Raw genomic sequence first — 61,204 nt, forward strand, 5'->3', positions numbered from 1 at the left:
CTTCATACTCTTCATAATCCCAAATTTCTTTGGGTGAATTCATGATCCTGGTGAAGATCAAATAAGAAATATCAGCAAATAGGCATGCCTTTGCCTTCGCCTTCTTGATTTTTTTCTCCTTGTGATGCTTTATTTGGACCATGGTGGGATTTTCAGGCGACGAAGACACTTCATAATCCTCTTCCACAACATCTCAAAAATAAAAAGACTATATTTTCACCTTCCAAAGGTCATAACTCTCCCCATCAAAGAGATGAGCAATTTGTGAGAAGCTAGATTCAACATCCATTTCCCACGTCCCTCAAGAAGAGAGCTCTAAATATCATTTGTTGATTTTAACTTGAGAAAAAACATAGGAGAGAAGAAAAAAATAACAGAAAAAGAACGTGAGTTTTATTTAGACCAGTTGACATACTTTTTTCATTTAATAAATCTCATATTTAAATATATTTGAATAACTGAATAATAGATCATGCTCTATTAACTAAATGATTAACAATTAATTAGGAGAAAACACATGTGCTTGTGGAAGGTTGGAAGATTATTAGTGGGGTAATGCTGTATCCAACGGCTAACATCTAACAAAGCACGATAAGTATGGAATAGACTGTCGATTTGAATGTGACTTTTGTTATCTATGGCTTTTGGTCAAAATGAAAATATCAAGTGACAGGGACAAGAGAGCACAAAAAAAAGGTGGCATTTTGTGCTTATTTTAGCATAATATCGTCTCATCTATGCAAAGTAATGCCTTCCTATCTCTGTAAAGAAAAAGAGTGAAGGCAACAACTAATTGCTCGGCTAGCAATGTAAAACATACGTGATGCCAAGGAATGTTCTAGAAAGAAATTACAGCACAAGAATTACATGACATTTATGAAGGGTACAGGAATCAACCTCAAACAATTGCTGCTTGAAGAAATATATGGTGTATTTCAGAAAATGTCCAACATTTCTGGATTAGAATTTATTTCATATCCCATTAGTCCACGAATGTTAATTTATCCTTTTTTATTCTTTTATGTATCACTGTATCAATAGTCTTGCCATAATCTAACAATACAAAAAAAGTATTTTTATTCTAAATTTCTAATTCGCTTTCAATAACATTTATTCCTTCTAACCAACAAACAAGTGTGGTGAAAATGAGTTTGCAGGAAAACAAAAAAAAAAGGGTACTATGGCGAATACAAAACTGAATTAAAATGCCTTCAAACAAATTTAGCATATAAAATTTTCTGGATTTTTCCTGTATATATATATTTTGTTTGTGCTGCACTTTCTGCTTATAGTTATACTATACCATTCATTCTTATTTTGTAGAACTTTACTACCATTGTGAAAATCAAGGTTACAATTGTTAACCACCTCCACAACAAGTCATGACATGAGCCTCAGCCTATTACAACCTAAGAGGCAAATGAAAGCCATGCAAATCCATAACTTGGGAGACACGACACTAAACTATCTGCCACCATCCGCAACTGAAACTGCGAAGGATCGAAGGTTGGTTCCAATAGAAACACTACGAAACACAGCGTACAGAAGGGCTAGGAGCAGAGTGTTCAACCTCAACAACTCCCCCATAATCATCAGCTAGAGCACCCACACGATGAAGCACTCTTTCAGAGGAAAAACAAAGACCACACCCGTCAGAGACCCAACTTTTTCTATCCTTCCACAGCAACCAAACTGTAGCAGCGAACAAAACACAATCTTCATCATTCGAGTTAACAATGGACCAAGGCTTCTGAAGATAAGTCACCATCCAATTCCATAGAGAGTAAGAGAAGAAGGCACGTTGGTGTTGTGGAGCAACAAGAGGAAGCCACACGCTTGCGGCTCGAGGGCAATCACGCAACACATGAAGGAGAGTCTCGTGTCCGCGGCAAAAGGGACAAGGTGAGAATGCAAAATCTGCAATGCGAGGAACTTCTGTGGGGAGTTTATCATACAAGACCAGCCATAGAAAGATCTTGCACCTTTGTGGGAGGTGCAAGCGCCAAAGCCATCTCCATTGCATGCTATTAGCCGCGGATTTCTTTTTTTCTTTTCCGTGGCAGTGAAGGAAACTGATAAATGTATATGTTCGTGGACGCAAACAAGAAGTCAAAGCTTGAAACTACTAACTTCCTCCATAAACGCATTATCAATTCAGGGCAAGTAAGTAACCATGTCATTTTATTGTTTGTTTGTTATTATTCCCGCATTTGTTTTCTAAGACACTCATGTCATGTCCAGCATACATGCTACATGCACTTCCACTAGTCCACTTTCACTCCACAATCCATCCATTTTACCAAAAAAGTTAGTTACGTTTTTCTTCTCCACAAGAGTTTTGTCCTTAATAAAGAGTGTCTCCATATAAATTAAGAGACAAATATTTATAAATAATTCTTGACTTTGACTCTTAAGTGATATGGAATTTTGTGTATCAGGACACAAGTCTTTCAAGAGAGTATTTCAACTTATTATATTTGATAATTTGTTATTAGATAACACTATAATAAATTCTTTTAAATTGTTTATGCATAAACTATTTACCCAAAACTTATGAAATAACGGGGAAAATTTGAATTTATCCATATAAACATTTTACTCATACTAAATTTTCTCTGGAAGCACAACCCTGCTTAGAAGGTCAGCCCAGCTTCATTTAACAAAATTAAAGGATTCGATTCTTTTTTAAGCATAACGTATCCTGAAAGCTAATTTAAATTAATAATTCTGATTGATAACATAAATAGTCCCTTTCTTTTCTCTTTCTTTTAATACTCAAAGGGGTAAGATGCGTCTAACAGAAACTAGCCAGGAAATGAAGTACATTCATTTGACAGACCCTCACGAGAAAGGCAGAACCAGATACTGTCACTTTATCGCAAACAGTTGGAAACTCAGTCTCTGACATTGAATGCATTTTTTGAGCATATCCAATTTAAAATACTCGATTTTTATTACGCAAGTAAATAAACGACGAATCTCAACGCAATTACTTGCAGCACTTGAATCTTATCCTAAAAGAGACATAGGGCCCAACAAAGAACAGACGCGTTACGAAAGCCTGGCTACCGTGAAACTAAATTTCAAAGTATCAATTGCAGTATGCTAGCATGATCGTGAATTGCAGCAACCCAAATAAAACAACCAATTGCTTGTCAATTACAGCAAGTCGCCAACAGAAAATAGTATTGACCCCGAAAGAAAACAACCAAGAATATTTAAAAACAAGCAAAAATATTTATTCTATTAAGGGAATTAAATGCACAATGCCAACTCAAATATTAAATGCATGTTAGGATTGTAGCTTTCACACCGCCCAAACTTTTAACGTGGAAAATGTAAACGGAATTTTATCCTAAAATATCTTGATTGAAAAATCTTAGTTGAGTTGCGTTCACGCATATAACTTTGGGTTCCTAATAAATGCTCTAAAAATAATTAATTTACTATTGTGTCAAACCATGATTTTACAAAGTACAAACGAAACACACTAGCAAAGGGAAAACACAATGGCTAAAGACAGCAGAAAGTTCTCTCAAGATATTAGTTGGATGTCCATAATAATCTTCAATTTAAAAACCTATTTTTTACCACAAGCATACGTTATAAAAACCGCAGCAAACCATATACAAGTTCATCAGATCTTATCCACCTTCCAATTCTTACCACAACTAATACCAATAACAATAAAAGGACATATGTTATTAATGGTTTCTTGGTGTGTACAACATGCACATTTTAGGAAATAAAGGTCTCGTGTAATTTCCTTACACATCAACAAGTTTAAGAATACAAAACAACCAGGCAACCAGAAAAGTTAGAAAGGGGTACTTCCCATATCTAATATACTCCCATGGTCAGCATGTTCAATTACATTTCTAAGAGCTAATTTCTTGTACAGTTTTCCACTCCCAATAGCCCAAAGATCTTCTGTTTGCAAAGCGACTTTCCAGCAACTGCTGTTACTTTATCACACTAATTCATCAGCAACATTCCAACTAAATTATCTTAGTTTCCAAGGGATTCCCACTCTTTAGCTTTTATCGAAACATCATCAAACAAAAAAAGGTAGACCTACCACTGGCAGAGTAACCTTATTAAGGTATGGTATGTATTCGTATGCCTCACCCCAGTCCTATATCACAAATACTTGAACAATAGTGTCTCATTTGTTTGGCATCAAATTTGTCGATAATGATAATTATTTATCTTTTCTTAGAGGATGAGAGTAAAAGGTTTATATTTCTCATAAGACCAAATCATCTTCAAATTAGCATTAACATAACACCAGTGCATATTGTATAACCCAAACCTAACAAGGCAACGACCAAAGACAAATACTCCCAAATACTCTCTCTGTCCCCAATTATAAGATTCTTTCAACTAATTCATGTCCCTTAAAAAAAGTAATTAAATTAGTTAATTACATTAATTATGTCAATTAATTGTACTATCATTCCAAAGTTATCCTTTTTTTATCTCTTTATCCACTTAATTACTTCTCATTAATTTTTGGACAGAGAATAATAAAGTAAGGATATGTAGGAAAAAGAATTATTAATGCATCTAGAAATTAGAAAAGAATCTTATAAAAAGGAACAAACAAATTTTCAAAAAGGGTATTATAATTAGGGATGGAGGGAGGGAGTAATAAATAATTTTATCTTTTCATAGGGGATGAGAGAAAAAGTATTATACTTCTCATCAGACCAAATCATCTTCAAATGAGCATTAACACAATGCAAGTACAGATTGTATTACCCAAAACTAACAAGGCAACGCCAAATGATCATTAGTACCTTTCATGTGATCAGTTCCATTGTCTACACTACAACAAACCCCAAAACAGTAACTGCAGGAGAGACACAAAAAAAGGTTGAGAAGCATGCTACCAAGTATGGAAAATGACCACAGATAAGAATATGATAAACAATATGAGAGAAGCACAAAATATGCAACTGTCAACCAATTGAATCTTCAGACTTCTCATACTTTCATTATACCAAGCAAGTGAAAATGATTTTCATTCCAAAATTTCCACCTTCCCACACTCCATCTTCTCAATCAAGGATTCAAGCTGACCCTAGGACTAAAGTATAAAGATATTCATTGTCCCAATTGTCATTCATTTTCATAAAAGTAGCCTACTGTTCTATCAGAAATTGATTGTTTTAAGTAACTAACTTGCAATTTTCATATTGTAGACCCAAACTACTACTTCAAAAAGAATTTTCAAAGGAAGTCACTTCTATAAATATTTAGATAGTTATACAAATAATCCAAATTCCCTGTTTTATGTTGAGACTAGAATTGGGCTCACTTATTCTGAGGGTCTCTTAATCATGGATGGAAACAGAAAAAGGAGCAAAAAAATAAAAAGAATCATATCAATGTAGAATAAGCCAGCAGTTGTATAGATAATAAATTAATGTTTTGCCCAAGAACCATTACTCATTACTCATACAAACAAAATTTAAAAGTAGTACCAATTTGAAAGAATACAAGGAGTCAGGACAATGATCTGAGGTAGGTTGATTAAAAATCAAAGGTAACCAGTCAAGTGCCAATTATCAAAACACCAAGGAATAAGGAAGGTCAAATTATTCTTTGACTAAGACTGAACCAAACTCATAAGACTCACATACAACAATGACATAAAGATATTCCCATACCTTGAAATTGTCTTCATATTTACACTTAACACCAGTATATTGGTTCCTAAAAGAGAATCAATGGGAAAAAAAACAATGTTCAAATGTCATGAAAGAAGCTATATTTACAATGCTAACTCACATTAAAACAGATATCGCAGATCCCTTTCAAGTAAGGGGAGTATCGGTTATAGGGCAAAGAAGGACCAAGCTTTAACAATGGCATGTAACAGATTTGTGGTTTGTGCAAGATGGTCCAGCAACAAAAAGATGCTTCCATGTTAACAAATTCTAATTTTGCATTAATGAAATTTCAGCAAATGCAATGAAAAGACTAGAAGCAAACAAAACAAACTAACAGAGATTTTTTTAACCATCCTTGATGGACAGAAACAATCCACAGGCCAGTTGAATGATTTGCTTTTGAGAAAATTTTAGTTACCTGTCAGTGGAGACAATAAAACATTAATATTCTGTTTGGTTAGCAGAGGGAAAGGAAAATGAGAGGGGCAACATTGCTCTCCAACTCCCCTCCAAGGGTGGCTTTTATTTTCCCTCCCATCCCCCTCCTCCATTAAGCAAAAAACAATCCATAAATCAAAAAACCATTCACAGACGAAAAATAGACAGGAAAAACATATAGTTTATGACTTGACTAATGATCATTATTAGCAAATAGCTATAATTCCTTTTTTTTTTAATCAGCCCATATACCTTCAATTCATCAATATATAGCTACAAATATCTTAAATGGAGAGAGATGAGGAAACAGGATAGCTTCATAAGTAGCCCCAGAGTGCAACAAATACAACTGTAAGAGAGAGACAGAGTGTAAACATAGAAAATTGCAACACCACCAAAAATTGAATTTGCACAATCAGAAATATGAGCATGTTCAATTAAAAATGATATTCAATATAGAGGCATTAGAATTTGTCTAACCATTTTCAAATGTATTGAATTTCTATACCACCTTATGTATTCACATACCAACAAGAGTACTCTACATTACCACATGCACCATAAGATCAAACGAGATACAACTTGATTTCAAGGTGCCCAAAACCTCATAACACTAGGCCAACTAAACCTATGAAAATTAGATTTCCCTAAAATACAGACGATGATGCAACAGCGCAACAAAAAAAGGACAGACTGCGGGCGGGCTCAGGACCTCTCGATCATGCTGCAAGAACGTGCCAACCGAAGAGTGAGGCTGTCTCCAAGCACACTGGCCTCTGTCTCAACAGGCTCACACTCATAGGGCTTCCTACAACCGGGGCAGCGCCCATCCTCCTCGAGAATCCTCTTGTGGCAAAAGAGGCAAAGACGAAACCCACAGAGACAAGGCATGAAACTCGTGTCCGTCAAATCGAGATCCTCACAGCAAATTGGGCACGAGGATGGGGTGGGAGCGCGTCCCCAAGGCACCCCACGCCGATCAGGATTTGGCATACTGTGCTGCTTAGACAAATTGGGCAAACTCTGAGGGCGAAAGGCATCATCTGCCCTCCACGCTCTGCTATTACCAGAGCCCCAAGGAAACAATCTACCACTCTCGGGTTTCGAATTCGGAGACCCTAAATTGGATCCCTCTGAAGGCGAAACCACTGGGGGCGAATCTGGACAAGGGTTTTCGCGCTTGTCATCGGCTGCTAGAGCATCAGCCATAGCCTCCCAATCATCCAAACATCCATCATCATCATCGTCATCGTCATCACCTTCCTCTTCTTCCTCCACCTCGGTGACGTTCCCGGAACAGCACCCGCCGCTGCTGGAACTGCTGCTGCTGCTGCTACTGCTGCTACCGCCGCTACTGCTGCCGGTGAAATTCGTCCCCGAATCGGTGCCGCACAACACGCCCGCAGGGCAGTTGGTTGGAGACTCCGAATCGCTGTCGTGATGGATCAATCCATCGTCCTCTTCGCCTCTGCGCCTCGTGTTCAGAGGCTCCACCGAGTGTTTCACCTCCGCTGGAGACGGCGGCGCATGGCCGTCATCGTCCAAACCGTCCTTGTACCCCTTGCTCTTCACCGCACCTGAAACTCACCGACACGAATCAGAAAACGGAACGGAATCAGCGAATGAATGGATCAACGAAAACAATAGTGCGAACATCGCGTACCTTGAGATAACCATTGCTCGCGGCGCGCATCGATTTTGTACTGCTTCAATTTCGCGGACCTGTTGGTCTGTAACACGCACAAGATTACGATGAGACTAATAAGAACGGAGAACGGAATGCATGTAAAAGAAAGAAAAATTAAAATCGAAATCGAATTGAAAAAAATCGAACCCTCTTCTTCTTCCCCGGGTTCCTGGTGTTTGCGGCGGAGGGAATCGGCACGGCGGCGATTGAATCGGAAACCATGGCTGAAACGTTGGATTCGATTTCAGACAATAAAAGATTCGCAAAAACCCTAATTTGTGAGGGGGATGAACGGATAGAAAATTCTAGAGAGAGGAAATAAGAACTCTAGAGAGAGAGAGAACAACAATGGATCACGGTAACTCCTCTGATCCTCCTTGCCCCTTTTTGGAACAGAAAAGGTCCAAGTTTGAATTTTTATAACATGCTTAATTACTTTACTACCCCTTGTCTTTTATTAAATTCTAGCGATTCTGGGTGGCGATTTGGGGAGAGTTCAAGCCAAACAAGGTTATATTTGTAAAAAAGGAATACAATCAGTGCAACACGACGTCGTTGGAATTGATGGTATACGTAAGCATATTTATTTACCCGATATTTATTTATCATTAAACTAAACTGTCGCTTTAATTAATTACAACAATTTTTTTCTTACTTTTGGCTCCTAGAAAATTAAAAGAAATATATATAATTATTTTTTATATTAAATAAATATTAATTTTATAATTAAAAATGTATAATAGATGATTGCTTTGTTCGTATATATTTATTTATATTGTAATTAATTTTGATAACAAATATTTGTTTATTATATAAAATTAATCTATATTTACTGTAAATAATTTTGATTATAATAAATATTAAAACTTAATTTATAAATAAAGATTAAAAAAGATAGTTTGAGATAATTGATAAAAAGAAAAGTTTATTCTCTAGATACAAAAGAATGAACGTGTGAAGTGCACATCTAAATGAGATTTTTTTTTTTAATAAATTGTAATAGAGAAGGTGAAGAGAATGATGGATTCACATTTTAAATTTATATTCTAATTTGCAATATAAATGTACATTTACGTATGAAATGATTTTTATATATTAGTATTTTAGTTTGTGCATTGTACAGAAATAATTTATTTTATATAATTAGTATTTCAACCTTATTAAATATGAATGAATTACCAGAAATATCTTAAGTGTCTTTTCATGATAAGATACTAGGGAGTAGGCAATGTCCCCAACCATGAGAAATATCATTTGTTCATTCAAACGTTATCAAATATGAAATCAACAATAAACTTGTGTTGAAAGTCTTGTAGGATGAGAAATTTTCCAAATAACTATATTGCACATGGAAGGATACCCTAGTCGAGCTATTGCAAAATCAGTAGATTTTAACATTATGTGCAATATAGGTTCAAGAATTTATGAAATTTAACAAGAGGTTTTGAGATCATGGACATTGATAATGGTTTTTTTATGGTTAAATTCATCTTGGAAGAAGGCAAGGATAAGGTAGCATTAGGTGGACCTTGGATGAATTTTAACCATTACTTGTTTGTGTTGAACTAGAGTCTAGATTTTGAGTGGAAAGTGATCTCTCACAACTGATTGTAAGGAAGACTTGATTGAATGAAATCTATTATTATCTATTCTATTAAACATAAATGAAAGTTGTAGACATATGAAAAGTCCAAACTGGATATCTTATTTTCTTGACACTTGGTGCAAACAGGAGTAAAACGGAAAATTTGAAAAATAAATGTAAGTGGAAAGAGAAGATTGGGTTGAAGGTTGTTACTTAATACACTTCCACTGTTGCCTCAAATTATATTTTGGAATGAACTTTTCAAAAAAATGATGAGACGTGCATGAAGCAATAACGGGAATGCAAGAAGTTTCAGCTTGGGTTGGGCTGGTACAAGTATGCCCCTTCATAGGCCTGGATTGAATGGGTACGAGAAGGATGGCCCAATGGACTGAATTCGTAGGTCCTTTAGTTTGAGCCCTTTAGACCTAAAACTAAATGAATTTGGGCTGCACCTACAATGCTTATTCGTCTCTAGTTCAAGCTGGCCCGTTCACGACCCAAAAAACAAATAACAACCTCATACATTTAAGACGCGAAAAGAAAGACGTGCTTGATGAATCTTAGGTGAGTATTTGTAGACTTACTTTTGAATATTTTAATTCAATAAAAATAAATTTAGTTAAAGTTTAGTTAAATTGAAGCAATATATTTTAAAAAATTATTGCAAAAATGATTTCGTAGCAATTTTTATTTTAATATAAAAAATGTAATCTCATGTAAAACTTTTAGTTTTTAGTTTTAATCAATATAATCATCTTTCTATTGAATCAGGTTTGTGTGTGATTTACAAATGTGATGCTGGAGAGCATAAACATTATATAAATGTTAAAATTTGATCATCTTTCTATTGATCAGTATGTATTGCATTATTTTGGATAATTTTTTACTCATTTTGTTTAAATGTTAAAATTTATTTTTGAACTAAAGTTAAGAATAAGAATTTTAAAATTCAAATTCGGCAATTTTATAATTTTTTAGATTAAAACACACACACACACAAAGTAATTTAACAATTTAATATTAATGAAGGGGTAAATAAAAAAAATAAATATAAACTATAAACTCAAAATGCTACTGTAAGTGACATGCGAAAAAATGTTTGAAATTAATGAAATAAATTTTATTTACCAAATCATTTTTTTAATTAAACAACCTTATAAATCAGTCAGATAAATTATATAAACTAATTTATTTTCATTTTGTAGTTTGAGTTCTTTATAATCCATGAATGCAATATATGCGCTTCACATTCTTCTAGTTTAGAACATTTCTAGAGGATAATTATATGTGAGTGCCTGGGTCCCAAAGGAGATAAATCCATGATTGACATGAAGAATGTCTAACTCAATTAAAGGATATCTATGCAGATTTTGGCTCCCACTTCATGCTATATGTCCTCTTACTTCTTAGGAAATTGCACGTGGCATGATTGGAACAAGCATGACTTCAAAATATACACACACACATTTGAGCAAGGGGGATGAAAATAGACGGATAGGGGCTTTATCACTTTTTGTTTGTTTTTTAATTTTAAATTCACTCATTTATTTCATTCCCATGTGAGTGGGACAATATTGTTTTCGATCCTTTGGATCAATTATTTTCATCGGCGCTGCCTTTAGGGATCAACATACTCATTCTACAAGTGTAAGAAACGTGACTAATTATGGCCACCAATCAATTTTGTTATTGAAAATAGTGTAGACTAAAATAGTGAAAAACTACATATATATATATATATATATATATATATATATATATATATATATTTATTAGTATCATTTTATATTAAAATAAATATACGTGTGCCATCTATTTTTGTCTTCTTGCAATAGTTGAAAATTTGTCTTTTCTTCGATGAAGATGCAGCTTATTTAATTCCTTTGTTGTTGAAGCATAACGTGAAGGTTTTGGTGTATTTTTCTACATTTATTTAACCAGTATTAAATTCAACTTCTTAGCTGACCTGTAAGCTTTATTCCATATTCATTGCAACATAACCAACTAAATTTAATATAATTAGTAGATACTTAACATATTATTTAAGGTTTCATTTTTTTAATTACTTTTTGAAAAAATACATTATATATATATATATATATATATATATATATATATATACACACTTATTAATAGAAAAAAATAGTCATTAGAGTTGTCTAATTAACACGGTAATGTCTAACAAAAGTTATTCTGTTAATATAGAGACTGTAAGTTTATATTAATAGGATTATACACCTATGACATACATATGCAATTTATTATATGCCAATGAAATACACAATATCAATAAATCAATCTGCTTCCCAATTATCATATTAACACAGAAAAAGCCTAATGGTTAACTTTTTGTATTAGTATATGAAAATTTTATTATAATGAAATATATTTCAAATATTTTCAAGTATACATATAATTGTTGTTAAGAGTGTCCAATTTTAAATATAAGAAATAGTTAGCAAAACCCTCCTTTTCCCGGTGGGTAAGAAACAAAAAGGCTGTATATGCTTGGACGTGGTTTGTTATAATATAGATCAATTATAGGCATAATTATACACATATATAACAAAAAATTATAGGCGCAATTATAAAGACAAAAATCGAAAAAATCATTTTCTGGTGTTTTCTTATATGATGGGGATATAATATAGATGTATCTGTGCAGACAATAATGCAAACCATGACTTCTCACCAATTCAAGAGAGACTAGCTAGTCCTTTTCCTTCAATCTTGTATGCATGATTTTAAATAACACCGTCAAATATATCAGTTAGCCAAAGAATATTGCTCGTACCAAGATTTTTGCTGCGAATGGATCTTAATTCGTTCTTTTTTTTTTTTAAAGTTAGACGCGCGTATCCATCACACGGTAGAACATTGCTTTCAGGGAAGAAAACAAAATTATCAAATACTTTGAAAATCAGAAGGTTTGTTCTAATGATGATATGATTATCAAGTTAAGTTCTTACGCCACTAAATATATGACGAAGTATTCACATTACTGTTTCCTAGTTTATTTTTATAGATTCGTGTGACTGAACCGAATCAGTGTTAGACCTGTGATACTATTTTTGTTTGACCATCATATCATATCTAAACTAAAACTAGTAGACTAATTTTATATAATTCACCAACTTGATTCCGGTCATTGAATTTTCTTATCTAGTGATACAGGTGGGGGATTTGATGGTGCCATTAACTACTTGGTGAGAACTTGATGGTATTTCAAGTGGTTGAAAAAGGTGTTCATGCGAAAAAGCTTAAGTTAGTGAGTATTTTAGTAGAGTAATAATAAGGGAAATGTTTCATATGTGGAGGTAGGTCTAATACTTGCATGTCTAATATTTATAATCCTTTAGAAGAGGTTACGTAGGAATCTCATGGCAGTCTAGTTTGCTATAATATCATCATATTAACTTTCTCTTATATAATCATTTTAATTGCTATTCATGTAACTACGCATAACCACCCTTATAATGAAGGTCTGATAGATCTAGAGTTGGGGAATAGCTTCCAAAAATGATGGTGAGGAAATTGACCTAGCTAGATGGAATTAAAGATGCATGAGAGTTGTGAATTGTGATTATGGTTCGTGATGACTCCTAGATATTGTTCCATTGAGTGAAATAAAATGAAAAAAAAAATAAAATTAAAATAAACTGTAAAAATGTGAAACTCTTATAAATTTTAATATTTTTTACTTATTTTTTTCTACTTTCGAGAAGACCGAACATTACCTTAGCTCGGGCTAATGTATAGAGGGGTGGTGCACTCATTATTGGCTCTGGGACCTCGGGCTCATAATGCTAGTAATGTCCATCTAAGTCTAGATATTTGAAAAATATATCAATCTTAATTAGTTTGTGTTTGGTTTTAAGTTTTAACCCAATGCTACAAGTTATTGCTTCCATGTTCATTGTCAATATGCGGAAACAACAATGCACTTAGTCACCTGTCTCGAGTAGTCAGAGATTGGTCAAGATCATCTAACTACGCGATCATTTTAAGCTAGTACTATAGTAATATTCAAACCTTAGACTTGTCAGTTGTTGGTACGCCAAATTGAACTGCACGCATATATGTCACATAAATAAGATTAACCAACCAAGGTAAATTGAGACTCAATAAGAAATTTCAAAGTGGAATCCCTGTAGTGCAGGCCTATAATATCATTTTTACACTTTTCTTTCCCCTCTTAAGTAGAAGATGACGAATTGCATATGCATGCCACGCAGTTCAACATTTTGATCTGAATAATGAAATGATTAGTTCCAACTAACGCAAACTGGGATAATCTTGATGGGCCTGCTTTTTCTGTCAACGCTATTTACGACTCTTGTATGTTATATAGAAGAAAGGTAGGTGTGGAGGTTGAGACCCATGCTGTGAGTAGGTTCAACATTGAATCATCTTTGCCCCTTGATAACTATGTAATGCTTAATTAAGTACAAGATATAGCATAATATTTACATACGATTATTATGATTAGATATGGTTATTACGACCTACTTATGGCAATATTGTTATGCAAATAAAGGACATGGGTCCTACCCACTGCAACTTCTCATACACCTTGAACGACAATAACGTACCGAATGAGTAATGACCATGACCATTATAATTACATATTACTATATATATAAATTAGTTAAACAGGTACACACTCTTTTTGTTTTAGGTGTGATACAAATTCATAATATGTACGTACATATACCTTACAACTTCCATAGTTACATGCTTGATTAATGATATTGAAACTAGTTAAGATCGTTAACCCTATCTGATTTTTACTATGGAGCTATAACTCAATGTCATAAACAACCAAATGATATTCATATACCATCAAATTGTCATCTCGATCGAGACTATATAGCACATAAACAAAAAAAATAAAAACAAAACTCTAGCATTTTTAACTACTATACATGTTTGTGTATTATTCTCTGGCACGTAATGTTATGGCTCAAATATGTAGTATTATGATCAAGTACCATGCTAAAACCGTTGAATCAGTTGGATGAAAGTAATTCAATCTCCTAGTGGAAAAATTTATCATGCATAAAAAAAGCAACCATATGGAGTAAAAAATTTCAGCAACTAGATTGGGAAAATAGTAACTGTTGAATGATAATGGCCTGGCACCTTCATATGACAATCTGACACCTTAATAACAATGTTGGACCTGAACGTCAACAGTACTCATCACCCATGATTGATTATTCCCTGCAACACATAATTGGTCCTTCTCATAGAGCCAGACCCTCCTTCCTTGTGTCTCATTAATTTCCTCACAATGTGGCTTTTCTGCGGCAATACACAATCCTGATTACAACAGTCCCTTTACGCCATTGACGTTTTTAATTAGTGGCTCCATTTTATTGTGTATGGACTTTGGAGTGTGGTGTTAGGTCATTATAATCATTGTGTGAGCATTTAAGATCTATACGTGGACGCCTTTAGCAAGGGCTTTTTTGAATGGTTGAGTAAAATTCGGATGTCTTTAACACTACATTAGCTATGAAGCACATTTTAATTATGACAAGCGATTTTTTATTTTTTTTTATAAATTTTTCCCCCCTAAGACAAATGATATGTGAGAAACTGAAAATTACTTATTATAAGTGGAACCTTTATTCATTAAATGTGTCTAAGTACTCGTTGCATATTCACATACACATACACCACTAAAAGTTAAACACCTATATTGTTATCCTCAACAAAACTTTTTTAATATACAATTTTTTTTAAAAAAAAACTTATAAACATAGTTAAGAAATCTAACTATTTAATAATTATACTGAACTTATTATATAATTAAATATTTATATATGATATCTTAATTATAACTAAAATTGAAAAGGAATTTGAATTTTATTATAATTAAGCTAAAATGTAATATTTTAAATAATGTATTTTATTTTATTAACTTCTACAATTAATATTAATATACAATTTTTTATTAAAACAATTTATAAAAAATGGAAATAATTTATTTAATGAAAGTTCGATTAATATAATTAGATATAAATCTACAGATATTCATTGAATTGAATATGAAATCACAGGCAAGTTAACTCCACAGGCCAAATTTGATTAATTGTTAACATAGATTTTTATTATAAAATAAATATCATATTTATTACTATTATAAATAAAAATATCTCATAATAATTACAAACAATTTAAGATTCAACTGATAAGTAAGTTCAAATTAATTAAAGGAAGAACTTTTAATATCACGAGTTGAAGTTTGAAAAAAAGGCCCAATTAATTAAGAAGGTCGACATTATCAATATCATTAACCAAACTTGTATTTTAAAAAACAAAAATGTCAACTTAGAAAATCACATAATTTATTAACATGTCAAATGAAACAAGTAAGATTCAGCCTGATAAGTATGTTCAAATTCAAATTAATTAATAAAGGAAGGAAAAACTCTTAATATTACGAGTTAAAATTTGAAGAAAAAAAAAGACAATTAATTAAGAAGGTCGACATTTTCAATTTCATCAACCAAACTTGCACTTATAAAACTATGTCAACTTAAAATCTCACTTAATTTATTAACATGTTAGATGAAACAAAATTAGATTCATAAACTTTATGAAAAAAACATGAATGAATGGAAAAAAGATTTTACTAAAAATAACAATTAAGCTTCTTATCAGAACTAACTATTACTAAAATTAGTGAATATTCTGTAAAAAAAAATAGACTTTTTTTATCTTTATAAAAAGTAATGGAGTCCCATATGAAATATGACCAGGGATCTTATTATTAATTTTAATATCATCACTTAACCAACAAATTAGGAATTTCCAGTTACGTCGCATTCGTTATCTTATTTAGAAATCAGAAGTCAGCACCATGGAAACAAACAAACAAACCCGACCAGCTCTTGAGTAGAGTGAAAAAATGGAGAACTTAATAAAAGAAATTTTAAAAAAAAACCAAAAAAATTCTTCCCAAAACCAAACCCCGTTACGATTAACTAAACGACACCGTAGTTCAGCAGTTCTCGCTTAAATAACCAGAAAACGACACGCCGTTTCTGTCTTCACCTTCACTTTCACTCTCCGCAACTGAACATTGATAAAACCGTTTGTTCCTCCCATTCCCACTCCCAAGCCAAACGAACTAAAATCACCGGCGATGTTGCCGGGGATTCCACCGGCTCCACCACCGCAACAGTAACCGATCCTTCGCCGGAACCATCACATTAACCACAATGTCGTCGACACCGCAGAGCTTAAAGCAGAGAGTCTTCAGATGCCTAACCAAACTCTCCGACCGCGACACGCAGTCTCTCGCCGCTGCGGAGCTCGAGTCAATCGCTCGAAACCTCGACGGAGCCACCTTGCCGATGTTCCTCTCGTGCATGTACTCCACCGACGACTCCGACAAGCCACCGGTGCGCAAGCAATGCGTTCAGCTCCTAGGGTTCCTCGCGGAGACGCACGGCAACATGCTCGCGCCGTACCTGCCAAAGATCCTCGGCAGCGTCGTGCGAAGGCTCCGCGATGCGGACTCGTCGGTCCGATCGGCGTGCGTGAATTCCATTGCGGCATTGTCACGCCACGTCAGCAAGCCGCCGCTGAATGCGTTTCTGAAGCCGTTGGCGGAGGCGCTTTTCACAGAGCAGGACCAGAACGCGCAGGCCAGCGCGGCGATGTGCCTCGCCGCCGCGATCGACGGAGCTCCGGATCCGGACCCGGCTAGGCTGGCGAAGCTCCTGCCGAGGTTCGAGAAGCTTCTAAAGCGCGACGGTTTCAAGGCGAAGCCCGCGCTGTTGACGCTTGTCGGAAGCGTCGTCGCCGCCGGCGGCGCTTCCGGCCACGTGCCGCTGAATAGTTTGGTTCCGTGCTTGGTGGAAGCGTTGAGCAGCGATGACTGGGCGACGCGTAAGGCCGCGGCGGAGACGCTCGTGGTGGTTGCCGACGTGGAGAGGGATTTCTTATCGGAGTTCAAGGCTGAGTGTGTTAGAGTTTTCGAGAATCGACGGTTTGATAAGGTTTGTGTAAATTCTTAAGATATTTGTTTTTTTTAATTTTTTGCGGTGATGTTTATTTATGGTAATTCAAAAGTGAATTGAGAGTGCGTGATGTTTTGTTTAGGTGAAATTAGTTCGGGACGTTATGAATCAGATGTTGGAAGCGTGGAAGCAGATTCCTGATGTTTCGGATGAAGTTTCGCCACCTCCTAAATCGCAATCTTCTTCCAAAGGTATTTATTTGATTTTGCCAGTTTTTGTGGTTTAGTTTTTTATCAGAGAATGTGGGTAAGTGTCAGATTTCTTTACAGTAATGGAATACTGATCGTGTTATCTTCACTGTCGTGGCTTAAAATAGAAAGCATGATTAAGTAAAGCAAGGGTAAGGGAAAATAGGTGATGTTCAATCTGCTGTTGATCGAATATCGATTTTAGATGAATTCAGAATTTTTGTCAGCTATAATTTAGTGCGTATTTTACTAGTTGTTGATAAATAAGAAATCACATCTCAGATGTGAAAGCTGCTATGACTATTGGCTTCTCGACAGTGAAAAATCACATTTGGGATGTGGAACCAAACATGCAATTATTTGGGTAGTCATTTGGCAATTTGCCAATGTCACATTTGGGATGTGGAACCAAACATGATTAATTTGTTATGTTGAATTGTCTTTGATTGTTTTTCATAACTGTTTTCTTTCTGGATTTGTGTTTTTGGCTTCAGAGAATGCAAGTGATGGGCGCTATCCCCAAGTCTCTCACAATTCATGTAGTCCTCGTTCAATGATGGCCAATTTGCGGAGGAAATCTACTCCTTTCAGCAGATTCAGTCCAGCAGATAGTTCTTCTGCTAGCAATGCTAAGAATTCGAGTGCTTCAAGTAGTAACAAGAGAAGATTGTTTGTTTCACGGAAATTAAACCATATGAATTGGGATGCTCCAATTGCTATGGCTGATCAGGGAGATCTTCAGGAGAGGGATGGAATTGTTTTGGATAGGAGCAAAATGGATAAAAGCAGAGTTTCAAAGTCAGAAATGAAACGGGTACTGCTAACTAAAAGTTCTGAGGATAAAATGCAAAAGTATGGTGGGTCCAAAGCTGGATCTCGTGTGGTTCCATATCATGAAGATGAGAGTCAAGACTCAGTTCCTGTCAGTATTGTCTCTAAAGATCTCCAAAGGAATGACAAAGAGAGTGAAGATTTATCGCTGATCCGTGATCAGTTACATCAGATTGAGAAGCAGCAGTCAAGTCTACTCGATCTTCTACAGGTTTGTTCCTAATGCTTAACTTAACACTAAGTTCCCTCAATCGATTCTTTTATCTGTGCCGCTTAATTCTGCTAGTTGCTGGAAGGAAGGTTGGTTAATACTGTTAGTGTTCAAACTTAATCATTTTCCTCTCTTTTTATGTCAAAGTAGCATTTGTGCCAATTCTTTAATGACAAACATCTCCAACATGCTTCTCCATATTATGACAGAAATTCATGGGAAGCTCACAAAATGGAATGCGTTCTTTAGAGACTCGTGTGCATGGCCTTGAGTTGGCATTGGATGAGATCTCTTATGATTTGGCTATATCAAGTGGAAGGATGACTAAATCTGATGCTCAGGGTAACGCATGTTGCATGCTACCTGGAGCAGAATTTTTGAGCTCCAAATTCCGGAGGAAAACACATGGCCGGGATTCAATCGTGCGATTCTCTAGATCAGGTGGCACCCCATCACTTGCTGCCATGAACTACCCACCCAATAGGAATGCTGAAACTAAGTTGACAAACCACAGATTTAGGCCTGACGGAGGCTTCATCACTAATCCGCTTGCAGAGATTCATACGAATTCGAGGAATTTTGCGACATTGGAGATAGCTTAAATCTTAAAAGCAGGTTAACTTTCTAAATGCCTCTAGATAAGGCATGCAATTTTAGATTAATGATACCAATTGATGCCACTCTAACTTTCTAATTCCCGTATTTCTTAATTTTTAGCAGATGTGCTGCACAATCTAGAATGCAAATTTGATCTTTTGATTCTCAATCAGCTTTGGTGGAAGGACCCCCCTTGATGGGGATTACGATTCAATCAGAATATATAAATTTGTTGTGCCACTCGAAAACATTTCTATTTAGTCATGTTCCAAGTGAAAAAGGCATGAAGCGAGCTAGACCATACATTTCTACGTCGCAGTGCAGAACTTCATTGGAATATTCATTGATAAATCTTGGGCAAGAACAGCACATTGGAGTGAGTTCGCGACTAAATACCACACTATTTTAAAATAAGGGTGAATTTGTATATGAACAGTGGAGTGACAGGCTGCTTATTTTTTTATTTTATGATTAAGTATTGCGTTGTATAATGTATTCGAGTTATGGTTAAAGGTTCTACAGTGGCATGATGCACTATCGGCATTTCATCATTGGATAACAATGCTTTTGGTCTATTATTCTTCCCGTGCTCTCTGTTGTGCATTTTGTTTAGCTTCTTTTCCGCTAAGTCAAGATTAGGCCTCTAAAATATTTCGAAGGGAAAGGATCCAATAGCTTCTGGTCATGTGCGAACCCCCATACGGCGCTTTCTAGGTTGTCGCTTCCATTGTTGGACTACTACATTATTCTACTTATTTAAAGATTAAACTTTGGCAAAAAGAATACTTTCACTTTACTAATTAATAATTTGACACTTTTAAGTATTTTTAAAATATTACTATCTTTTAAAATAATAGAAATATTACTAATTGGCAAATATTTCTACATGTTATGCTAAAAATGCTGTAAAGGTGTATAGTCTCGTGAACTTTTTAAAACAAAATTAGCATGGATTTAAACTTTAAGTTGAATAAGACTTAACTTGAAAAGGTAATTTCATAAATGTATTTGCTATTTATCTCAAAAATATTTAAATAGAAAACACATATATTAACTTTTATAAATAGGAAAAGTAATTTTTCCCCCTTTTCATTCATGAGTCATGAAACAACCATACTAAGGGGCGTTGGGCTAGGAGATAACAACCAATCCATACCCTATCATGATTAAACAAACGTGCTTACAAATTTCAAGCTTCTGCGAGAAAAATAAAAAATAAAAAAGAAAGAGAAATCAATCTGAATCCAAACTCCAAGCAAATGTGCGTGTGTATCGTCTTATACAACGAGATGAACATCAACTCTTCTATTAGAAGATGATGAGGATGGTGCTTCCATGATGGATTCAATGGAATTGAATATCAAGGCAGGAACAAGTGATACGATGCAAATGTTGAAGGTTGTTTCTTCTACTCTACCTGATGAAGATGATCCTTGCTCCAGCGGCAGGAACAAGATAATATTTCTAACCATCCCGACGACATGACCCTTTCCACACTTCTTACATAGTTTTAGTTACTCCCTGGTTGCGCCTCTTAGCTTGAATATTTCCAATTGTTCTACAGCTAAAAAATATTTGGGCTAGAAAGAAACAACTACTTTTCAAAAGATGATGGGGTGATTATGCAGAAACTTAGTAAAGTCTCAATCTTGTAATCCCAGTCTTAACTGCTCTAATATTTTAGTAAACTGTTATAATTTCACACTTTATCCTATGATGTGCTCCCAGAAACATAATTGACTATATATTGCATTTTTTATGATTTTGACATTTAAATAGGTGACACATATTGCTTAAATTTTTAAACTTAAAAAGAAAAATAGAATAAATATGCTTAAATATCAAAATGAAAAGAAAAAAAGAAAAAAAAAATCGAGAGTTCACGCCATACAAATTTTGTTTAAGTAATTCTGGTATAAAATAATTTAATTATTATATTTTTGGAGATTTTAAAAAAGCCAAAAGTTATGTTGTTTACAATAAGAAATAATCATTTTATTTTAAAGTAATTAAATTTATGAGAAGCTATAACAAGCACATAAAAAATGATTATTTTTAAAAAGAAGTGATTATTTAATTAAAAAAACTTATATAAGTCATAACAGATTTTTACAACCCGTATGTTTGACAAAATGCATAAACAAATATTTGAAATTTAAATGCTGCCACGAAAAACTATTACAGCCCGAATAGATAAACGGTGATTATAGTCAATCCCAGAAACGGCTCATAATACAAATTAAACTTACAAGGAGAAAAAAGTTTGGACAAAACTTAAATCAAGTTCCTTGTATCCATACTATCAAATCCTCCATTCAAATAATGACATATAGATTTTTTTTCAATAATAAATAACTTACACTCAATATACGTAACAATTTTGAACAAAAAATGTGTCTTCATACAATCATTAAAGTTGATGGTAAAAATGTAAAAAACTTGACGTAAATTTTGTCCAAAAAATTTAACTCAACAAGTCCATGAGAGAAAAATCACAAGAGCTTAACAAGAAAGACAACTTTTTTTTTTCATCTCCAATAAACTAGACTGCAAAATAGCCGTTCAACATTCTTAATACTAGTGTGTTGAGTTTTAATTAAGCTTTGTTAAATAAGCTTTATCGTATAAATATCTATGGATAAAGTTGTTTCTATAATTGAAAAAGAATTTACGTTAAACTAGTTTTATATAAGCTGTAAATTTTATTTACCCTTATCTTGGATAACTTGTTAAAATAAGCTAAAAACAGCTTACGGATATATCATAAGCTATTTTGTTAAACTCTCCTAAACACTTTCACAAGTGTTAGTCATAACCTCTTCAAAACACACCCTTAATAAATCAAGCGAGACACTTATTCAAGCTTGACTGGTAAAAGAAATACTCAAATTCGACTCAATTATTTAACTGAACCAAATTAAAGTTTAAATAATTTAGCTAAAAATTTCAAAACTTGAAAAATTGAATTTGACTCAAACTTCAAGTTAGCTCTCTACTGATTTTTTCAGTAAATAAAATTTTGTTTATTGATTTAGTATTTGACAAATATCTTCATGCTAAAATGTAAAGTAAAATTGCAATAAAACATAATTTTGTATTCATTAAAATAGCTTAAGATTTGAAATGAAATCTTTCATAGTGAAAATAGAAAATTTCTTAGAAGAAAATTTGAAATTATCCATTTAGAATACAACTCTTAGAAACTAAGATATACCTTAGATGATTATAAAAACTAAATATAATTTTTAAGTAAATACAATGAATAAAAATACAACTTCAAAAACCCAATTAAAAGCTGCAGTTTATTTGTTCATAATGAGGTATTAATGAGCTAAACTCAAATAATTCACCAATAACTAAGGTGATTGACACCCCCTACTCAATATAACTCCATTGTCTACCATCGTATGCTATATGACCAGAAGTAGATTCCATGAAGTACAAATTATAACACGTAAACAAATAATAATGTATAAGTACAATGTATCAAAAACCACTATCTACTTATGTTAATTAAGTAAGTTATTACTCATGATTTGCCATTCAATTATTGGCCAATCAAGTGAAAAATTGTAGGAAAGAAACTCACATTATATTTCTACACAACATGATTTGTTTAAGATGGTGGGCTTACGAGATCAAGTCATGGTGCTTGCTCATCAGTATCCTGTTTGTCGAATTTCTGCACAAAAGCACCAAAGTGACCAAACATTAGGTGAAGTCGTAAAGATATCTCTGCTCAAGTACATTTAACAGTAAGATCAAGGCATCATAACAAAATCCATAATATGATAATATAAATACAACACAATGCATTATGCTACACTTAGCCAATGCCAACAAAAAGACATCATAACAAAATCAATAATATCAATCCAACACAGACATTATTCTGCAGTTTGCCAATGCCAATATTTGAAAATAACACATCCAAACCAAGCAAAATAGCGCAGACTTCACACGATATTCAAGGTTTCTACCAAAACAATCATTACACAATGCATTGCAGAGACAAATGTAAAAAATATGGATTAACGATTAATTTGAATATATAACAACATTGTACAATACGAAGCAACAGATAATTTATGCGCCACCATATTCTCAAAAGGCTACAAAATGCGTTTTAGAAGTTGAATAAACAGGAATTGCATAAAACAGCGAACACAACGCGATGCTAGTTCGAGAATTGACTTTGAGTTCAAAATTGACTTTACATAAATTTTTAGTCTACAATTGATTCCGAGCTGAAACAAACAACTTTAGGTAACTATTGCGTTGGATAAAAAAATATACCGAGGGTGGCGATGAATGCCTTGAAAGCATAATCCCCAACCCTACCTGCTATTCCCATACTCACCCAACTCCACTACCACTAGGGTTTCCGCACTTCCCCCTCTATTCTATTTTCTGCTTATTTCTATACCCTAAAATATTTTTTGAAAAAATATAATAATACAAATTCATCTCAGACAGATCACGACGTTTAACAATACTCAAATATAATTTGATTCTTCTATTTTTCTTAATTTACAATTTTAATTAGTTTTTTATTTTAAAATAAATATATTTAATTATCATATTTTTAAAAATTCATAATTTTTCGTTTAATTCTTAATATTACTTACGTTTTATTTATTTTTTAGTCCAATTAAAGAATATATCTAACATATCATAAAAAAATTAATTAACTAAAATATATGACAAGAGAAATAAATATAGGAAAATGGATGATTAAACTAAAATTTGTTAATTTTTTAAAATAAGAAAATTAAATATCTTTATGTGAAATAGAGACACTAAAGTTATATTCAAACCTTAATAAAAATAGGTAAATGTTAATGAGTGATTTAGAGATATTGATTAAGAAATTAAAATAATATATTTTTTATATTGAAATGTATCAAAATGCATCTTTTTGTGATTTTAAATATGTTTTAATATGATTATCAATAAAATATTTCCTCTTTTGATTCCTTAATATTGTGTTTAGATTATATTCAATAAGTTATTTTAGTTAATTTTTAATTTTTTTATTAGTTGAAAACTTGTTTAACTATTCAGTAAATAAATTTTTTTAAATAGATTTGAGCGTTTTAAAAATATTACTTTCCTAGCTTTTAACTTTTAGTTTTTAATATTTTTCTTTTTTTCATTAAAATATTTATTTAATTTCTTTTTTATCTTTTTAAATTTTTATTTTTTATTTTTCAACTACTTTAATAATTAATTTTATCAAATACTTTTGATTTTAATAAGTTAAATTAAAAATTTTTAATTTTTAATTAATTTTGTCGAATATAACTTGGTATACATAAATGAGAAGGAATAAAAGTATGATGAATGAAAAAAACATAAGAGAGTAGAAAATGAAGTTCTTTGATATAGATGAAAAAGAAAAAATAAAATATTTGAATTAAAATGATTAGATTGGTAATAAAAGAAGAAAAAAACAAAAGTTAAGCATTTATATAGTTGAAAATTAAAACAGAAAAGAAAAACTGCAGACAAAACCGCTCCACCACAAACAACTGCACAAGTGATCAAGTGTTTAACAGCATTTTCTTTTTATGTTTAGTTTACTAACGAATCTTCTATCCATAAACTGATAAAAGTCATCCCAAATCGTTGCAAGAGATTAGCAGCTAACTTAAAAACGAAGTAAGCCGAAAGGGAGTACAACTACAATGATCAAAGTCCCACAGAGATTTTAGATTTGCTAGTCATGGGTTCCATGGGCTTATTTTAATGAGGCCCCTTTTTCTTTACACTTCGGACACTTTGTTTAAATAGAATTAAGATGAAAAGAAATAGTATAAAAATAACAGGTTATGCACTGGTATAAAAAGTTTTTAAAAAATGTTATACTATCAATATAAAAGTTTTACAAAATTTTTCAATCACAACTCACAATATATAATAAATTGATTATTAATTTTTAAAATAATTATCTTAAAAAAATTCAAACCATAATTTATGATTAAATGACGGTATAAAATTGATTTACACCATCAATTTTATATTATCAATGCATAAACATTAAACTCTAACTTTTTTATTTGTTTACGTCTCAGAGGAAAAGAAAATGGGAAATTTACCATAAGACCTAGAAGGAAATAGGTTCCTTCCTTTTTTTTATTTACGGGAAAATAGTTTCCTTTCTAAATGTTAAGTAGTAAAAACACCTATAATACCTGTTATTATTCTTTATATTCTCTTCTTGTCACGTTAAATCACTTACATTTCTTTTCTTCCTATCTCTTACTATGTTTGGTTAGCAATCTTTTTCTTATTTCACTGAAATTCAAATGTTTTTATTTTTGTTTGAAGTTAAATGTTTTTATATCATAATAATAATAATAAATAAATGGATAATTTTATATTAAGAAAAAGAATGTAGTGAAAAAATATTTTGTATAGTTTTTTTCACTCATTCAAATATTTTTTTTTCATTTCTTTTCTTACTTTATCCATCCAAGTCATAAATCCTATCTGTACCCCCTTAAACACGGTTGTCTGAGTTTTTTTGGATAAAGTATTCTACAGAAAGTTACATTTGTGTGTTTTTTTTTACCTCTATTCCTTTACACTTAACTATTTTCTATTCCTTTTCTGTTTTTTCTTATGGAATTCCCAATTCACATTTTCCTGTTTTTTTATACAATTGTTATGTTCTTCTTTTTATTAATTTTGCCATCATTTTTCATTTTGACTTCATATCATGTTGTTATTGTTCCTAGATTGGTGTTGATTGTGTGTGTAAACTTATGATGTTAATATTTAAAACAATAGTCATCCCACTATAGAATTTCCAGAGTTAGTAGTTACATTTCGCTATCCAAGATGCAACTATGATTCAAATAACACATTTTTTCTATTCTATTTCTCTTATTTCTACTTTTTTTTTTCCTATTTCTTTCTTTCATATTTCACTCCTAATCCATACAAAGCATTATAAAATAAAATGAATAAATTGGAATCAAGGGAAAGTAGTATAAATTGTTCAAATAATACACTAGGTTGGTCTTTATGACTATGAGTACTGATTAATTTAATTTTCTAATTACAAATGTATTATTTAAAATTAACATCATCGTAGCTATTGATGTTTCATACCTAAATTACAAAAATAAAGATTAAAATGATCAACATTTAATAACTTTAGAAAATAAAATGACTTTTTTTTGTGGTAATTTTAAAGATTAAATTGTCTGGTAATCACAAGATCAAAAGCTAACTCGATGTATTTCAAAAGCTTGAACTTTACGTGCAAGAGTCTACAATTTTACAGGAGATACTGGATTCTTTTCTATTTTTACTCACGGGTGTCATTATCACAATCCTTTCATAAAAAATAAAAACAGAAAATGAACAGGATTCAAACCTGCTGAAACCTCACCCTACTCGAGTAAATATTTCAGACCCCGTTCTCTGCCTTGTTATTGATTCGCTGGTTATAAGCAACGGTCAGCAAAACACAGCCTCATTGTACAGTACTACTTATAAAGCAAAATAGCCAAACAAAGAAAAAAGGAAAATGAAAGGGCACCTACTCTTGTAAGGCAAAATAATTAGAAAGCAAGCAATAATATAAAATACTATCATCAGCAAAATTTGTATTGCAAACAAGACCCCCAGAAAAAGGGTAGCAATAGTATATATAATATAATGCTGGAAATTTATAAGCTAAGGATGAAAGAAAAGTTGATATATATTATAGTTATAGTGATAATTTACTATTAACACATTCCTTCCACAGTTCTATCAACGTAAAGCATCCTTGAAAAACTCCACCTCCGGAAACAATAGCGCATTGGGCTGTGCTTTGAGTCTCTTACCAACTCATCACAGTAATAGATGGATCTACTGCCACCATTTCTTCTCAGACAAAGATATGAGCTGCCAATCAAATTGAAGAAATGTGTTAGCTTCATCCCTATAGTTTTTTAGATGGCAAACATCTTTCTAGTACTAGCAAGCAAAGCTTGTTTTGTGATACCATTTAGTGCATGTTTGGATGGGCATTAATAAAATTAATTTTGGTTGAAATTGATTTTAAAGTGATGTTTGGGTGTTTTATTATAAACTCAAGTTAAGAGTAAAACTTAGTATAATTTTTTTTACCCAACGCAAAAACTACTCAAAGTTGTTTCAACTCAAAATCAATTTTGGGTCCAAAATCAATTATGAAATCTAGTCAAATGTGAAACCAAACATGTAGTGTGTGTTTGGTTTTCATTTGAAGACTCATGTATATCCACGTCCAACCTGAAGCTACATAGAGAAGCTTCTGAATTTCACATAATTAATGCAAGTTTAAAGTGAAAACACGGAACCAACCATGCAGGTAAAAATTTATCTAAAGTCAATTATGGACTTGAAAACAATTCTCTAATGTGAAACCAAACACACACTATAGCTCAAAACAAGTGCATTTCCAATATATAAAAATACACAGTTCAAATATGTTTATGTTTGTTATTCCGTTTATTTACCAATTCACACTTTAGTAGTTAGATGAACTTAATTCAAAGTCAATAAGAAGCTTGCTTCCACAAAATACGGGACCCATCATAAAAATCACAACAATCAGATGTCAGAACCAGAGGAAAGTATTTGATATTTGATATGGAAGTTTGCTACCAGAATGATTAACACAAACAATAACAATCTCCAGCCTGATAGCAGGGTTTCTATTTTAATTGCAATTATATGGGAATATAATGTAGAACCAAGTGCCAAAGGTCATTTTGGGGAAGAAAATGCAAAAATACGTAAAGTGGAAATTTCACTGCTACTATGGAGAATCTACGACTACTTTAACTATAAAGGTTAGTGCATTTGGAGGTCCATACTTCACACAAAAGTAATAATAAAAAATGAAGAGATTGCTAGAAACATAGAATGAACCCAAATCATTGCTAGCATTAAACAATTCTAGGAATTTAAAGCAAAATGGTGTACAGATTATTTTTGTAATATACAAAAAGGAGAGATACAAATGCTAGAGGATAAGAAGTCCTTAAAAACTAAACAAAGAATGAAACGGGGGAAACACAAAGTGATTAAGAACACGATATACATGTAAGTATGAAACACAGCATGCCTATCTCTGTAAATCTACCAAAGATACCTCCTGAAAAGTTCACTAGCAGAACAACACAAAGAGGCTAAGTGAACTACTCGGTTCAAAAATGAACTTGAGCGGCAATACCATAGAGAACTACTCTAGAATTTCTTTCCAACCATATACACAAAACAACTGTAAATAGAGAATAAAGCTAAAGCCATTTAGTGTCTCTATTGGTATCAAAACCTATAAAATTAACACAAGAACTAGAAACCCATGGGGAAAACCTGATCTTCACTAACAAATAATGAAGAGCAAGATACCAAGGTCAGCTTAAGAACATAATACATTATAGAGTAAATTGTACGGGCCTCCCTTGAGGTTTACACTTATTACACCTGATACCCTTCCATTTTTGAACCATAAAGAAAACCCCTTAATTTTTTAGCATTCGTTACACCGACCTCCCCTTAAACATAAATGGCATTAGGAACATTAGTAGAGATGTGTCACCTGAGTTGCACATGATTTTTAATGAAAATTTTTGTCCAAAATGCCATCATCTTCCTCAACTAAACCCCTTGTATCCCCACCCCATTCTCTTCAAGTTACTACTGAAACCAAGCACCAGATTCTCCTAAACCAGAATTCATGTCAAAAGAAAACATTCTGAACCAAAAAATCTACCAAATCAGAAGAAATGAACAACAAAATCATACCGAATCAAAATAATTGAAGCACAAAATCATACCAACACTTTCAACAACAACAACAAAGACTAAAACTTCAGAACCACAAAATCATACCAACACTTTCAACAACAACAAAGACTACAACTTCATCAAAATCAATCTCAAAACAGCAGCAGCAACAACATGGGTCTCACTCTGCGTGATGAAATTGATCAATTACTCCAAGCCCATGTACTAAATTTTCCTCCGTTCAGATTTCAGTTTAATAAAATAAAGAAAGAGTGAAACAAAAAAGGGGGTTTTATTTTAATTTTTTCATTAGAAGTTTTAGTTATTTTAGGAGTGAAAGGAATGATGACAATTGTGTGAGAATATCAGGGAGAGCAACTGGGAAAGGACTTGAGGAATAACTGGAGAGAATTCAACAGTAGTTCAAAAAGAACTTGAATAAAGTTACAATCATCAATCATCAGTTCAAGAATTTTCTTCACCAAACATAGGAGTATGATAAGAGTCTTACAAAATTACCACTTATAGAAACTATGTGTACATTTCTAATTAGGTATTCCAAAAATTTACTAAACATCAGTCAAGACTCAAGGTAGTCAATCACCCTTGTCAGCAACTAACAACATAAACTTCTACAAAGCTATGACCACATTTGAAAAAGAGAAGTAGTTTATTTAACACTGAGACACAATCACAGTTTGTACATGCATGGATAGGCAAAGAGAAACATGCATAATTGCATACTCAAAACAGTGAAAGATCGAAACAATCATTTGCAAATCACCAACCTGACGAGCAACTTGTGCTAGCCGCCGGCTGTCCCTAGATGATTCAGTCATTGTGCAAGATTTCTGAGGCTCCACATGACCATCTTGCTTCTCCCCACACTTTTTCTTTGAACTGGTATTATCTTGAGAGCAATCTACATCATCACAGCTAACAGCCTCCTTCTTACGCTTTCTACAGAATGTGTACTTAAACTTATCACCTGTAGATCGATTAGAAACCTTCTCATCTAAATTGGATACTTTTGGATCCATTTTATCCAGTGACCCATTAGATGCCTCAACATCTTTACAAGCCGGAACCTCCACACTTTCAGCAGACAAACTCTCTTGTCTTGTTAAATCTGATTTATCCAACGGTTCGTTGTCATCTTTAGTTATGTTCCAAATACTGCAAGCTTTAAGAAAGACTTCCCCATTTTCAGTATTGCTATGAGGTCCTGATTGCTCATTCGTTGCAGTTGTGTCCGTCGGTACATCAGCAAAAGGAGACATTAGATCCTTCTGAGCTTCATTTTCACATGTCATAGAAGAACTTACCCTTGAGGGGTCATCATTATCCAATACAAGTGAAGAATCTTTGGCACCAGACAGATGTGATTCTTTATTTGTTTCCTTAACCTGGTTAGAATGTAATCTAGATTTAATAGCGTTCCTTTTCCCAAATTTTATCTTTTTTCTTTGAACTGGAACTTTGACAAGGTCAGCATCTGCTTTCACCACTTTAAGTTCATCTGGTTTCTCCTTTTCAGAAATAGTATCAGCTTTGGCATTAGTTGATACAGTCATTGCTTTACCTTCTTCATGTACACTGACTACCATTTCATTCTGTACATTATCTAAGTTTCCTGAAACAGACATATTTCCATCAAAAAGGCTCCTTTCAAATGCATGTATTCTCTGAGTGCATCCATTTCTGTAGAGCTTGGGCTCTTTCCTCCTAATGACTATGGATGCAAAATCTGGATTATGAATGTAGCAGTTGTTTGTATGATCATGTGACCCACAGAACTTACTGCTATCATTTGATCCATTTACAACTGGATTCCTATTGTCAGAAATAGAGACAGATTCAAACTGTAAACCAGGTGCAGTATATACAGATCCATCATAAGGATCAAGTCTGTTCTCTTGCAGAAAAATTTCCTGAGCTTCAATTTCAGCCCCTGTGTTTTGTTCAACTGGGGGATGCATTTGGTGTTTTGTGACATTCTCCAGCTCAGCCTGGGTTTCTCTCAACTCTGCCCTTAGATCTCTAACTATTTCCTCAGCTTCCTGGAGCTGAGCTTCAAGCTCCTCAATCTTCTTCTGCTGATTCAATGACGTCAGCTCTGCTTCACTGACCTGTAAGATTGCCATTAATCAGACATAGTAGGAGATAAGAGACAAGACAAATGATTTAACTTAGAGCACTCCATTGCTTGGGTGGCATATTAATAACTGTCATGTGAGCATGTGACATGTGCCATAACGGTAGTAATCTCCCAAGGTGCTGATCAAAAAATAAATAAATAAATCTCCCAAGGTTGAAAAGCAATTGCAATATTGCATTTGCTATAAAAGAGTTGAATTTTGGCTAAAAAACTGAAACAATAATACAATGTATATCTCTTTACATGATTCTGCAGCTATGAAACAAGTTTAGCATGCAAAAATATGCAAACATGAAAAGTATCCAGCAATAACTTTTGCCTACAGTCACAAACAACTCAGCTTCATTCTCAAACCAGATGTACGTGTAAATTGGAGAGTTAGGAAATTGCAGAAGTGCCAGTTGATCCCTCTGACACCAAGTCACAAATATATCACATACTTTCTCAAATGTATATTGATTGCATTCCTTTAATGGTCACAACAAATGTCACATAAAAAATATAGTCAATCCTTTTAATTTTTAGCAAGAATTAAACAACCCTTTGTTTCGAAGATGAAAAACACAGTAAGAATCAACAATTGAAAACTTTAAAAGACAACAACGTGACAATTCTGAAGAACTCTTTGGCCAGCGATGTTTAAAATGCCTAACACTGACGATATCAATGGAATCACAGGCTAAACATGAATAATACTTTCATTCAAGCATAACCATTACAAAGGCAACCCACATTTAAGCAATTGTAAGGCATTTCAAGTACTCCACAAAGAAATAAATCCATCTCCATTATCTGAAAAATTCTTTTTTTTCCCTCACACCCATTTGCAAAGAATTTTACATTGAACTCCACATAATGATGCAAGCAATTAGCCAGCAATCTGAACCAACCCAGTGAAACGGGAATCTCAAAACATTCTTAATTGGGTAAGAAAGAACACACACGAAACCAACGTCACAAAGCACAAGTAGGGTAATAAACTATGAATCAAACACACAACAACTCCAAGAAAAAGCAAAAACGAAGCGAAAAGGGGCAAAAAGATATAAGTTTTTTTAAAAAAAAAAACCTCTTTTGGAGACAGTGATTGTCAAACCTTAGAATCGAACTTTTGTTTGAGTCTGAGAAGCATCCGAAGCGCCTCTTCCTTAGTGGAAACAAGTTCCTGCTGAAAGCGCGTGGCTTTCCGCTCCGACACCATGATACGCGCCGCCGCCTCCTTCGCCGTGTTCAGGATGATATCGGCGTAGGCCTTCTTCAACGCCGTCAATTTCTGATCAAAACCGCAAAAGCACAGAATGAAAACCCAAAACACCAAACGCGCCACAAATCAGAAACAGCCCATCTCCATTCCCCCAGAGAAAAAGAAACCGGACCGATGATGTACCCCGTACAAAACAAAAACAACAACAACAGAAAAAGAAAAAGAAAAAGAAAAAACCGCGGTTGGCGGCGGGAGAAGCAGTTGAAAAGGAACGGAACAGAAGAGTTAACCTCGGAGTCCTCCATTGTTGTCTAACGCATCCGATAGTGGGTGTTGTATGGTTCGGTTTTAAGACAAAAAAGAAGAACACGGAAAGAAGTGAAAGAAATGATGGGGTGGGAGTTTGAGTTTGTTTCTGTTTTTTTTTTCTTTCTTTCTTCCTTGTCTGCTAACAGTGGGAGGGAGCTGTGTGTGTCTGTTAGGAAGTGAGGGCTGGAATGACCAGATTGCCCTCCGCGTAATAACATTAGAATTTAACCACGTCGCAATCAGAAACCGTAACACGGGAGAGGGGCCCGCTGTTCGCTTCGCTTCTCTTCTCCCGTTTTATTATTTTCCACAGTGGGCCCCTGTCCTCTGCTCTGCTCCACCACCTCCATCTCAGATTGCTAAGGTAGACCCATCCATCAAACTAGGGGACTTAAACGCCCACGTTTTTGGTTTTAGGCACCCGCTTCAATGCAAAATCCATGTTTTCTTCTTATCGAATACGTTTTTAATTTCAACTATAAAATAGTAATTATTTTACCAACTTACTATTTATTGGAATTTGGTGAAGCTAACCATTCAATTAAATGGAAGAATTTTAGGTATAATAAGATAAAATTATTTAAAATTTTCTTATACTTAAACAACAAGAAAATATTTTTTTCTTATATTTGAGAATAAAAAAATAAGTCTAAACACTACATTTCATGTGGTTATCTGACTAACTCAACTTAAATTTCACCTCTAGTCTCAAAGCTGCTCACTTATTATTATTTGTTTTCATATTTATATTAGACGGTTATAAAAAAGAAAAAAAAAGGTATATTTTAGTTTTAAGAAAGTCACATTTCCTTATTCAACAAACTTTTTTTATTCTCGTGAAGAAAGAATAAGAAAGTTAGATTCTCATGTAATGGGATAAGTTTTATTGTAAAAACTGTAATATATCCTCACCATGTAGTATCTAGTATCATTGTCATGTATAATTCTTAGAAAATATTTAAAAATTCCCAATGATTTTTAGTTATTAATCATAAATGTTTTCTTAAAATATTTCAAAACATCATTCCCATCATTATATTTTTAGCATGTAATATGAAATCATGCAACAAATGCCTCTTTAGATTATCAATGTAGTTAATTTGATTGGAATTCGACTCTATTTTTTTCAAGTAATATTAGTTTGAGCCTTAAGCAAAACTAATAAATACATTGTATTCTATTAATCTCATAGTGACAAAAATTGTTCCCTTATACTGCAATGAGCGAATTATTCCATTATGAAAGTTATTAATTAGCGTATATTTTAAATATTGTGTGGGTTAATTAATAAATATTTTTAAAAAATAATATAAAAAGAAAATTATGTATTGATTTGCACCTTGACATAGGAAAATATTTAATCATTACATGCAACAAATGAAAATTATTGAAAATAAAAAAAAATATAAGTTTCACTTATTATTTAATGAGTCTCACACATAATTTTATATTTTAATAAATTTTGATTAACAATGAAAATCTATTGTTAACCCTCTTTATCTTAAAATTAGGAAAGTGAATATTCTCTTATAGTATTACCAAAACATGATATTATACCCTTTAATAAATCTTATTAATGTCATATGTTTCTATTATAAACTAAAAGTTTAAAAGAATAAAAAGTGTACCCTAAAAAAAATAAGTAAAATTATTACACTTGATCATTTTTTTTCACCGGAGATGATCTTTTCCTTTTTATTGTTGGATAAAAAACACCTTTTATTTTTAAATCAAGTTGGACCAACTTTCAAATTTCTCCTTTACATGATTTCTCTCACTTAAGATGGTGACTTCCTATTTAGGTTAAGTTTTTCATCCTAACATCTATATATAAACCTAATATCATAATCTTAACAGAAAAAATTAAGGGTAAATGAATGTGTAATTCATTCACTGACAAATGCATCCCTCAAAATGAAAATACAAAATTTAGTCACCGAAAATGTAAAACATACGACTAATATATATGGCATTAATAAAATACTCTACCTGACATAGAGAGACGAATTTCTCACTAAAATGATGTTTAATGTGGTCGTCTCTAATTGACAGCATAAGGACATATTTGTCATATAATATTTTTTTACTTTTCATCTTACACTTCATCGACAAATACGTCCCTAAAAGATAAAAATACAAAATTTAATCTCCGAAAGTGTAAAAAATGCGACAAATATTAATAGTAAATTTTAACTCATTATTATAATTTTGAAAAATTTATAATGATTGTGACAAAATATTATCAATGGAAGTGAACTTTTATTACTTTGGCAAATTCTTCTTACTCTTCTTCAATTACAAAAAAAAAAATCAATCATTTAGTTGTTAACTCTCAAATAAATGCTATCAAAACAAAAAAAATACTTTAAAATGATAGGAAAATCTCTGTTTTTGTTTAATCAAACACTATTTATTTATTTGTTTGTTATAATTTTTTCATAATAAAATATGAATGTCTACTAGTATATGCAATGACATCAAATTACAAATTATAATAAAAATTTGTTGATTTTTAAATTATTATTTTTATATCATACACAATTATTTTTTATTAACTGATCATTTTAAAAATCATAACCTAAAAAAATCATTTCAAGGAGGAGAATATTTTTTACAAATTAAAAGTGTCATTCTAATTGTAATTTTTCCTAAAAATTATCCATGGATCTAATTTAACTATAATGCTTTTACAATAAACATTTTTTTTTATACTTAAACCTTTCATCAAGCATGAGAGTATAAAAAAGTTATTTACGAGTTTATAAAACTAATATTCTTTTTTCTTTTAGACTCAATTTAATTTATGAGTTTGTTAAAAAAAATTGTCGCAATATAAAATTTTTTCAAATTATAATAATTAGTCACAATCTATTATTAATGTCCAAATATATTTGTCACACTTTTTACACTTTCGGGAACTAAATTTTATATTTTCATATTTCAGAGATGCATTTGTCAGGGGAATGGGAAAATGAAAAGTAAAAAAAAAATAGTATATAATAAATATGCCCCTATGCTGACAATTCGATATGATAACGTTGATAATAATTTCAGTGACAAATTCGTCCTTCTGTGTCACGTAGACTATTTTATTAACGATGACTGAAACAACCAAATATATTTATCGTATTTTTTACACTTTTGGAGACTAAATTTTATATTTTCATCATCAAAGACACACTTATAAGAGAATTACACATCCAATACAAAAATGACTATTTATTGTAAAACTTATCATTACAACGATATTATATTATTCTTAAACTTATTATTACAACGATAATCTATTATTTTTAAAAACAATTTAATATTCATTGGGAAAGTTAAGTGGTGCCTTGGGAAATGTAATTGATAGTTGGACAGTGGTATTTCGGAGGCCACGGTGGGTGACCTCTCTTTGTGTTTGAAAAATTATTTTCATTTCAACCTAGAAAAGTGTGGTCCATTGCTACAAACAACGTCTTAGCATGAAGAAGCAAAGTGAATGTTCTTCCGTGGACCACTATTTATAGCCTTCAAATGAATCTATATGCATAATTTTATTATACACTTTCCCTCATCGAAACTTTCCCTTCCTTTCTTCCTTCTTCTATATCATCTTCCTCCCCATAGTCTTCGACAACACCTCCGTCACTTTCCTACATACGCTATCGTCATCGGTTATTTCTCCGACAACGATGACCCAATTATTCCACAACATAACACAAATAAACAACATCATAATTAGACTCATCGATCAACACAAAATGCATACAAGTTTTTCTAATTAATCTCACTCTTCAAATTCTAAGCGTGATAAAAATCAAGAAGCTATAACAATGAAGGTTGTGTTCGTAAGACCCAAACTACGAGATTAGATCAAATCAAAAGCAGTTGAGATACAAGTCTTAATTGTAGATCACAGATCGAGAAAATAGAATTTAAAAAAAAAAACAAATCTTAAACACGGATCTGAAAATTGTTGGCAACGAACGACTGAGAGAAAGTGTGTGGAAGGTTGGGAAAGGTATGTGATGTGTGAGGTGTAGAATAAAATTTTACATCTTAAATCAATCTAAACGTTGTAAATAATGGTCCAGACTAGATCACTTAATTGGCTTCTCCACTCTAAATGTCCTCATTGCTACAAGCCTACAATGCAATACCATCTTCATTCTTTAGTTCACTATTTCAACCTCTTTTATCATTTCGGGTATTTTTTGAAAAAATTATTAAATGAAAATACTTTTTGAATTAATTTTTATTTAAAGATAAATAGTAAAAGTAGTTGTGATTTTGTAAATAGAAATGATCAATCTTTATAATTTCGTGTAGAAGTGATATAATATTTACCATTTACAAAGTCTTAATTACTTTTATGACTTATTCTTAAATAATAATTAATTAAAAAAAAGCGTTCTCATTTGATAATTTTTAAAAAATACCCCGAGGTAAAAAATTTCTATTCAACTCATATAAAAAATATTTACATGACCAAGAGGTGTGTTTAGATTAAAATTAAAACTATGTGAATGAAAAAATTAGGCGTTTCTAAAATTTTTAAAGTAATTATGTTATAATTTTCATCTAAAAGTTAGTTGGTGTTGGATTCAATTGTTTTTTCAAAACACACATTAAATCAGAAACAACATGATTAGACTAACATTCCAAATCACAGTGCCTAATAAATTGCTATATATGTGCATTTAGCATTTATTTATCCTAAATGAATTGAGAAGTGTTAATGACATTCTCTTTGACATTTTTGTTTATTTTTTTTTATTTGTAGGAGATGAATACATGGAAATTTATAATACTCACTTTATTCAATCAACTCATATCTTATTGGTCTTTTTTATCTTTTCTTTATAATTAACTAAAATTTATTTAAAAATATTAATTTTAACAGGTCTTCTCATCTAATAATCTTCTGTGAAATATGTTAAAATTAGTGATCTTCAATAAATTTTAGTCAATTATATAAATAATGTTATTATCACAAGAGTATAATTTTACACTAAAATGTATGTGAAGATAATATTATTCATAGATAAATTAAGTAAAACTTTCATAACTACTACTCTAAAAACACAAGTGATTTTTAATATACAATTAAATAAACTTTTTCGTTTCAATTAATTATACAATTAAATAAACTCGACAATAGCTTCAATTATTTTAAGTAATGTTTTTTTAAGTATAATAATATATATAAAATCGCCATTCAAATAATGCATGCAAAGCACAAAAGTCTTGTGACGTTGTTGTGTGCTTATGTGATAATAGTGTGATTTGTTCATGACAGGTTTAGAAACCTATTAAAAGGGTTTTTTTTTTTCATTTATAATTATTTAAATGTTTATTTTTTAATAAGTAATGGTTTTTTAAGAAATATTTACAATTTCTATACACAAAATTGAAATTAAATTTTATTTTAAATGATAATAATCTTAATCATTATCATAAAAACAACAAAAACAATTAGTTTACACAATTTTATTTCAATTATCACCTTAATAATCACCATAACAACAACCAACGCAACTAATTTTTCAGTAACTAAGCTTAATCATTATAACAATGACAGAGATAATTAATTTGACATTAATTAACATAAAAGTGTTTATCTATGTACATGAGAATTGCCAAGGGAGCAAGACCGACCTAAAGGTAAAGAAACTAAAACACAAACTTTAGGTTCACCAACAAAAATATATTTTCTCTTAATTTTATAAAGAAAAAAATATCACATTTATTAAAAAAAAATTATATATTAAAGACAGAAATACCTAATATATAATTTTCTCATTTATGTTATGTTTAACAAGATATTTTTTTTCTTGCTAGGTAAAAAACTTATTTAACTATTCTTTAAACAAGTTTTTTTTAAGTAGATTTTAGCCTTTTTTTTTAAGTAGTATTTTTTTATACTAATTTCTATCTTCTATTTTTTAAAATATATTTTATTTAATTTTTATCTTTAATATATTCATCAAATTTTCTGATTATCTTTTTTTAAATAATTTTTTTGTTATTTTATAGTTTTCAATTACTTCAAGAGATAGTTTTGTTAAACACTTGTATATTAATAAATTAATTTTTTAGCTTTTAACTAACTTTTAAATTTTTAGTTAATTTTATCAATCATAACCTTAAAGTAAAAAAATACTTCTCTTCAAATTTAGTTTAGGTATCACTCATCAGTAGGTTGACCCCGCAAGGGGAGGGGCTCAAGCCCTTGCCTAACCCCATCTTCATCCGTCCATGTAAGGATTTGTTCTAATTATTGGACAAAATTCACACTTTCTATTACAGGATAATGTTTCCATTCCCAATGCCTAACATGCTGAGAAAGCTGTTTGCATCCTATATTTTTGGTAAATATTCAATCTAGTGTTTTTAAATTTACTCAAGTCCTCGCTTACAAATATCTTGTTGAATCTTTTGAAAAATTTATTTAAGCATGCTATTATGCTGTTTTCACTAATGTGTGCATTTTAAATACACTTATGTTTGACTCGAAAGATATATGGTTCATATTCTATAAATTTACTTTCAAGCTTATTCTCGAAATTTTGAATTATAATAATCCATTTGAAAGATGAAAATAGTGTTAAAATTTCCACATGAATATATGAACCAAAAAAATGGAATTGTGTGATTCAAGTTGTGAATATTAAAAATATATAATGTCCAATCACTGATGTTTAGTTTGACTTATAACTATTTTTATTTAATGATCAATCCAACCCAACAATGAATTTGACATTTGATGTCTTTCTTTAATAATTTTACATTATGTATTGTAATATTTAAGTTATGCTACAATTATCCCATGTGTATTTTTCATGAGGATATCAAATTTTTTTAAAGTTGTTTTTTTAGTACACATTTGTAAATAGATAAATCAAACACACATGAGAATAAATTGATAAAAATATTAAGAAATCATTGGTTCAAGTGGTACTGAATTTTATCATTTTAAATAAGATCTCAAATTTAAATTTTATAGATAAAAAAATTTGATTAAAAAAGGAGAACTCCATTAAAGAAAAACAAAAAATCAAAGCTTCAGTACATTTCTCCCGCTTGAAGGTCGTTTAAAAATCCGTTACCGCCAAATGCTCCGGATAACCAAACCCGGTTCAAAACGGGCCCTACTTCAACCCGAACCCGTTTTCAGTGGGCTCCACCGGCAAATTAGAATTGGGCTTGTTCAGGTGAAATAACCCGATTACATTACTTCCCCATGACCGTTATCCACAAAGAACACCACGTGTCCTTTCCTCCATTCTGTTACAGACTCCATCTTCTTCCACCACCTCCATTTCCCATTCATTCCACCACACTCTGCGTTCAACAACACCATGCCACTGCGTAACCATTTTTCTAACTAACTTCTCAAAACGACAGCGTCGCAGAAAATGACAATTACGCTTTCACCCTCTCTCTCTGTACCCCACCCTTCCCCTTTCTCCCTCACCCCAACCACCACCCTCCGCCAACTCTTCTTCACTAACTTCACACCGTCCCCGAGACGCAGGCTCCAACTCCAAGCACGTGCGGGAAAGCCCAATGTCCTCATCCCCATAAACCCCTCGGTGGCAGTTGAGAAAGGAAAGTACAGCTACGACGTCGAAACCCTAATCAACCGCATCACCGCGCTGCCGCCACGTGGCAGCATCGCTCGGTGCCTCGACCCCTTCAAGAACAAGCTCTCCCTTAACGACTTCGCCCTCGTCTTCAAGGAGTTCGCTCAGCGTGGCGATTGGCAGCGCTCCCTCCGCCTCTTCAAGTACATGCAGCGCCAGATATGGTGCAAGCCCAATGAGCACATATACACCATCATGATCACGCTATTGGGCCGAGAGGGCCTCCTCGACAAGTGCCGCGAGGTGTTCGACGAAATGCCATCGAACGGCGTCGCTCGCACTGTCTACGTCTACACCGCCGTCATCAACGCCTACGGCCGCAACGGCCAGTTCCACGCCTCGCTCGAACTCCTCAACGGAATGAAGCAGGAGAGGGTCTCGCCGAGTATTTTGACTTACAACACTGTGATTAATGCTTGTGCTAGGGGTGGGTTGGATTGGGAAGGCTTGTTAGGGTTGTTCGCTGAAATGAGGCATGAAGGGATTCAGCCTGATGTTATTACTTACAATACTTTGCTTGGTGCTTGTGCTCATAGGGGGTTAGGTGATGAGGCTGAAATGGTGTTTAGGACTATGAATGAGAGTGGGATTGTTCCTGATATTAATACTTATAGTTATCTTGTTCAGACGTTTGGGAAGTTGAATAGGCTTGAGAAGGTTTCGGAGCTTCTTAGGGAGATGGAGTCCGGGGGTAATTTGCCGGATATTACTTCTTATAATGTTTTGTTAGAGGCTTATGCTGAGTTGGGGTCTATCAAAGAGGCGATGGACGTGTTTAGGCAGATGCAGGCTGCGGGGTGTGTGGCGAACGCGGCCACGTATAGTGTTTTGTTGAATTTGTATGGGAAGCATGGGAGGTATGATGATGTTCGCGATATTTTTCTTGAGATGAAAGTGAGCAACACGGACCCTGATGCGGGGACTTATAACATTCTCATACAGGTATTTGGGGAGGGTGGCTACTTTAAGGAGGTGGTTACTTTGTTTCATGACATGGTGGAGGAGAATGTTGAGCCGAACATGGAGACTTATGAGGGCTTGATATTTGCTTGTGGGAAGGGAGGGCTCTATGAAGATGCCAAGAAAATTTTACTGCATATGAACGAGAAAGGAATAGTGCCGAGTTCCAAGGCTTATACTGGGGTGATTGAAGCGTTTGGGCAGGCTGCACTGTATGAAGAGGCTCTTGTTGTGTTTAACACTATGAATGAAGTTGGAAGCAACCCAACTGTTGAGACCTACAATTCATTCATTCATGCATTTGCAAGGGGGGGACTGTACAAAGAAGCAGAAGCAATTTTATCCAGGATGAATGAGTCTGGTTTAAAACGGGATGTGCATTCATTCAATGGTGTGATCAAAGCTTTTAGGCAAGGAGGTCAGTATGAAGAGGCTGTAAAATCTTATGTTGAAATGGAAAAAGCAAATTGTGAACCTAATGAGCTGACACTTGAAGTGGTGTTAAGCGTATACTGCTCCGCTGGTCTTGTTGATGAGAGTGAGGAGCAGTTCCAAGAAATCAAAGCTTCAGGAATACTGCCCAGTGTCATGTGCTACTGCCTGATGCTAGCTCTTTACGCCAAGAATGACAGGTCAGTGTTATTTTATTATATTGCAAATTTGCAATGCTTTCTCTGTTATTTTAAAATTATTGGTGTGCTACTTTCTGATCTGAGTGTAAAGTTATAATGATCTCATGCATTTTAAACTAATAGAATCGTGAAAATAACTGAATTCAATATTGGACCAAGTAACAGCTGAGTAATAATGACACCAACTCCAGTACATTATTCAGCAAAAAAGAAAACAAAAAACCCAACTCCAGTACATTGTGTTATTTGTTTGTGTGAGTCTGAGACTGAGATTGGACTAAAAAGAAACAAATTATCAGTGCAAGTGCAAGGATTTTTTTTGGCTCATTATTTGAAGCATGACTCTTTTCCCCTGTTTTTGATCATAGGAATATTGAATAAACTCATGTGACCAATACCAGATGCAATTAATATGAAATCACACGATTGGATCTATTAGCCTTTTTTATATTATGAATTTCAGATCTTGAAGTTCCATACAATTTTCTAGTATGGTTCATTTATACCACAATCTTTATAGATTTTTATTTAGCTACAATTTGCATCTCTTCTGATAGAAACTGCCAAACTGGAACAGAATTATAGGAAGAAAAGTTTCCATAATGATTCCTATAATCTGATTACAAGTGATTCCCTGGACTTTCGAGAGACCTGGACTCTCCCACAGTAATCTGAATTTTCTCTCAATTCACAAGATAAAATCTCCCTCTCAAGTCTCAACCCCTTTACTTATTTATAGACAACATTCCTTATTTCTCAAATTATCCCTGTCCCAATTACTATCTCCCTAACTAATTATTCTACTAACTCTGGGGATTACCTATGAATACTCTCCCCTAAAGTTTCACCTTGTCCTCAAGGTGAATAGACTTTGGAAGCTGAAACCATATGCCATTGGGGTCCCAACTGTTGGAAGCAAGCCAACCCCACCATTGCAGTCCCAAAATAGCTTTGATTCCTACTGGATCAAACACAATATGTAAGTGTGCTTACTCTACCACTGTAATCCCAAAATACCGAAAATAGCTCTGATTCCTCCTGGGTCAAACATAAATATGTAAATGCCCTTTTGACCTTGTAACAGTGCTTATGCCTCCCCCATTGCAAATTGTACGATTGTTAGTGTTGCCCTCCCCTTCCTTATGTTGGGTTAGAATTGTTAGATAAGAAAAATAATTTAGCCTTTACCAATTTCTCTTCTCATTGGGCCTATCTCATTAGTGGTGGGAGAGAACTTGCTACGGCCCAATAGCGAGTGGGATGATAGGTCCAACAACAATCGCTAGAATAGGCTCTGATGTCATATCAGAATTCAGGATTTGGGCCTAACTCAACTCTACAAAACCGGTTTGTAAGGTGAGGGTTGTCCTCCACTTATGTATGTTAATTTGGCAATATCACTAATCGAGGCAGGATCTCAAACAACTTTAATGGTCTTGGACTGATCAATTTTGTCAAAATATTGACAAGCCTTTTGTAATTCCTGCCCTTTCCCTTTCCTCACCCACAATGTTTCTAATTTGAAGATGCGGATCTTGGCCACCCTTTCCTTTCGCAGCTAGCCTGATCTACCTTTGTGTTGGGCCCAGTAGTTCTACCTCATCTCCACATCTTGATTTTTCTCTATGCTTGTTGCAGTTCTGGAATTAAGGTGCAATACCGATTTTCATTCTTGTCTCTAACTCCAACATAGCATCAGCCACTGTCCAAGCACCAAGGTATGGTGGTTTGGTCAGGGGAAGCTTAGATGCACAAGTTCCAGAATTTAGCCTTTGTTGATGACCCATCTCTCTCCATGGCAGAACCTGAATGTTGTGGCTCTATCAGTGATGATGGGTTGATCATTAAACCCCTAACCTCCGCTGCTTTCACTTGTTCTTCCCACCTCTGCTTGTTCATGCAGCCACCTGCTTGGATTGTTTTCCCTTGCATTCTTGTCTCCATCGATTAGCCCATTTGCCTCTTCCATTTCTTTTCTCTAGTTTGGTTCCTCCCCCTTCCTTCAAGATTTCATCTTCCCTTTGGTCTTCTTGCATCAAAGATCCTTCATCTATGAGTTGCACCAAGTCCATCACTGCTGATAGTGATCCATTAGAGGGCAGCTTCGGCCTTGTCCTCACCTCTTCCTTGGTCAAATCCAACAAGATTTCATCAAGGTTCTGGATCATGGATGGTTGAAACATCCTAATTTTAACAATCTTGAATGCTGCCCCATGTGGCCTTGGGGGTGTTGGAGTTCCACTGTTAAAACCAATTCAGAGTTTGCCCCTCTCTGTAGCTGCTTCCCCCCTTTTTGGTCTACTTCAATCTGAAAATATCTTTTCGTTCTGGTGGCCCACCCATAGGTATACTCACCTGAGAACAGAGGGATCTTCATTCTTGCTTTCATTATTGACCACACCATACTTCTCCCTCTGGATCAAGTGAGCTTTGATACTACCAGTTGATATAAACTGGATCAGAATCATAGAAAGAAAAGTTTCTATTAATAGAGAAGAGTACAAATGATTCCCAGGACTTTCAAGAGGCCTGGACTCTCCCACAACAACTTGAATTTCTTCTCAAATCACTAGATAAAATCTCCCTCTCAACCCCTTTTCTTATTTATAGGCAACATGCCTTATTTCTTCAATTGCCCTTGCAGCTAACTAACTAATTATTCTATTAACTATGGGGGTTACCTATCATCATAGTAACTTCCTCCTCCACATCCCAATACATTCTACCTCTACAATTAACTTTTTTGCTTTGTTATGTATAGCAAACTCAATAATGTTTCTGCAGTGATTTGTACATTATTATTCAGCATCTTTACATGGTAGGGGATTTTCATGCATTGTTCTATTAGTGTGGTGTTAATTGTATATGAATTTTACTTTGCTTAGTATAGATGGTGTGATTTACCAATTCGCAATTTTGAAATTAAATTGTGGCAGCTGGTCCCTGAAAATGACGGTACTGGAGAACTTCATGGAAAAATATGGTTTTGCATTCAAACATTCAATTGATACATGCTATGACATCATTTTCTAGTGTGCTTGTATCACTGAACTCATGTTAGGGCACATTTAGTTAAAAAAACTCAATTTAGCACTTATTTAATTAGCTTATTTTGATAGATTTCATGGTGATGCTTATTGAAATAAGCTAAAAAAAGCTTATAGGAGTGTTGTAAGTCATTTTTATAAGCTTAATAAAAAACCAATAAAGTGCTTATATGATAAGATAAGCTCCATAGGAACACTTCCAGTGTGCTCTTAGTTAGTAATGCTGTCCTAGTAATGTGAGTGTGCTAGAATTTGTTTTGACAGTCTAAAATTTAAAATTTCCTAACAGCCTTAGCTTAGTGGCATCAAGTCCATTTTGGGGACTACATGATCATGGGATGAATCCTAGCCAAGCCATTTACTTCACAATAACAGTTAGCCTATCATCTCTCTCTCCATACTAGGTCATACCTTAGTAACCAAAATAAATAAATAAGTAAATAAAATTAAGGTTTAATTATCCTTTTGGTCCCTAAAGTTGCAAACATGCAACAACTTTTCCTTTCAATCCCTATAATTTAAAACATTCCATTTCGGGGGGAAATCTTTTTTATTTATTTATTTTTTCTAATTGCTATCTCATTCTTGTGTCAAGTAAAGGCCAAACTCTGAACCTTTGATTTGACTTTATCACCTATTAATTGCATTTTACTTCTATTTGAGCTTACCTCCCTAATTTGCTGGTTTCAGGTTAAATGATGCCTATAATTTGATTGATGAGATGATCACGATGAGGGTGTCGGATATTCATCAAGGAATTGGACAAATGATCAAGGGAGATTTTGATGATGAGTCTAATTGGCAGATTGTGGAGTATGTCTTTGACAAACTCAATTCTGAAGGGTGTGGATTGGGAATGAGGTTCTACAATGCACTGTTAGAAGCTCTTTGGTGGATGTTCCAGAGAGAAAGGGCTGCTAGAGTGCTCAATGAAGCATCAAAGCGAGGGCTGTTCCCTGAACTTTTTCGTAAAAGTAAACTTGTGTGGTCTGTGGATGTACACAGGTATAGTGGCAATCAATTTTGTTTTAAACATTTATTATTTAATGAAGGAAAACATATACTAACCTCCCTCGGTGTTGAGGCAATTGACAAATAGAATCCTCAGCTTTCAATTCAGGGGATTCTGGAATTAGCCTTTTTAATTTCTCAGGAAACATATTCTGTTACAAATATTATTATGGGCCAATAGAGTTGTGCACTCTTAGGTCCATTATCCTTTATTTGTCTTTTAACAATAATAGATAAATATGGATAATAGTTTAGGGAGATTCTAGAATGAGTTTGTTATAATTCTGTTAGAGGAAATTATGAGTATCTTCCTATATATACTATGTAATCACCATGAAAGGATATCAATGAACAATCAGAAATATTATCTTTATCCCCTTTACCTATCAATTGGTCTGACCTGCCTCCAACCTGCTCTGCCCACAGTCACCATGCCGGAGCATACTACCCGCCACACCATTGATCGCCTAGAGGAAGTGGTGAACCGCCTCACCCAGGGCTTTACCACCTTATCCCAGAACTACACCATATTTTCCCAGGCCCAAAGCATTTTGAATAGCAAGCTTGACTCCATCCTCGATTGCCTTGTTGTGCTCACTCCTGCACCCACTTCTCCTAAGTCACCACCACCAGACACACCCATGCCGACCCCGCTTCCCATGGCTGCTTCCCACCTCCTTCCATCGCAGTGGCAGCCACTTAGACCAGCATGCCGGCTCCGCCTCCCATGGCTGCTTCCCACCTCCCTCCCTTGCCGACAACCCTGTTTTTCCTCTCTCCGTCTCTCTCCCTCTTGCTCCTGTGATGGCTAGAGGAACGTTTGTGGTCACGGTCTCTCTCTCTGTCTTTGTCGCGATCCTTCTTGGACCTGCCATTCTCGTCATCGCCCCTCGACCTCTTGCTCTATCTGTCATTGGTGTCGACGTTCGCCGCCACACCCACCACCATATCCACCGCTACCGTGATTGTATCCACCGAAACCACCACCTCCACCACCACCATGGCTGGCGTGGGTCTGAGCTTCAATCACAGCTCTCATTGCCTGCTCTGTGGCGCAGGTCGCAAACCCAACCCTCTTGACTTTCACATTTGTTGATAACCCTTGAGGGTTATCATTGGCAGGGCCCAAACAAGCCCACCAACAAAGCAAATTCACTCACGTGTTTTTTTTCTAAACCCACCCCTATTTCATTTTTTTTCCTTTTAAACTCACCATTCACTCCATTTTGTTGTTTTGAACTCGTCACTGAGGCCAACAACCTTTTCCTTTTCGGCCACTTGAAGTCAAGATCTATGCCCATGCCCAACCTTGAGGACAAGGTTGATTTTCGATGGGGATAGTATTGTTACGAATATTATTATGGGCCAATAGAGTTGTGCACTCTTAGGTCCATTATCCTTTATTTGTCTTTTAACAATAATAGATAAATATGGATAATAGTTTAGGAAGATTCTAGAATGAGTTTGTTATAATTCTGTTAGAGGAGATTGTGAGTATCTCCCTATAGCTCTAGAATTTGGAGTAATGGTAGAATAGATATTTCCTTTACCTATCATATTCAAACCCCCCTCAGTGTTGAGAACTCTATTTTTCTTAGCCTCCAAAATTGAGGTTATATGCATTTTTTATCTTCAATGAATTATGTAAAATCTAAGACTTAATTGTCTTCCAGGATGTCGGAAGGTGGTGCATTAACAGCACTATCAGTTTGGCTGAACAATATGCATGAAATGTCCAGGACCGGCAATGATCTTCCTGAGCTTGCAACAGTTGTTGTGGTGTAAGTTGCTTTTGCCTCTAAAAACTTGATCTTATTTATTTTCTGCACCACACACACCTGAGTTTTTTAACCATTGGAGTTAGAAATAAGGTGGTAAAAATTGTGCATAATAGGTTCGCATCTGATCCATCTTAGTTATGAATATGGGTGGAAGGTGCATTGATCTGCATTTCTTTTTATCAGAAAAAAAGGGGGGGCTATATCCTGTACCTGAATTTAGATCACCTGCTAGTGCTTTCTTCTAACATTGATATGTTTTCCCATTTAAGCAGCCGGGGTCACATGGAGAAAAGCACAGAAGCCCAAGATTTCCCTATCGCAAAGGCTGCCATTTCATTCTTGCAGGATAATGTCCCATCATCCTTTACTTTTCCTGGATGGAACAAAGGTCGCATTGTTTGTCAGCAGTCACAGCTGAGACGAATTCTCTCGGGCACTGAATCATCTTCTAGTAGGAAAAAAATGGATAAATTAGTATCTTTAAGTAATACCCCATTGACTACTGCAGGAGTTATAACATCCAAATCTGATGTGCAAAGTGGTAAAGCTAATGATGTTGATTCTAGAACCGATAGTACAAGAACAGAGCTTCTAACGAGTGCAATTTAGATCAGATTAGAAAGTATAGAATTTACATTCATCACTTTCCCATGCCCTGTTTTGGTCTTTTTGAAATTAAGATTGGGGCTTATTTGTTACACTTCCACGAAATATTCCCAAGTGGGCGCTGGCTTTCAGATCGCCAAAATTTTGGTATATATATATATTATCAAGGTATCTGAACAGTTGTCTGTCGTCACCAATATTTTTCACCTGTGTATTTGATTTCCTGATTCTGGATAGCATAGTGGTCACTACGAAAAATACTATTTTTTTTTCCTTTTGGAGATGTTCATTTGCTCCTATAGATATCTTACAAACTTGCAACAAATTACTATTTTAACATTAAGAACGCATAAAAATACTTTACAAATTTCTTCACGACAAATTCTGATGAAATGAATTTTCACATTTTCGATATAGGAGGGGAGGGATCACTCCTGTTATGACTTTCTATTCAAACCAGCCCGAGTATTGCCAGAGATGTGAATTGCATGTACCAAAAAAAAAAATCACTCTTCACGATCAACAACTTGAGCTTGAAATTTTGTGGAGTTACTTTTGGCCACCATGATCAACGACGGTAATTAATTAAATAATCAATCTCTTTCACTGGGTGATTTTCGACTGAAGTAAGCTCTGGTTATGTATGCGATTTATCATTGTACTTTTTTTGGTAATAGATTTATCATTGTATATTTTTTTAAGAAAGATTTATCATTGTATATAAAAGGTTTCCGAGAACATGGACAAAACCCTCAGGAGAAATAAATTTATATCATACGTCGGATTGTAGGCAAATGTTAGGACAAATGTATTACTTTTTTCAATCTTCATTTGAACAACACGATATTTTTTTTTATGAAAATAGCAATGGATGGCCCACGGTAGACTTTTAACTTCGTCCATTGCTTGATTTCAAAGTAGATAATGTTCTTTTTAAACAAGTGTTTCACAATAGTCTTTGAGTGAAAGAAAGAAATCAAATAAAAAAGTAATATATATGATAAATAATATAACAAAATGAGAAAAAATAAAAAATAAAGTGTAACTATGATATATATATATATATATATATATATATATATATATATATATATATATATATATATAGAGGTAGATATTGTTACATTGTCTTAGATCACTTGTGTTTTGTGGTGGAGGCCAGGGTGTCAAAGGGTGACAACCATCAACCATGTGAACTAGCTATATAAGTTGTTCTTCGTTCATTGAAAAATGGGATTCGTTGAGCCGATAAAGGGCATTTCCACTTCCTTTGATTAAGAGTAAAATAAGAATAAAAAAACAAGAAAAATAAAAAAAAGAGGAATAATAGAAAAATATATTATTTGCATGGACAAAAATAAGTAGGAAAGAAATAGCGATTTTTCTATATTTATTTAGATGAATAGACAATATAGTAAAAAAAAATAAGAGTACTAATTAAAAAGTTTAACTTATAGATTTTGAAACCTTATATTATATCATTCTTACTTAATATAAAATTATTTATTATTTTTTTTATAAAAACTATTTTTTTCAAAAGACTTCCGTCCTACACTTTCTTTCCCTATTGACGGGAAGCTTCTCTTTTCGCTTTTGTGAGTCTTAAAAAAAATCTTATTTCTTATAATTTATTTTTGAGATAAATAAGTAAATAAAAATTAATAAGAAATAGAATAAAAATAACTAATGAGTATCACATCTTTTTATTTTTCTCCTCTATTATTTCTATTTAGCCAAACACAATTATCTTTTTCCAAATTAAGGTTTGTTTGATTTAGTAGAGTAAAACAAAGAAAAATAAAATAAAATTGAAATTGAAACAAAAGTAAAAAAATAAAGGAAAATTTTGAATTTTTATCTTTATAAAATATTTTTTTCCCTCCATTTATCTTCTACTTTTTTTGGGTAACTAAAAAGTATCTAGGACTTCTATAATCTTCCTACCTGATCAACCTATTATGAGATAAAATAGTATTTTGATTTCGACTTTTAGTTAAATAACTCAAGAACCGAATCACATTTACTTTCTTTCTAACCAAATAAATAAAACAGTAGTATATATTTTTCTTCCTTTTATTTTCTTGTTACCCAACCAAAAGTAACATTATTTGTTTGGCCGATAAGTTACTGCTGCAAAGTAAATTTGCCGTCATGATCGTGTAAGACGCTTTAAAAATAGTTGTTTAGAGAGTGAGGAACTGAGATCGTAGCTGCCATTGACCCGCTTTAGGCTTTATCTTTTCTTTTTAACTAGTTTCATTCAGGCAACTAAAAAGGGAAACAAAGTGATTAAGGCTACGTGATACCAACCATAGTACATTTTCTCTTTACTTTTTTGTTTAAACGTTAAACAAAAAGAATAATCTTTCTGCTCCTGGTGGACGAGTTCAGTGTTCACCACCAGCTGGTAGAATTACAAAATTTTCGTACAAAAAATGGCAAATCTCAAAGTAGTACTATTTTATTGGTTAACTTATACGTTAAACAAAATGAAAAAAATGACAGAATTCATGATATAATGAAAATGTTTTCATGAATAATGAAAATAGATAATAGTAAAAAGTTGTTCCTTTTAATTTTGGAGTTTGTTTTTAAGATACACATATACATAACAGATAATATAGATGGTCATCTATTAATTGTTATTCATTTACTTTCTTTATGACAGAAACATGTTATTTTATATATGGAGAAAATCGATAGTCACAAAATATAATTTAAAATATTTTTTAATATTAATTTCTCTTTGTATATATATTTAAGTTATGTATACATATGTAAGTATATATATTCAATCACCCAAAAAAATAACTAAGTATATATATTTAAAAAACTCATTTTTATAAGACACGTTTATGTAAATTTAAATGATATAAAACATTTGTAAATATATAATATTTAAATATACACTAATATTCATGATTGTTTATACACACTCAAATACATATATACTAACATATTTTTTTATAAAATTAAAAAAATAATGAAAAAATATATTAAAAATCCTAACTATAAGAAATTATGAATGATCATAAACTTAATTAATACCATCCCAAGAATAGACAAGTATTATAAAGGTTTGTACGTGTAGTTTTAATGTTCAAATAGTTGCCTAGAAAACTATAATGAAAATATTCTCAAGGTAATTATCATAAGAAGCTACTAATTAGGTATCGAACAAAAGTTAAATGTGATTTCTTATTAAGCACGTTGCAAGTTACAATGTTTTTGCTGTGCCTGTGCCCACAGACCCGCGTTCAATATGTAAAGGAGGTGATATATTATTAATTTGAAGTAGCTAGCTTTGAAAGTGCATACTACTATGGTCAAAATGTGGACGCAATAACTCATTTTCTTTGCAATTAAGAAACCACTTTTTGATTGACGTATACTACCGTGTAGATTCATCATTCATTTATAATCCATAGTATAAAAAAGAAGAACACATTTCATCCTAAAGTATGCGAAGCTGAAAAGGGTGGCAGCGCATGCTTTTGGTCCTAGGGTTGAATGGGACTTTGTGTGATTCAAAGTTAGATAAAATTATTATAAACAATAAAATTTTCTATCAAAATATATTTAGTGTTGCATGTCTAAAACTCTAACTTGAGACCATTAATTAATTAAGTTAAAATAATCCCATGCATCCACATATGAATGACAACAAAATTATAAAAATTACTATAGGAAAATATCTCCTAATTATTTGTTTTTTTTTTTACTTTTAAAAGACTTGTTTTGAAATTTATTTTCAAATCCTAATATAATTTGGATAAAAATTATTGGGTAATATAAAATTATTTTGAAAATTTTTTTTATAACAAAACATGAAAGGAATTCAAACATATTTACTATATGAGAAAGTTTTCTTAATTAAATTAACAATATCGACAATACGATAGAGTTAACATTTTCACTTTTTTTTTTCTTTCGACCACATTTTTTATATCAATTTGTCTAAACTATATCATTGTACAAAATTTTAGTCACATATATAAACTTCAACAATTTTTTTGTATCAAATCTGTACATTAAAGCAATGTACAAAATTTTATAGTCACATGACTAGCTTCAGTATAACTTACGATAAGTACTAACTAACTAGTGTTTTAAAGATGCTGATTAAAGAATTGAAAATGAAATAAATTATTTATTAAAAAATATTAATATGTTTTTCTTGTATTTTAATATTTAATAATTTTCCATGGCGATAAGAAATGGCTGAATTCGGCATGCGACGATTTTTTCAAGGTAAAATGTTGAAACACGGGAGAAATGTCAGATAGACGGTGGGAAATGCAAGACGTGGACTATTAATTTATAGAATGAGAAGATTATATTACTTTCTTACAAGTTGTAAAGAGAAATAAGAAGAAAAAAAAAGGTTTAATAAAACCTACGTAAAACTTTTTTCAATTTAAATGGAGAGGAAAGGAGAATTTATTAAGTTGCAAAGAGAATAAAGTTAAGAGCAAAAATAATACTAAACCTGGTGATTTTAATTCGCTTAAGTGAAGAAAAATCTAGAAAAGAAAAAAACATTTATCAAATGTTAAATTTAAGATTGAATGGTTGTAATAAATAAGTATTTTAACCATTAGATCGATCTCAAAAAAATGAATAATAAAAATAAGAAATAATTCTAAAATAGTTACTCTTTGAATAAATGAATATTTTTTCTAAGTTTAATTATTTATTCATCACCAAATAAAAATGTAAAAAAATATAAAATTATTTTTTTTATCACTTTTTTAATTATGAGTTTAATAATTATATACTAATAATATAAACTAATTTTATATGGTCATCCAATCATATTATTATTTGAATTATTTTAAAATTATTATTTTAACAAACTCTTTTATATATAATAAATTATGATTGAATGTTTGTATAAAATTTTTAAATTATAACTCTTTTTCTCTTCCATTATAACTTAAAAAAAAAGTATCATCTTAAAATTCGTCTTATGTCTAAAAATATGTTGGGTTGGTCCTAAGTTAGTAAAATATATTTTTTGGATCTTTAAGAAATTAATTTAATAATTTAAATTTTTAATACGAATAAATTTAGAGAATGAATTCGATAATTTACTAAAAATAATTATACACCACAGCTTGACAGCATGAGATGAGACTTGTTGGCTCGATCTAGTTCTTTTAAAAATAATTCGCATTGGTGAATGAAATATGAAACATATACTAATGCAAACATGATTTTATTTTATTTTAAAATGAAAATCATGTAATGAAGAATAACTTCAACGTCATGGTCGACAATTAACCTCACACTCATACTTTTCGGCCGAAAGAAAAACTAGCAATTAAAAAAAAAGTTTAAATCTTATAATTTTCTATTATTAATAGTCTTATTTTTTATATGATAAATATTAAATATAATTTATATTTTTAAAATATTAAATATATATTTTTATTATTTAATAAACCGTTTGTCATTATGACTTATCAGTCTTGAGATGAGGCACTTGGCTCTACCTCTTCTTTAATAATTACATATATAAATTGGTTTTGTCCAACCATAATAACAGAAAGAAAAGAAATAGTGTATTGCATATATTACCTGCATGTATTAATTTATATGTATGATATAAGTAAAAAAATTTAAATGTAAATTATCACAAAATTATATATGTTTCTTATCTCGGAGTTTTAAAATTAGAGTCTATTAATTCTCTGTTTTTTTTAAGATCATTGGTGTTCTTCATTCACATAGTTAAAAATTAATTTCACTAAAAAATGTGTAATTATCATTGTTTCAAAAAAATTGTATATAAAAAGAATGAAATATAAATTCTGATATCAAATAAATCATTCTACACACGAAACTTTATACTAATAAGAGAATCTTATGGATTCTATTAGTGCGCCGCTGCTTAAGTTTAATTTGCAACATATATCATGGATTCTATATATTTTTCTAAGCAACAGTACTATAGGGCCTTGATGGAGAAGCATGAAATTTAGAAGAATGGAATGCCCTGTAGAGAAGGGAATTGGATGTAACAGTAAATTATATAGAGAGAGTCAAGAATTGTGGCTGAATTTGTTAGATAGAGACTGGTGCCATGGACAAAATGCCATAGTGGAACCCCACAAACCCTTATCCTCCATTTCCAGTTGCACCCCACCACCAAAGCTGAACTACCATTGATTCAATCACCATATCATAATAATATCTTATATATAGGGAAAGAAAGAAAAAAATCAAAGGTGTAACCAAAAAAATCTTCCTTGATCCCCTTTATTTTACGCCAATAATATTGACGAATGTGTCAAAAAGCCACCGGTGCACGCAGCATCTTCCATCCCCTTTTCGCATAATTAAATAATGAATATAATTTTCATTATCATTATCATTATCATCACAACTATAAAAAAAATGCCCCCTCTTCCCCCAAATTCTATGATTAAACACCCAACATTGTGAAATATAAAACTAATTAGGGCAACTGTTATTGTATTATTAAGTGTAACTGCCAGTAGTACTAATCTAAAAAGAAATTATGGCGGTGATCAGGTGGGTTTAGTTTAATAATATCAAGTTAATGGGTATATACAGTGTTAAAATAATATATTTTAACGCCAAGTTGCGGGAGAATAGTGTAAGGTTGACCATTGATCTGATAGAAGAAGATTTGAGATTTAATTTGTTTGCATATATACATGCATGTGGCCCTGATCCTTTGTGCTTCAGTTTTTGATTAAAAGATAAGGGAGGAGCCCAGGTGTCGGAGTTGCATTAGTGGGGATTAGAAAAATCGTTGCTACTGTGTGGATTTGTTTGGTAGCTGCAGCTCAATTTGGATAATATATATATCCTAGTTCGTTCTTCACTCTTAGGATTCCTATATGGGGTTTTGGCCATCTTGGTCGTTGCATTGCATCTGGTTTCGTTATTAATGCAGTCTGAAATATAGTTTGATAGGAATTCTGTAAGGTATAGACACGTCGACTGGTAATTTAATAGGAATGTACGTAAATGTCGTTTTCTACGTCAAAAATATCTAGTGCTTACGTCCATTAATGTAAATGTGTATATACCTATATGGATATGTATATGGTGATATTGTTAGCTAGATTTTTTGAGTTTAGACATTTTATTCAATTGATGTACTTAGTTTTATAAAATAGGTTAAATAAATAATTTCATAGTTTCTTTTGAAAGTTTATATTATTGTGTGATTTATTGGGAACTTATGAATTATTGTGCATGTATGCTTGGATTTAAGTATAACTATAGTAAGCATGTTAGTTTATTGTGTAAGATTAAATAAACTAAAATTTATAATATTTTATAATTAAGAATGAGGATATATTAATTATAGTGTTTATAAATTTATAATGGTATAAAATCTATAAGATTAATTCCGATTAAGATCAATTTAATTAGTTTGATTTAGGTCATTGAGTTATGATACAAATAAATAAATGGTTGTTTTTTTCTCTACAGTATAAGTTTTTATCTCCTCTTAATTATCTATTTCATATAAATTTTGAAATTTCATATTAATGCAAGATAAAAATATTTCCTTTTAATGGTTAATTATTTAATATTTAGTTTTTTTATAGTTATCACTTTACTTATATATCTCATTAATTTCTTTACCCAAACAATGATAAAAAAATATAAACATAACCAAATTAAGATGCTCGATAAAATTAAGTAAGATTATAAGAATATCAAAATAAAAAATTACAAAGATAAAAGAAAAACATTAAGTACTTATATTAATATAAAAGTTATAAAAAAAATAATTGACCATGTTAACAAATTTTGGGGTGAAAAAAAATATAAATTCAAAAATTTAATCAATTATAATTGGTTTGATTCCCATTAAAAGTCAAAATAACCTATTTAAATTAATTTTATTGGTTAAATTGATAAACTTAATCCGAGCCGATAATATGAATATTTATCGTCAAGGATCCCATGAAAATAAGTTATCATGTAAGATAGTACGTATACAATCAGAAAGTATAGTTCAGTTTGTAAATTTAACTATATATCCCATGTGGACGTGTTTTACATATGGACATTAAAATATTATGAATGGAAATACATTGTGATTAAAATTATATCATCAATATCTAGATAAAAGTCACTTACACGGGTTTTCTAAAAGCACGTTTAGGGGGAGGGGAAAAGAGTATAGATGTTTTTAAATGTTTGTGACATTAACTATGTAAATATTGTTTAACTTCGGTTCTTTTAAACGGGAAAGTAAAGAGAAAAAGAAATGCTAACAACATTGATATAAGAATTCAATTCAACTTCATATCGTTCCTTTTGTTGCTAACCTTCACCCGTTTTGTTAATAAACTACGATTCACACCGACTCACACTTAAAGGTTTGATTTAGATTGACACAATTGTTTGTGCTTCAAGGACTTAGTTACTTCATATCGTTCAACGACTTAGTTGACGAATGGTTTTTTTATGGGGTCATGTTACGACCTTGTAATTTGTTTTACTATCTTCATATCCAATGATTTTACGACAAATGTACTTGAGAATCGAACCAACTATTTGCATTGTCCTCTCTTTTCATAGAATCGATGCCTAATAACAGGCCAGGATTGGCTGTAAAGTGTACTGTCACCTTTTATTTCTATCTTATTTGTACGACATCTTAGTTTTATATTTCATTATCAACACATAACACATAGTAGACCAAGTAATAACAATAATAATAATTTTTTCGATATATATTTAAATTTTAATATGACATATAATATTAGAATTAATTTTATTAACATTTAAAATAAATTAACAATAATAAAATAACAAAGGGCTACTTTATTTATCTTCGTCATATTTGATCAATTGTATAGTTGTATTATGTTTTTAGACATAATTAAATGATTATAAAATCTTATATTTTAATTTTACATTATACAATTCCTCGAGAAAATATTTCATGTACTGAAATTGTAAAAATATTTTGTATTATTATCCAATTATAAATTAGCATATATATAATTTTTTACAATGATTACTATAAAAGTTATATTGCACAAAAAAATTTAAAAGTTACATTTATCATAATTTTTAAGAATTGAATATGTAAATTTTTATACCGACAATATATAAAAATTAAATTCTAATTATTTTATTATTAAAAATAAATACTGCCAGCTTTTAATTAATTTTTGGATATTATTTAATTTGTTGTTTTTTCAATGCCGGATCCAAAAAAAATTGGTACATATATAGCTCAAAAAATTGAATTATTGTACTTTGCATGTATTAAAAAATTACAATTGTACTTATGGAGCTAAAAAAAATTATATCGTGAGTTTTAAAATTTAAATATTGTTCGTTATTTTGCAGCGCGGTAGTTGGTCCTTTATCTGGTTGTTAATTAAAATTAAATTTTTTGAAACTAATTCTAGATAAAATGAAACCATTTGATTCATGATCTCCATTCTCATCCATTTATATATATCGAGTTATATTATTGGCAAAATGTTAAATGTTATTTTTGATTCTTTATATTTTAGTGTTTTTTTGTTTTAATACATTAAACTTTAAAAGATTTATTTTAATATTTTCTTCTGTTTTTCGTCAAAATGTTAATATTTCATTAAGTTTTAAATTTTAAAATAATTGATTTATACTAATTAAAACTAAAAATCATTATTGTGTATCTTTTAAAACAAATTATGTAATTATTCAACACAATCAAGCATACATAATCACTCAATCTTAAGTGTAATATTATAAAAATACTAAATTGAAAATGCATTTGATATACAACTAAGAGAATATACCATCCTTAAGTCTCAAATGCAATAATATGAAGAGACTAAGTTAAGGATTTGATTAATATAAGACTGGGAGGATAAAATAACCAAACAATCCAAAATATAATTCAATTTTTTTCCCGTTTTTTTTCATTGGTCTTTTTTTTTTCCCACTTCCTTCTCTAGATTAAACATACCATTAAAGTCAATTATGTTAGTCTTGGAAAGGTAAATTGGATGACGACATCTTTGTACATTAACAAATAGAGTATATTTTTAAGAGTTAAATTTAAATATGTTATTACACAATAATTTATAAATCTAATTTAAATATACTTGGTAATACTTTATACTATTATTTGATTATATATCTTAATGTAATATAAGGTGATTAATTTTTATAATAATTATTTTAAAATTTACAAATAAAATAATTCTAATTAATTAGTATTTATACTAATGATGTATGATAATTAAATCCCTAATTTATAGATGAATAGTAGTGTAAAAAAAATAATTTATTTTAAAAATGTTACATGAACACCCATTATATTATTTAATATCTAAAGAAAAAAATAAAAAACTAATAAAGTTTATGATATAATAATAAAAAAAATACAGATGTTAAAAGAAAGTTTAAAATATAAGATGTTTGTGTATTATTATTTATTTAATTATATATTGTAATTAATTCTTATTTAGTATTATTATTTTTAGTTAAAAAATATGCTCCACATGGTTGCCACCTCATTGCCGTTCGAGGCTCTGTTATATTAAGCACCACGCACTCCTCTTCTACACTTCCTTGTCTCTCTGTCTCAACTTTCCTTCATTTTCTCTCTTCCTCTCACCGAGTCACGCACTCGGCTTGACTCGTACGAACTCCGATCCCCCCCCGAGTCACACTCAACCAGCACCACCGCCCGATCCGACGATGTCTCGCGCCTCCTCCGCCGCAGATTCCGCCGCCTCCGGTGAGATCATACTGTTCGGAGTCAGAGTCGTCGTCGATTCCATGAGGAAGAGCGTCAGCATGAGCAACCTCTCACAGTACGAGCATCCTCAAGACGGCAGCAACAACAAAGACGCTCTCGCCGCCGGTTACGCCTCCGCCGACGACGCCGCTCCTCAGAACTCCGGCCGCCTCCGGGAGCGCGAGCGAAAGCGAGGTTCGATCCGTCTCTCCGATCGATTATAATTTTTTTTTTATCTATTTTTAATAGTAAAGTAATTTCTATTGTTTAATCTCATAATTGTTGAATTAATCGAAACTGTGAAACGCGATTATTGATTTTGCATTGACTGAGTGATGGTTTTGGTGGATGATTAGGAGTTCCGTGGACGGAGGAAGAGCACAAGCTGTTTTTGGTTGGATTGCAGAAGGTAGGGAAAGGTGATTGGAGAGGAATCTCCAAAAACTACGTCAAAACGCGAACGCCAACGCAGGTTGCGAGCCATGCTCAGAAGTACTTTCTCCGACGAAGCAACCTCAATCGCCGTCGCCGTAGATCCAGCCTCTTTGACATCACCACCGACACGGTAATTCCACCTTCCTCTCACGCGCCTCCTTTGTTACTTTTTTAAAATATTCGCTTTACGTTAATTTTCTCAAACAGTTTCTATTATAGAAAATATTGAGATGCTTTTAGTGTTAATTCGTGTTCGATTAGTTATATTCCTAATCAATAGAGCGTTACGGTCTTATGAAATGACATGGATTTTCTCAGCTCTAGTCAATAGTCAAGCCTTGAATATCATTACTCTGTCTCTTACCATTTTAGAGATTTGAAAAATAAAAATAAAAGAAAAGGACATGAAGCTTCTGCTATCTTGTTATGAAATTCCTTTGGTTGTTGAAGTGTGTGTTTGAGTCAGCGATTGCAAAAAAATAGATATAAGGATTTTGTTCCCTTCAATTGGAAAAGTTGACTTGACAAGAGTTGTTAAAGCTTTTTAAAATTTGGATTGGAATTTGGAGTAACAGAGTTTTCATGATTTTATCAATTTTTGTGCCAGGTCTCTGCAATTCCAATGGAGGGAGAACAGGTCCAGAATCAAGACACGCTGTCTCATTCACAACAACAATCACCCTTGTTTCCTGCTGAAACTAGCAAAATCAATGGGTTTCCAATGATGCCAGTGTATCAGTTTGGGTTTGGTTCTTCTGGAGTGATTTCAGTCCAAGGTGGCAATGGAAACCCAATGGAAGAACTCACTCTGGGACAAGGAAACGTGGAAAAACATAATGTGCCAAACAAGGTCTCTACAGTGTCTGATATCATCACCCCGAGTTCTTCTAGTTCTGCCGTTGACCCACCGACACTGTCCCTGGGGCTATCCTTTTCATCTGACCAAAGACAGACATCATCAAGACATTCAGCTTTACATGCCATACAATGTTTCAGCAATGGAGAAAGCATCATTAGTGTTGCTTGAGATTATGGTCCTTGGATTCACATATTAATTACATATACTAATCTTTCTCTAGTTTCCTGTCTTTTTGGTGGGAGAAAGAGAAAGAGGTTGAAGGAAAGGGTGATGGATTAGAGAAGGCAAGAAGAAGTTTTAAGTGACTGAATTTGATCCTTCTGTTCCTTGTACAGACCCCGGAAAAGGTCCTGTCCTGTTTCTTCTTGTTTGCTTATGTTAATTAATGTCATGACTTTAGATTCTTGTTTATTTGGCCGTTTATGTTTGTAGTAGTTGATGTAACTGAAAATAACAAAGTACTCTCTGTTTTTATCTGCTGATAATGTATTGACGTTCGATATGGACTTCACAGATGAGTGGTCTTTGTGGCTCCTTTGGGGGGATATTATCAAGTTGGTAGTCTGTTTCATTCATGTTAGGTGTTAGTAGTTGGCCACGTTTTTCTTTTCTCATAAATACTGGTAGCTGCAGTAGTATCATAATTGTTTTCGAGCAAATGTAAATGTTGGTCGATTTACATGTGAAGTTATAAATTTGTTTAAACTTTATGTTTAAAAAAATATTTTTAATAAGCAGATAAGATTTGTTTATTAAATAAGCAAAAATGTTCTTTTAGCAGAAATGATTTTAAAAAACTTATTAAAAAATTAGA

General features: G+C 32.5%; 5 protein-coding genes and 1 long non-coding RNA gene across 10 annotated transcripts; 3 read left to right on the forward strand and 3 right to left on the reverse strand.

The window, feature by feature from the left end:
- Positions 1 to 3,681: 3,681 nt before the first annotated feature.
- Positions 3,682 to 6,357, reverse strand: LOC121173821 (uncharacterized). 2 transcript variants are annotated; one of them, XR_005889310.1, is made up of 3 exons: positions 6,011 to 6,357; positions 5,673 to 5,718; positions 3,682 to 4,852 (listed from the first exon to the last, which is right to left on the reverse strand). It is a non-coding gene; the product is annotated as an uncharacterized lncRNA (long non-coding RNA). The 2 variants fall into 2 exon arrangements; XR_005889309.1 differs by having other exon boundaries at positions 5,673 to 6,357.
- A 226-nt stretch (positions 6,358 to 6,583) lies between these two features.
- LOC100796324 (lisH domain-containing protein C1711.05) lies at positions 6,584 to 8,203 on the reverse strand. The gene is made up of 3 exons (XM_006600596.3): positions 7,948 to 8,203; positions 7,777 to 7,843; positions 6,584 to 7,690 (listed from the first exon to the last, which is right to left on the reverse strand). Exons 1-3 carry the CDS (start codon positions 8,020 to 8,022, stop codon positions 6,819 to 6,821), a joined length of 1,014 nt encoding a protein of 337 aa, XP_006600659.1. The 5' UTR covers positions 8,023 to 8,203; the 3' UTR covers positions 6,584 to 6,818.
- Positions 8,204 to 16,330: 8,127 nt separating this feature from the next.
- On the forward strand, positions 16,331 to 19,810 carry LOC100796857 (TORTIFOLIA1-like protein 3). Of its 2 annotated transcripts, none has more exons than XM_006600597.4 (5): positions 16,331 to 17,400; positions 17,504 to 17,612; positions 18,104 to 18,651; positions 18,861 to 19,266; positions 19,369 to 19,810. In XM_006600597.4, exons 1-4 carry the CDS (start codon positions 16,618 to 16,620, stop codon positions 19,251 to 19,253), a joined length of 1,833 nt encoding a protein of 610 aa, XP_006600660.1. In that variant the 5' UTR covers positions 16,331 to 16,617; the 3' UTR covers positions 19,254 to 19,266; positions 19,369 to 19,810. The 2 variants fall into 2 exon arrangements, with proteins under 2 accessions (XP_006600660.1, XP_003550757.1); XM_003550709.5 differs by having other exon boundaries at positions 16,335 to 17,400; positions 19,372 to 19,810.
- Positions 19,811 to 26,941: 7,131 nt separating this feature from the next.
- Positions 26,942 to 32,985, reverse strand: LOC100797926 (uncharacterized). 2 transcript variants are annotated; one of them, XM_041011129.1, is made up of 4 exons: positions 32,619 to 32,985; positions 32,274 to 32,450; positions 29,808 to 31,148; positions 26,942 to 27,147 (listed from the first exon to the last, which is right to left on the reverse strand). In XM_041011129.1, the coding sequence occupies exons 2-4, from the start codon at positions 32,376 to 32,378 to the stop codon at positions 27,112 to 27,114; spliced, it is 1,482 nt and encodes a 493-aa protein (XP_040867063.1). In that variant the 5' UTR covers positions 32,379 to 32,450; positions 32,619 to 32,985; the 3' UTR covers positions 26,942 to 27,111. The 2 variants fall into 2 exon arrangements, with proteins under 2 accessions (XP_040867063.1, XP_006600661.1); XM_006600598.4 differs by having other exon boundaries at positions 32,672 to 32,981.
- Positions 32,986 to 39,912: 6,927 nt separating this feature from the next.
- Positions 39,913 to 48,537, forward strand: LOC100797731 (pentatricopeptide repeat-containing protein At1g74850, chloroplastic). Of its 2 annotated transcripts, none has more exons than XM_006600599.4 (4): positions 39,913 to 41,913; positions 45,651 to 45,965; positions 47,645 to 47,752; positions 48,022 to 48,537. In XM_006600599.4, exons 1-4 carry the CDS (start codon positions 40,094 to 40,096, stop codon positions 48,359 to 48,361), a joined length of 2,583 nt encoding a protein of 860 aa, XP_006600662.1. In that variant the 5' UTR covers positions 39,913 to 40,093; the 3' UTR covers positions 48,362 to 48,537. The 2 variants fall into 2 exon arrangements, with proteins under 2 accessions (XP_006600662.1, XP_003549648.1); XM_003549600.5 differs by having other exon boundaries at positions 39,914 to 41,913; positions 48,025 to 48,537.
- Positions 48,538 to 58,929: 10,392 nt separating this feature from the next.
- On the forward strand, positions 58,930 to 61,111 carry MYB175 (MYB transcription factor MYB173). Its single transcript, NM_001251711.2, has 3 exons — positions 58,930 to 59,291; positions 59,453 to 59,661; positions 60,139 to 61,111. Exons 1-3 carry the CDS (start codon positions 59,057 to 59,059, stop codon positions 60,556 to 60,558), a joined length of 864 nt encoding a protein of 287 aa, NP_001238640.1. The 5' UTR covers positions 58,930 to 59,056; the 3' UTR covers positions 60,559 to 61,111.
- The last annotated feature ends 93 nt before the right edge of the window (positions 61,112 to 61,204 follow it).

This window comes from Glycine max, chromosome 17 (genome assembly GCF_000004515.6).
Source record: "Glycine max cultivar Williams 82 chromosome 17, Glycine_max_v4.0, whole genome shotgun sequence".
Classification (NCBI taxonomy): domain Eukaryota; kingdom Viridiplantae; phylum Streptophyta; class Magnoliopsida; order Fabales; family Fabaceae; genus Glycine; species Glycine max.

Excerpts from the sequence above, each read along its gene's own strand:
- LOC100796324 (XM_006600596.3), bottom strand. The coding sequence starts at position 8,022 with ATGGTTTCCGATTCAATCGCCGCCGTGCCGATTCCCTCCGCCGCAAAC. Across the intron at positions 7,844-7,947 it reads ACCCGGGGAAGAAGAAGAGG|ACCAACAGGTCCGCGAAATT; the intron begins GTTCGATTTTTT and ends TGCGTGTTACAG. Across the intron at positions 7,691-7,776 it reads CGAGCAATGGTTATCTCAAG|GTGCGGTGAAGAGCAAGGGG; the intron begins GTACGCGATGTT and ends GGTGAGTTTCAG.
- LOC100796857 (XM_006600597.4), top strand. The coding sequence starts at position 16,618 with ATGTCGTCGACACCGCAGAGCTTAAAGCAGAGAGTCTTCAGATGCCTA. Across the intron at positions 17,401-17,503 it reads AGAATCGACGGTTTGATAAG|GTGAAATTAGTTCGGGACGT; the intron begins GTTTGTGTAAAT and ends TGTTTTGTTTAG. Across the intron at positions 17,613-18,103 it reads ATCGCAATCTTCTTCCAAAG|AGAATGCAAGTGATGGGCGC; the intron begins GTATTTATTTGA and ends TTTTGGCTTCAG.
- LOC100797926 (XM_006600598.4), bottom strand. Across the intron at positions 31,149-32,273 it reads AACAAAAGTTCGATTCTAAG|GTCAGTGAAGCAGAGCTGAC; the intron begins GTTTGACAATCA and ends GCAATCTTACAG. Across the intron at positions 27,148-29,807 it reads TAGCACAAGTTGCTCGTCAG|CTCATATCTTTGTCTGAGAA; the intron begins GTTGGTGATTTG and ends TTTGATTGGCAG.
- LOC100797731 (XM_006600599.4), top strand. The coding sequence starts at position 40,094 with ATGACAATTACGCTTTCACCCTCTCTCTCTGTACCCCACCCTTCCCCT. Across the intron at positions 41,914-45,650 it reads CTTTACGCCAAGAATGACAG|GTTAAATGATGCCTATAATT; the intron begins GTCAGTGTTATT and ends TGCTGGTTTCAG. Across the intron at positions 47,753-48,021 it reads CTTGCAACAGTTGTTGTGGT|CAGCCGGGGTCACATGGAGA; the intron begins GTAAGTTGCTTT and ends TTCCCATTTAAG.
- MYB175 (NM_001251711.2), top strand. The coding sequence starts at position 59,057 with ATGTCTCGCGCCTCCTCCGCCGCAGATTCCGCCGCCTCCGGTGAGATC. Across the intron at positions 59,292-59,452 it reads GGAGCGCGAGCGAAAGCGAG|GAGTTCCGTGGACGGAGGAA; the intron begins GTTCGATCCGTC and ends GTGGATGATTAG. Across the intron at positions 59,662-60,138 it reads TTGACATCACCACCGACACG|GTCTCTGCAATTCCAATGGA; the intron begins GTAATTCCACCT and ends TTTTTGTGCCAG.